The following is a 71,697-nucleotide window of genomic DNA, read 5'->3' on the forward strand; positions in this document are numbered from 1 at the left end:
ATGAGCAAATGGGGTTAAGTGCCTTGCTCAAGGGCACTTCGACAGATAGTTCACCTAGTTGGCTTGGGGATTCGAATCAGCGCCCTTTTGGTTACTGACCCAACGCTCTTAACTGCTAGAACGCTTGTTATACTCATTGCTCAGTTGAGTGAGTGGCAGGCCTGTTTAAAAGCTATTAAGCATTTTGCCTTTTTGAGTTCAGTAGATTGGTTTGTATTGTATTTAGCGTCTTGTAAATATCATTGAACATTTTGGTAAATCACTTTTTGCACTAGACCTATCATCACCGGGCTGCACTCTAACTGAAACTGGCTGTATTTGCGCCATATTTGTATTCTCTGGCTTCTCTGTGTTCTCGAACCCTCCTAACTGGACTGGCAGATCCCGTTATATGGTAACACAACGGATATGTTCTCCTCTATCAGACTACCTCTGCCCAGTTGTGAAAAAGTACCCAATTGTCATACTTGAGTGACAGTAAAGATACCGCAATAGGGAGACTAGTAAAAGTGAAAGTCACCCAGTAAAATACTACTTTAAAAAAGTCTAAAAGTATTTGTTTTTAAATATACTTATATAAGTATGTAAAGTAAATTGAATTCCTAAAATATACTTAAGTATCAAAAGTAAAAGTTTAAATAATTTCACATTCATTATGAATTGAACCCTTTTCCTGTCCTGCTAAGCATTCAAAATGTAACCAGTAGGTAAAAGGTACATTATTTTCTTTAGGAAGGTAGTGTTTTAGAACACCTGCTCATTCAAGGGTTTTTCTTTATTTTTTACAATTTCCTACATTGTATAATAATAGTGAAGACATCAAAACTATGAAATAACACATCTTTAATCATGTAGAAACCCCAAAAAGTATTAAACAAATCAAAATGTGTTTTTTACTTGAGATTTTTCAAATAGCCACCATCTGCCTTGATGACAGCTTTGCACACACTTGGCATAAACTTTCCCAAAAATCACAGATTCAGTTTTTTAAAATCCTGGTTGAAAGATTTCCAGGAATCTTCCAACTGGAATTTCTGGAAAACCTGGGAAGTTTTCTAGAATTTTGCAACGCAAGTCATATTATGCTGGCTTGCAAAGTGATGTGTAATTCCTATTGGAATCCAGCCACAGTTATATCCAACATTTGGCATTTTTATTCACCCACAACCTGCATTCATAATAACTGCCAGGGTCAGAAACCGTGTGAGGAGCCCTAAACTATCTAATCTGGAACAACCATTTCAGTAACAAGTGCAAAAAAATCAAACTAAATTATTGGATGAATCAATATACATGCAAAAACAGAGCTTTCAAAACAATTCTAAAGAATCTACCTGCAGTAGAGCATGCTGGGAAAAAAAGTTCATTTGTTATCATATCATTAAAAAATATATATATGTGACTTCTCATTTACTTTTGAGTCAATGCCACATTTTCATTGACAGTTCTGCTTACTATAAATATTTGAGTTAAAAATGTCTTTGGGTTTACAGTGCATTAATTTACAAATCCTATCATGTTCATGGGTATGGATACATTGTCCTTATGATGTACACATAATTACAATTTCCTTCAGCAGACACACATAATGGGAAGAACGTATCATAATATACATCATCAGCAAACCTTTCTGGCAATGCATTGTATCACCAGTAGGGGTGGCCAACACACCTATCATGGAATATTTGTAATATCACACATCAACTTGATGAATTGTTTTTTAAATATAATTTTTTACATTTAACATTTATTTAATTAGGCAAGTCAGTTAAGAACAAATTCTTATTTACAATGAAGGCCTTCCCCGGCCTTCCCCTAATCCGGACGATGCTGGGCCAATTGTGCGCCGCCCTATGGATCTCACGGCCGGTTGTGATACAGCCTGGAATCGAACCAGGATCTGTAGTGACGCCTCTACCACTGAGATGCAGTGCCTTAGACCGCTGTACCACTCAAAAATGTAACACATTCGTAATATTTTTTGTCTTGCCCATTCACCCTCTGAATGGCACATACACCCTCCCATGTCTCAATTGTCTCAAGGCTTAAAAATCCTTCTTTAACGTGTCTCCTCCCCTTCATCTACACCCATTGAAGTGGATTTAATAAGTGACATCAATAAAGGATAATAGATTTCACCTGGGTTCACTTGGTCAGTCTATGTCATGGAAAGAGCAGGTGCTCTTGATGTTTTGTATACTAAGTGTAGGTTTAGTGTCTTTTCTGAAGTTATTATTTAAGCTACAAATTAAAAATGTCCATTAAATTTATTAAATTCTAAAATTGGAATTTCACTAATTGATTCAATTGAAGTGGTATTGACCCCAATCTCCTCTTTTTCAGTATCCTCCTATGTAGTAATACATGAATAAACAGTGAATAAAGTGGATAACAGTCGAAATGTGTGGATGTCAGAAGACAGCTCACAACATAATAGCCTTTGTCTGCTTGAGAAAACGGAAGAAATAAAATTAATACAAATACTGTAAACTTAACATTAAAACAGAAAAATGTGGTGCTCTTACATCCTGGGACATTCATATTGTGTTTGCCCAGTAATCTGCAATATGGTATCCATCCAACTACCCTTATGTCATTTGTAAACAATCGCCAGTGTTGGCACATGACTGTCGCTACCCGCTTGTCATCTAAATTAAATATCATGGCATTATAATACTGTATGTTGGATAACTGAACGCTGCAAACGAGCTACTACGTTCGCAGTCATGGCGGGACATAGAAGATGCTTCTTGCTGCAGAGTGTTTGATTTGACTGCTTTTGAAGGCATTTGGTTTACATGCTCGATGGTTACACTGTGAATTTGAGAAAAAACGAGTATTATCGAGTATCTAACAGAAGTTTAATGAGTGATATACATGCTATTTTGGCCAGGTGGGCAACGTCTCCGGTCTACGGCACGCGTGTTTGAGTTGGAATTTGGACCAGGGAAGGTGTTCTGAGGGTTTTCACACCAGATATTATGTGGCACCGTAAGATATCGTAACCCTTTTAATCACGATGTTTTCTTCGAATTAAACAAGTCAAATTTCTGCTGGCATTGGGTAGGTAGGCTATCCGAAATCGAACGACAAGAAAACACCTGCATCACATGGGGATATTTTTATACCGGTCGGTGGGTACGTACTGTATCACTCTTTCCTCTTGTCCGATAAACTGTTGAATTTTGGTTTATAGACCTGTGATCTGCGTAGAGTATTCCAGGTTGAGCAGTTGCTTTTTTAGTTATGCTGTGTTGTGAGTACACCTTTATGAATGATGCATCCATGCGCCATGCTTGGGCTTTCATAGAATGTTTCCAAAAAAATGTATTGAAGTCATTCATATTTTCTCATTATTACGCTATTAGTTTGGTTCTTGTCCAAGGAAGGCCATGAATTGATGACTGACCCAAAATAGGCCAAATTGGGCTGTCACATAGGGCTAGCCCAAGATTGATGAACATAGTGTATACAGGCTCCAAGTGCTATGCACCTACCCCTGAGGAGTATGTAGAATCTAGCTAGAGAGCATTGCATTTATCTTCCAAACATCCCCAGAATATATATGGTACAGTACATGGAAACAGAGCTCTGCATGGAACTATACTTGTCCAATTTAAAGGGACTATTTGCATTTGATATGTCCATGTTACTGTACAGTAGGACAGCCAGTTTAGAGGCCCATCTGGTTTCATATCAAATCTAAGTATCCATCCTAGTGCTCTATTAGTAGATGTAGAGGAAGATGCCAACCCACTGACTATGTTACATAATGTTCATGAGAAGTTATTACAATTCCATTGATTGTCATCATTTCCATATTCCTTTTTTGGGTTCTTTTTCAACATATTGATCTGGGTATCCAGAAACTGTCTGATACCGGGTTGGTTACACAACTAATCAACTTGTTTTCTGCCTTTGATAAATACAAAAAAGACGGAGCTGACAGTGCAAAATGAATGAATAAAGAACTATAGATTTTTCTACGGGGGATATTAAAGTCTTATCTTGATCTTCACATTTTAGCTTGTCAATAATACTGTCACATCACCATAAAGGTTGGGCTTTGATGTTGTGAGATAACTGGCATGACTGTCTGAATATCTGATCTGTAGTCAGCTCTGATGTAGTTTTGCCTCAGACAGTAATGGTCATGGCAGCTTGTTGACCAAAGCCAATATGCATTACTGGCTTTGTCCCACATTCTCCTTTGGACCTGAAATACCAAGCCAAGCCATGGCTTGTCCAAGCTCTGCATTAGCCTGACCGGGCCTCGTCAGAAATGCCAAAGAGGCATGATGTGATGTCAGAGCCAGCCAAGAGGGAATAACACCTCAGTCACCATAAAACAAAGTTGACAGGACTACAAAATGAGATTAATGCTTCCTCTCTCTCTGTTTCATTTTTGCCCTGTACCTCGACAGCTCTAGCACTGCACACTCCCCTTGTCTGTGGCACCTCAAACGCCATTGAAGTTGTCAGGAACTACTCCAAAGCCTGTGAGTTTTCTCTGTGTTTTACATGATGTTCCAATGCTCAGTACAGTATTTCACCATGGCTTCTTATACAAGGAATGCACAGGTTATATCATACATGAGTGTTGGTATATGAATGTATGGTGTGTCTAATGTATAATACAGGAGTCATGGTCCGTGAATGGAATGTACTAGAATCTAAGAGATTTTAGCTGTCGCCTGGAAGATGCAGTGTTATGTAAGAGCACTATGCACCTTTGGTTAGCGTGACATTATACACTCTGCTTTAAACAGGACATGAATGGCAGGGCTTTGTGATGGCAGGCAGTACAGTCATCCTTCATACAGTGTGCACAGAGTAAACGTCTTCATATATGACTCACCTCATTTACATAATAAACACACACATGCACAATACACAAAAGTAATAACACACGTATAATACAGTGCTTGATTCATTTACATATTGATTTATTCTAAACAAGAAAATGACAACGTGCATTTCAAGATAACCAATCTGAAGCAGATTTCAGTGTTAATAATTTCCACCAAGTTACAAATCCAATCTCCAAACGCCTTAACGGGACACTTTGGGATTTTGTCAATGAGGCCATTTTTCTACTTCCCCAGAGTCAGATGAACTCGTGGATACCATTTTTAATGCCTCTGTCTCTAGTATGAGGAAAGTTAGAGGTCGTTTTGTGAGCCAATGCTAATTAGCATTAGCGCAATGACTGGAAGTCTATGGGTATCTGCTAGATACCAATAGACTTCCAATCATTGCACTACACACTAGTTAGCAATTGCGCTAGCTCTAGTTAGTAACTTCCTTCAAACTGCACGCAGAGACATAAAAATGGTATCCACGAGTTCATCGGACTCTGGGGAAGTAGATAGATTCATTGCCAAAATCCTGAAGTATTCCTTTAATATTGCATGTAGAGGGGTCCTGGTATTGATCGGATACCTCAGACCCTGTGGTCATGTACAGGAAAAACTAATGAACACAGGGCAGTGTGGGTGGCCCCTTGGCTGCACACTACACACAAATACACACGCACACACATGCATGTGCCTCAGGCTCTATAAACAACAGGGAGCCTGTCACTCACATCACCCCCCCCTCTCTCTCTCTCTCTCTCTCTCTCTCTCTCTCTCTCTCTCTCTCTCTCTCTCTCTCTCTCTCTCTCTCTCTCTCTCTCTCTCTCTCTCTCTCTCTCTCTCTCTCTCTCTCTCTCTCTCTCTCCCTCCCCCCCTCACAATCTCCCTCCCTTCTGCCTGCCCTTGCAGATGAGGACATCGCCCTTCTGTGCAGAAGAGAGGAGCTCAAGTTCGGCACCTGCCTCATTAACCGGCTGAAATGTTACTATAAGAAGGACTGTGGAAGGGAGTACATGTTGATGAAACTAATCTGCTCAGGTAAGGGACATATCCTTACCTGTTTACTGAAAATGTTTTATGGGAATTTTCTTAATGGTACTTGTCACGGTGTATACTAGACTGATTATCCACATAATATTATATGTGTAATGACTAAGAACATGTAACTCTGCCTCTTTAGAGAGATAATAATAACCATGGCAACATATATCTGGGATGTGATTGAGAACATCTGTTTCTGTCTTTAGTTGATTAAATAGTGTAGTTGTAAGCTGCCTCTGGCACTCCTCTTCAGATCAATTTCCCTGACAGAAATGCAGACCCCAAGGCCAATGTCCAGAGAACTGAACCACTTAAATAACGACCTCAGGTGTCTCAAATCTATATTGACTTCCTGAGGTGGTAGCCGTTAGTGTTGGCAGTGTTGATTGTCATGATTTTATTATATCACTGTACGTACAGCGTTATGGGAATACACATCCCATGCTGTCAAAATGACACAAAATGCCGGTTCCTGCTTTAAAAAATTAACTGATAAATAAATTGATATTACCAACACGGGTTGTCATCCATCCTCAAAATGTGATGTTCCAGTCCTAATACAGTGACACAAACATGGTTTGTACATCAGTGGTGACCACGTGTTGCCTTTTTGTGTTACAAATCGGCCTCAGACTTTGCCATTTTGCCTTTTGTATAACACCATCTCTGAAATATGATCTATTGGCTGCTAGGTAGCCTCGGTCCTTTATAAGTACCTTTCCAGTGAACAGCTTGTCCCCTCGGCCACGGTGTGTTTACACCCGCCACTAATGCAGCCTGACCTTTCACTAAACTGTTTGCAGAGAGAGAAAATTGTGCCCACAAACGGCTGCAGTCAGTCAGTGGAACCTCGATACGTCATGTGGTCCCTGGCACTCTTCAGAAGAGCTCTAATGAGCCACCGAGGGCTCCTCAACCAGCCACAACATCTATCTCCTGACTGACTATTGGGAGAAGGCTGGGATCAGGGAGGAAATTGTTCCCGTTAAAGCTGGCCCTTGTGTGATTTAATGGCATCCGTATTCTACATACATAACCATTGAAATCTGAATGAAGTAATATCAAGATGAGAGGAAATGTTTAATCTCTCTTCAAAGTATTTAGCATGTTTAGACCGCACACAGACTGTTGTGTTGGTATCAATAAACTAAGCTGTAATGGGAGTTTTCCCAGTGATGAAGGGTGGCTAAACCTATACAGCCTTGCTGGCTGCTCTGACAATCATAGCGCCTCTCAAAGTAATACTCACCAATCCCTGCTCTCCTTCTAATCTATAATTCACAGCTCATCCCCCTCACACCTGAAATGTCACCAGCCCCCTAGGCTGTGGAATGACTTTCGGCGGACAGACTCCCCGCTCTCGGGCAAGCTGTAAAAAATGAATAGAGAAAATAAATAGATAAAGAGAATGGAAAGGCAGGATCTTTTTTTAGGTTCCTCTATGGACATGCCACTATGCCCAGCACAGTCCTCAATGTTGACACTGTAGCTGAGGACTTTCTTTGATATTTTGTTGGGGATCACCCATCAACATGTGGCTGGCCAAGTGTGTTGCTACTATTTCAGTACCTCAGTGTTGGGTGTAGAACTTCACTTTCCACAAACAGATCACTGAGAATGTCTTCGAGAAATGAATTTGTCATCTTAAAAATGTCTTTGTAATCTGAATGTCATGATAGCAGATACTATCTAAGCGATCTTTATTTCTTAATGCCTTTCCTTTTGAGGACCTATAATATAATACACGTGTTAATAATACAATTTGATTAAATGAATACACTTCAATACATTCAATGGATGAATCCTCTCATCTTGATCAAATATATGTGTATTAATTGTATAATATATTAATTCAGATATTACCTGCTTCATACTGTATGCCCAAGCATACTATTTGCATTGTTTGCGGTGAATAGATAACCTCCAGCATCCTGAATCTCCTGTTAACCTTCCATTAGTCACAGTGCAGATATCTGCTTCAGCTCTCAAATGAAAGCACTGGCTCTGTGCTCCCATGTCAAATTAAATAGTGGAGTGGTTTTCATGGATACAGCACTAACCTCTTCACTTTGTTCTGTGTATTCTTTGTCATAGTCATTCACTTCCAAGAAGTATCTTCACCCCACACTAGTGTGGCAGCGACACTGTATTAAGTTGGTCTTTTATTTCAGCGTTCTGATTGAGAAAAGGGGCTTCAGTGAAGGATAGCTCGCTGAAGGATAAAGGATACAGATGGGACATCGGGGCTCTATCCTTGAGAAGGACACTTAGCCCAAATTGTTTTTCTAAATATCCAGCTGTAGAAGTGAATAATATGTAAATCTATCCATCTCCCGGTGGATCAGGGCATCTGCTGAGTGGGTAAATAAATAATGTAAAGAGTAGCAAGTGGCTGACTAATCCTGCCACTTTGCCATCATGCCCCTTTCCTGATTTGACCTTCTCCTCACCGCTGCCAAGGCAGACCTAGGGACTGTGACGGTGGCTCTGGATCCCCCTGGAGTGATCCAGCTCACCCTGCTCATGCCCTGCTGGCTGTCTGTCAGAGTAGGGACATACAGGAACAGACAGGCTCTACGCTGTGGCTGCACTCCCCAGACCACATCCATCACCACTGTAATGTACGGTTCCTCAACATCTACAAAAAAACGCCACTCCTCTCTACCAGGAAAACACCAGATCTTGTAATCTGTGTTATCTGGTCTGTGTGTACTGTCATTTGTTTGTGTTGTGAATACCTGTTTGCAACTTGTACAGTTTCAGAGATGTGCAAGCTGGGATGATGATTCTATGCTGAGGGGAGGTTTCAACACAATCAGTTTGAGTTTGTTTGGAAATACAATGCATGTAAATGTCAACGTACAACACCCAAACGTCAATGTGCAATCACACCAATCATATCCTACACTGTAATTACAATGTGTTTGCCCACAGGATGTAATGCTATGTAAACATACATTTGAGCAACACCTATTATGAAGCCTTTTCACAGACAAAAGTTCAGGCACGTCGTCTTTCCAAACCTTATTTCGGTGCCTTCATATTTCATAGGGAGATCTATGGCCACTTGAGTTGTTCTCTCCTTAAACACTTTCAATTATCTGTACGTCAGAATGTATTCAATGATGTACACTGAGTGTACAAAAGGTGAATCCAGGTGAAAACTATGATCCCTTATTGATGTCACCTGTTAAATCCACTTCAATCAGTGTAGATAAAGGAGAGGAGACAGGTTAATAAGGATTTTTAAGTATTGAGACAGTTGAGACAAGGATTGTGTATGTGTGTCATTCAGAGGGTGAATTGGCAAAACAAAAGAGTAAGTGCCTTTGAACGGGGTATGGTAGTAGGTGTCAAGACCTGCAACGCTGCTGGGTTTTTCACGCTCAACAGTTTCACATGTGTATCAAGAATGGGGGGTTCCTAATATTTGATATACTGTATTTCCTTTTTATCTTTTGATCAAAGAGCCAATCCTTTTGCACCTTTTGCATCTTAATAAGTATGATTGTTTATCCTAGCAAATCAAGTCCTCAGAAAAAAGCACTTGTGTCAGTAAAAAACGGGACCGGATTTTAAACGGTCTGTTCCAGTTCAGTGCACATGATCTACGAGTACAATGGTACCCATGATCCTTTGCTTATCCATCAGAAAGAACCCCATATTTTATGAATTATGAAAATGTCATAAATTGGCACATTTGCACATTTCTGTTGCATTTTCACTTGGTCCAGGTATGACCATCTATATGCATATTAGGAGATGTGGTGAGATTTTAGAATATTGAGGGTGGGGATAAAATACCAAGATGGTTCTGCTTCAGTTCCCTTGTCACAGTAGAAAAAACAACTATTAAAGGCATTGCAGGTGGCCAGATAGTGGTGGTAAATGTCAGGTGAATTCTCCCTGTGCCTTTTGGAAGAAAGCTATTTTCTTTGCAATTAGTGGCCAAGATTTCTTAATAGCATCTAATAATTGCAATGGCAAACTGCTGTGGGGTGGAGTGAGTGAGACAGGAGGAGGATGGAGACAATTCGTCCTTTATGAGTGCCTCTATTCACATTACTTGCTTTAGACATATTCCTTTAATCTATCACTTTGTCTAGGCTTCACCATTTACAGCAAACATGATGAGAACGAATGTGTCTGTGAATACGATGGCTGGAAAATGGCTCCAGAACACTGTCGGCAGAAGAAACATTATTGTGTTCTGGTCTAACACCCCAAGCATCTGTTCCTCCACACATTGCAAAAGCAATGGGATTTCTCAAAGCGGGAAATGTGCTTACACATGCCATACCCAATTCACAGCTGTGGATACAATACGCAAAGGTCAGTAAGTGCCCTATGGCAAGCCTGCTTCTCCCTATACCCAGCTGTACCCTAGGACCCAGGTTATAATTTACCCTTGTATTGTGTCACCCATGTATGTTTTAAATTCCCCAGGGTTTCAGATGAAGGCCTGTAGTGTACAGTAGGTTAGGTATGGACATCCGTCTTCCCGTCAGATGAAAAGTCAGGGCAGATACAGTAGGAGGGATCAGGGGTTATTACATCAACTAGAAGCTGGGGTTATTGGAGCCACTTTAACCAGATTAAGAGGCTGCAGTGTAGCTTCATCCCGTGGGCTCAGTGTGCCAGCCATGACAGTGAGTGGAATCAAAACAGCCAAATCCCACTGAAATGGGCCCTCCTGACCCACTAAACTCAGAGGTCTGGATAATGCAGGGCCAGGCCTCATTTATTTATTTATATTTAACCTTTGTTTAACTAGGCACGTCAGTTAAGAACATATTCTTATTTACAATGACGGCCTGGGAACAGTGGGTTAGCTGCCTTGTTCAGGGGCAGAACGTTAGATTTTTACCTTGTCAGATCAGGGATTCAATCTAGCAGCCTTTCGGTTACTGGCCCAATGCTCTAACCACTAGGCTACCTGCCACCCCATACTCTGGCTGTCTGTTTGGGAGGGCCAGCAGACATGGGCCATACATGCAGGTGTATCCCTAGTACTCCTCTAATCTGGGTTAACTGACTTGGGGAGAGCTCTCTTTAAATGGCCGCCCCTCCTCCCAAAGTGTATAATTATCTTAGAGGGATAAAGTGCAGTGAAGTCATGGGCTGTTTACTGTCATTGACAGTGTTTTAGGACCGTGGTTGTCGAATTTTGGAAAAAGCTGACTATACACACATACTTTAATAACAGTGAATTTAAAATATACTGTAGTCCTGATCAAGAAGTGATGTTGTATCTAATCGGCTAATGCAATGTTGAATGTCGTATGACCTTGAGCACTACCGCTGGAGGTCATTCACTCTGAAAACCTTTCAAACAGGCTTTGTGTGCCTGGAGTAATCAACTGTTCTTCAGAGCTCATTTGAATCACATGGATAATCATGATAACCAAAACCTGTCCCCCACCCCGCCCCGCCCCTTTCTGTCTCTAGCATGGCATCACAGTAAACCTGGTCCCCTGAGGAACTCTGTAGATGTGTAGCTTGCTGGCCGCCACGGGCAATCCAAACTGGTTTGATCCAGAATGAGTGCAGCTCAATTATTCACTCACTCCTTTTCGGGGTTCGGTTGTCTAATTCGTCTTTCCATGGATCCCCCTTAGAAGGATCTCCGTATGAAGTTTCCCACCGGCTGGAGCCTCTGGCAGAGCTGGATAAGGACAGGATGCCTGTGCTCTCAGACACCTCTAAGTCTCAGCCAATTATGGCGTAGCGGATGTCAGTTTTGACAGACTTATGCACTTTTCACCATTTCATATCTTTCTGACAGTTTCCACAACAGCTTGGAGTGAAGCAGCTTCCTTTGCCTAAATCCACAGAGGCTGAATAATCCACAATATGAATGGAAATAAAGTCAGAGGCTAACCAAACTCAAGAGGACAGTGCATTTTCTTCTTCAATATCCCCTTGTTCTTGTAAAGCCAGGCCACGCTGTAGGGAGGCACAGCCAGTCAATGATTTAATCTCGTAATCTTCTATTGAATTAATAGAATCAAAAGGCATCAACTTTCATTCTGCAAGTTCCTCCCTGGTCACTGTGTTTTGGTGAGCCAATACCTGCCACTGTTAGATAACCCACTTGTAATGATAACAATTTGTTCGGGATTGAAGTCTTCCATTTTATGACATGACCTAGCTCTTCCTCTACTTTGAGTTAGAATAATTTCCTGTAGCTGTTGTGTCATGCTGCTGCTCCTGTGATGTTACTGTTGCAAGAGGGACAGACAGTTCCAGCCAGGTTTGGCCCTAGATTTGTACAGGAAATGACTCATTCATACCTAACCCCATTAAGCCACTTTAGACTGATGGTGTCTGGACTTCTGGGATAGGAGCACTGTCACACCTCCACCTCAACGGGAGACAAACAAATCACATTTAATTTTCTTGTTTTCACCATGGCAGCCTCAAGGGAATGGTCAGACGCTTTATTTTCCACACCGTTAATGTCTGAATTGTCGAATCAATGGCATATCTACAGGGCTCCGCTGTTTCAATGGCCCAGTGCTCAACATGTATCTGTGATGGCTCTATGTATTATTGTCTGTTAAAGGGGATTTTCCCCTTTTCAAACACTATGCTTCTGAAAAGTGTCCAGTCCAGCAGAAATGGGGTAGGGATTTTGAGTAATTTCAAACTGCTGCCAGGCAGATGAGCAAAAATATCTATTTTAGGATTCATCATGATATCTAATGTGAAATATGCAAAGACCTAATTCCTCTGACTCTAATTCTGTTGCGTTGATGTTGACTGATCGGATTGGGTTAATGGATCGAGAATAGTGAACTATGGTGATGCCGCGACATCACACACATACGCACGCACACCGTACACAACAACCACGGACCTCCTGGTAAAGGAGTAGGGTTGGATGTGGCAGAACACTGGCATAATAGTGATCATCTCTGTGGTGTATTAATAGGTGAGCTAGAATGCACAGAGACTTAAGCCTCTATGATCCAGTTTGACCCAGATATTCATTCCCCCTCCATGGCTCTGTGACCCACATCCAGTCATATCCAACTTCCCTTCATGTATAATATTGTGTATTGTGTTATGCTGTGAAGGAGGCTGTCTTATAAAGGGCATTGTGCCCAGATACAGTATTAGGTCGCATCTCTGAGACAGATACAGTTCATTTGTTGTTCCATGCAGATGTTACTGTTTTGTATCACCTGTAATCTCAATGAACTGTTTCAATAGAATAAACTGAATAGTTCATGTGTCTTTGCAAAATAGGGGCCACTGCTATCTATCTCTTTCATGCATATCAGTTGGGATCACAGGAGGCTGCTGAGGGGAGGATGACTCATAATAATGGCTGGAATGGAGTGAATGGAATGGTATCCAACACATGGAAACCACGTGTCTGATATGTTCAAAACCATTCCATTGATTCCGTTCCAGCCATTACTCTGAGCCCATCCTATCCAATTAAGGTTCCACCGGCCTCCTGTGGTTGGGATATTGTATGATTGAAGGTGTGACAGGGCCGGAGTGGAAGAGACTGATGTCTATTGGGTTTTTGCTGTTCTGTGGATTGCTTGCTCTCCTTTTTACACCAGCCTCTGGGTTTTAGAATCAGATCTCTGATGCTTTGTCTTACAGCCAGAAAAACAGCCAAGACCTTGCTGTAGGCAGGAAATGGGTCACACCAAGTATTGTGTAAAACATAGAGCACACTGTGGTTTGCTGTCTTTGTCACATTGAATACAGGGGCTGACGATAACAGAGCTGGGTACACGTGTGTTTGTTCCTATTTCTTCATAGGTCTGTTTTTGTGTACTGTTAATTTGTCTCTGGGTCGTATTTGATTGAGTTTGTGTGTGTGAGCGAGAGAAAATTAGAGAGAGAGAGAGAGAGAGATGAAAAAGAGAGGGGGAGAAAGAGAGAGAGATGGGGAAGGGAGTGAGATGAGAAAGAGAGATGAAAGAGAGAGCGAGATGGGGGAGGGAGAGAGATGAGAAAGAGAGTGTAAAGGAGGGGGATAGGGAGAGGGAGTGTGTGTTAGTATTTGTCCCCCTGGAGCTGTTGCTCTGTGCAGTCACAGTGTGCTCTGGCCTGGTCAGCAGCTGTCGTGTCATCCAGACTCAAGCCTGATTCTGATGGCTGTGCTGCAGGATGACCTTGAGCCGCTGAATCAGTCTCATGCTAAATTGATTTGGGAGGGTTGCTGTGGAGATGGCTGCATGGCTGACAGACTGCCCAGTAACAGCAGTCCCATCCCAAGTCACAGTCAGGGAGCAACAGTGACATCTCAGCCCTGGAGGCTCCTTTTAACACTGAATGTGAAAGGAGGGAACATCACTGCGACTATCAGATCCATTATAACCCATCCATCAACCAGCCAGCCAACTGAGTCTGTCTTCCACAGGGTGTGCGAAATACTTCCTACCACCCACTAGTAACATGAAGCCAACGGGTGAAATTATAAGATATTATCACACACAGAAGCTGTTATATGGACTAGTATGTGTGGTATGTTCTGTATAAACAGGTGTAGTAAAGATATAGTATCTTAATTTGATCACTCTGTTGTGGCTGAGTGTTTTCCTGCACCTCAGGAAATTCAAATGAGCCTCGTGATAAATACATTCACAGAAAACCAGCAGTTCTCTTTCTTTCTCACTCGCTCAAACGCACCAGACAGAATAAATGCCCTACTACTGTAGGTCCTGCTACTGCGACATTCAAATGTACAACAATGTATCTGAAATTCAGCCATATACAGTACATCAACAACCATAGTTTTATATATCCTGAACAAAAAGACGCAACATACAACAATTTAAATGATTTTCCTGAGCTCATATAAGGAAATCAGTCAATTGAAATAAATAAATTAGGCCGTAATCTATGGATTTCACATGACCGTGAATACAGATGCATATCTGTTGGTCACAGATACCTTAAAAAAAAGTTAGGGTCTTGGATCAGAAAACCAGCCAGTACTCTATCTGGTGTAACCAGAATGTTGTCCCACTCCTCTTCAATGGCTCTGCGAAGTTGCTGGATATTGGCAGGATCTGGAACACACAGTTGCACACGTCGATCCAGAGCATCCCAAACTTGCTCAATGGGTGACATGTCTGGTGAGTATGCAGGCCATGGAAGAACTGGGACATTTTCAGCTTCCAGGAATTGTGTACAGGTCCTTCTGACATGGGGCTGTTCATTATCATGCTGAAACATGAGGTGATGGCAGCAGATGAATGCCACGACAATGGGCCTCAGGATCTTGTCACGGCATCTCTGTGCATTCAAATTGCCATCGATAAAATGAAATTGTGTTCGTTGTCTGTAGCTTAAGCCTGCCCGTACCATAACCCCACCGCCACCATAGGGCACTCTGTTCACAACGTTGACATCAGCAAACCGCTCGCCCACACGACGCGGTTGCGAGGCCAGTTGGACGTACTGTCAAATTCTCTAAAACGACGTTGGAGGCGGCTTATAGTAGAGAAATGAACATTAAATTATCTGGCAACAGCTCTGGGGGACATTCCTGCAGTCAGCATGCCAATTGCACACAACCTCAAAACTTCAGACATTCAAAACTTCAGACATTTTAGAGTGGCCTTTCATTGTCCCCAGCACAAATGCACCTGTGTTATGATCATGCTGTTTAATCAGCTTCTTGATATGCCACACCTGTCAGGTGGATGGATTATCTTGGCGAAGGAGTAATGCTCACTAACAGGGACGTAAACAAATTTGTGCACAGAATTTGAGAGAAATAAGCTTTTTGTGTGACTGGAACAATTCTGGTATGTTTTATTTCAGCTCATGAAACATGGAACAAACACTTTACATGTTGCGTTCATATTTTTGTTCAGTGTAACTTAATAATAACACAAGATAGATATTGGTCTACGACATAGAAGTGTATCCAAAATGCAGCTGTAGGCTGCACCTAAACTATAGCCTAAAGTAGCCTATGAAAATAGAATGTTAGAACGTTTAACTTTTTTGAGAATAATCAAATCCTCCTGCAGGATTATTTTACTCCTGCGGCGAAACTGGTCAAATTTAAGATCCAACATCTCTGTGAATATGAGAGTTACAGGGAGTATGCGACTTTCTTTATTATTGTTTTTGGAGCAATATGTTTGGAACATTGAATCACAAAAAGCTTTTGTGAACTGAACTGTGAGTGCGCTTTCCACTGTAGATACAGTAGATACAATGACGGCCTACCAAAAGGCAAAAAGCCTCCTGCGGGGACAAAATAAAATATAAAATATGATTATAGGACAAGACACACATCACGACAAGATAGACACCACAACACTACATACAGTAAAGAGAGACCTAATACAACAACATAGCATGGCAGCAACACATGACAACACAGCATGGTAGAAACACAACATGGCAACAACATGGTAGAAACACAACATGGCAACAACATGGCAGCACCACAACATGGTAGCAGCACAAAACATGGTACAAACATTATTGGACACAGACAACAGCACAAGGGCAAGAAGGTAGAGACAACAATACATCACACGAAGCAGCCACAACCGTCAGTAAGAGTGCCCATGATTGAGTCTTTGAATGAAGAGATGGAGATAAAACTGTCCAGTTTGAGTGTTTGTTGCAGCTTGTTCCAGTCGCTAGCTGCAGCAAACTGAAAAGAGGAGTGACCCAGGGATGTGTGTGCTTTGGGGACCTTAATGAAAGTGACTGGCAGAACGGGTGTTGTATGTGGAGGATGAGGGCTGCAGTAGATATCTCAGATAGGGGGGAGTGAGGTCTAAGAGGGTTTTATAAATAAGCATCAACCAGTGGGTCTTGCGACGGGTATACAGAGATGACCAGTTTACAGAGGAGTATAGAGTGCAGTGATGTGTCCTATAAGGAGCATTAGTTGCAAATCTGTTGGCCGAATGGTAAAGAACATCTAGCCGATCTATAAATTACGTCTCCAAAATCTAGCATGGGTAGGATGGTCATCTGAATCAGGGTTAGTTTGGCAGCTGGGGTAAAAGAGGAGCGATTACAATAGAGGAAACCAGATTTGAACCTTAGCCTGCTGCTTTGATATTTGCTGAGAGAAGGACAGTGTACCATCAAGCCATACTCCCAAGTACTTGTATGAGCTCTAAACCCTCAGAGGTAGTAATCGCACCTGTGGGGAGAGGGGCATTCTTCTTACCAAACCACATGACCTTTGTTTTGGAGGTGTTCCGAACAAGGTTTAGGGCAGAGAAAGCTTGTTGAACACTTAGAAAGCTTTGTTGTAGAGCGTTTAACACAAAATCTGGGGAGGGGCCAGCTGAGTATAAGACTGTATCATCTGCATATACATTTTATGAGAAAAATTCCTACTGCCTGAGCTATGTTGTTGATGTAAATTGAGAAAAGTCTCCTGAATTCCTGCTTTCATGTGTCAAAGCCTGCAGTGCCCTGCTCATAAATTACCCATGAGCCCCTGTGTGAGTATCATACCCACCTCCTGGCTGCCTGGTCTGGCAGTAGGTGAACGGTAGAGGAGCGAGAGGCTTCGTGTCAGGCCTGGGATCCGGACATCCTTCCTCACTCCACTGGTGATTTGACATGACTGCTTAATGACTACCTCAACCAAGGGCCCAGAATCAGACCTGACGTTTGCTCAATACAACCGGAAGCCGCTCTACTTAGCGCCTGCCGACTGAACTGATCTGCTGCTGCTAACTCACAAACAGACCAGAGAGACAGAGACAGTACTACACGTACAGCCCTTCCTTTGTCATCAACAGAACCACATCCTGAAGAAAAAAACACTTTGTGGGGAGAAGCAGCCAACATTTGTTCCCTTAATTTTATATATTTAACCTTTATTTAACTAGGCAAGTCAGTTAAGATCAAATTCTTATTTACAATGATGGCCTACACCAGCTAAATCCAGACGACGCTGGGCCAATTGTGCACCACCCTATGGGACTCCCAATCACATCCAGTTGTGATACAGCCTGGAATCAAACCAGGATGTGTGTAGTGACGCCTCAAGCACCGAGATGCAGTGCCTTAGACCGCGAGCCACTTGGGAGCCAATGTTTCTGCTTTTCGACTGTAACCCCAATGTTACATTAGTCATACACCTTTATGTTATAGTGATGGGGGGGAAATAATCTGTACAGTTACATGTTTGGATATATTATTTTTTAAGATATATCATATCGTATCTTTTTGACAATATCGCAATATTATTTTTTTGCCCTGGCTGGCTGCACAAAAACTCTAGTATTTCTCCTTCGTAGCTTGTTCTTCATCTTCTTTTTAAATAGGGAGCCAATTTGTTGTCAACATTCCATGACTGATCAAAGCGTGTTTTCCCAAGTCTCTCTCTTGTCCGTCTGCAGCAGACATATGGTTTGGAACATCGAATCGCAATAAAATGACAGTATCGAATCGCAATAAAATCACAGTATCGCAATAAATATCGTATCAGCACTTAAGCATCGTGACAATATCGTATTGTGAGGTCCCTGGCAATAGCAGCCCTATTATGTTATACTAGGGACATTGTGTTTCCATAGCTAGGGCTGACAGTAGGAAGAGCAGAATCAACAACCTCTGCATAAACCAAACAGTTGCTTTGTGAGAAGGTGTTAAAGTTCACAGTTGGCCATTGTTAAGTAAATGCCAGCAGAAAAGTACCAGTGGACTGGCTTTAGCCCCAGGTGAGAGCAGGTCTGCCGGAGCCATGGCCCAGTGAGACACGGGTGCCGGCCCACATAGATGGAAACAGAGAAATCTGAGCCTTTTTTGTGTAAAACATTGGGGTAAAACCTTTTTGGGAAATGCACCATGAGTGAACTGCTATGTCTTTGGTCTAGTTTGTACTTTTCAAAAAAGGGCATGGAATGTTACTAGTACACCTGTATTGTGTTTCCAATTATCCCCGGTGCCACTTAGCAACACTTCAAGGTGTACCAGTGGCACTCCCTTTACTATTGGATGTTTTGTAAGTAAACTACACGTAGGCTTTTTGAAGCGCGAGCTACTGCAGTGTGTGCTTTGTAGTGTGGCTAAGATCGATTTCTGCTCAATGAAGCAGGCTCTACCTTACATTAGAAGAATGGATTGCGGGGGAAGCATTTCTAACAGTCTGTGGTGCTTTTCCACGCAGTGCTGTCCATCCCCCAGACTCGTCATAGATGGCCATTTCTTCCCCGTGCCTGTCCTCATAAGACTTCCGCTCACCCCCTCGTGGCATTGAAGGAACACATTTGTGATGAGAGGAGAATAGCTGTCACCCGGCAGAGACAGGGCAGTCCTTTCACTCGTCCCCTCCGCTGTCCTCTCGTCTTCTCTCACTCTTCTTTATTTGCCTCTCTTTTTTTCTCCTCTTATTGTTCTCATATGTTGCAGTCTTTTGGTAAGCGCTGTGGACATCTGACATGTTTTCTTGTTAATCGAAGAGGGAAATTGTGTGTGTGTGTCCCTGCCTGTCGCTTCTGTTATCCCCTTACTGAGGGTTGCAACGGGAAGTTATATTACTGCAAACGTTCTAATTTTACAAGTAAACTACCAGAATTGTGTTATCTTTCAAGGATTTTATGTAATCTATCGCGAGACATCTAGTGGCCCCTTTTGGTACTTCAGATTTGTACAGGTGTCTGTCATTTTTTTGGCCCTCTGTATGGCCTTATCACCTGCAAAGTGTATGAAATACTTTTTGTTTTGGGGGGGATGACAAAGCTGTTAAACATTATCCTAAATATAAACCATCACCTTAGTAAATATAATTGGTGTTAAAGATGAGGGTTTCAGCATGAAATATACTTTATTTATTTTTTCACACACTTTTCTTTATTTTACTATGTCAGTTTGTTGTCACTGTTTTGCCTTCAAACTGGTGGCAGTTGCGTCAACAGTTGGAAGAGTTGCAGAGTTAATTGAAAATAATGCCATTGTTGATTCAAGGCTTTTTTTCATTAGTTATTTTCTCGCTATTTTCTCTTGGACCATGTGGTCTATCAACTAGAAACTCATGGACAATATGGAACTAAAAAAACGTATACTAAATATGAATAAAAACATTTTTTAAGCTATTGAACTATAAATTATAAATTACGATAGATTGTCATAGATTTTCTGTTAATTACCGAAATTACTGAAGATTCTGGTAGCTTTGGTAAACTACCGCTATCTTCGCAACCCTACCCGTGCCACACGGAACACACTCAGAGAAATAAGAAAAAGAGTTGTGTCACCTATTAAATCAAGTGACAAATATGCGTGAGTGGGAGTCCCATGGTGGATCATGTGTTGCTTGTAGGTAGCAAGGCTTGTGTGACGTAAGACACGGAACTGCCACCTAGTGGTAGTCATTGTTCTGACCTGGGATATCAGCCTGTCTTCATCGAAGACCTTCACCAAGCTCTGGCCCACCCTCACGTGCCTGAAGGAAGCACTGTGGTCCTCCCGCAACCTGCTGGTAGCGAAAAACGTAGAGACCACCCCCCAGGCAGTGGCCATGGTAGCCACGGAAGCCCTGGGGTGGTACGAAAGGAAGGGGGCCTCGACCCCAGGCGAAGGGTCCCCCACAACACCCTAGGTCCCGGCGGCCACGGCCTGACAGCGCTGCGGCGCCTAGGGCGATGCGCCTAGGGGAGGGATCTCCTCTGGGCCCCAAAGGATGGGACGATGGTCTATTCAGAGGAGCAGGATGAGGTGAGCTTGATAAAGACTCACCCCGCTCCTGTACAAAGGACTGAAGACAGCTTTTTAACAAAGTGGCTTTTTAACATGTTTTTCATGTCTTAAAAATGTTTTACCTTTTTAGATCATTAGTACACATTTTAAATGGCTTCTACAGATTTGATATTTTTACAAGGAAAGTACTTTTACTCATGGTTGTTTTAACTAATTGATTTTAACAACATGTACTTTTTAACAAATTCAAATGTAACTCTCAAATGCTGTGTTTTATGCCTTGTTGCCGTTTTTATGTGTGTAAATGATGTAAAAAATGTATGAGCTGTTTTTAAAGGAATTGTGCCAATAAAACTTTTCCAAAAGAAAAAAAAAAAAAATCAGCCTGTCTTCCAGTCCCAGAGTTGTTTATTTCCTGCTCAGAGGATACCTTCGTCTTTGGAGTTGAAGTTGGGATTTTGCTGTTATTGAAGCCTATGGGGATTGCTGATTTAATTCAAAAATACTCTTATAGTCCTTTTCATTCATAATACCAATACATATGGTTAAAGGTGGATGTAGAGCTAAATATTTTCTTCTTTTTAATGTTGTTATATTTCAGAATTTAAATAAATAAATATAGATATCCTTGAGGTCAGAGCAGAAATCAGGCATCTGCAAAATATCTCTGCTCTTCTCTGGCATACAATAGGTTCATCTTCTAGAGGCATGCAAGGTGACATTTGTTTTCCTCGTCACCTTGAGAGAATGCCCACAACGTCAGGGAGGACTGTTATCGTTGAATGCAGGGAGAGGAGTCCTTATCACCCCTCATTCTATAGGGCCATATCAATGTGTTTTACTCTCTCTCCACATAACCATGTACCTCTCAGACTGGGTAATACACATGTACTACGACAGCCTTCATCTTCTCCTCACTCTGCATTCCCTACTGGCCCAGTGACCATCACCATAGATTACACAGGTTGTCACCTGCACAATGTACTCAGTGATGGATGTCCCTTAAACATATTCATAGTGCAGCCATCTTCAGTACAATTTTATATATATATTTTTAAATGTTTTTAACCTTTATTTAACAGTTACCAAAACACATCCAGACATCCTCTCAGGATCAGACTGACGTCTCAATGGCATGGTCCCTCTAGCCTGTATAGAGTCTATAGACTATTTAAAGCAGACCCTGTCATCATCTATCCGAATCGTAATAGTCACCTTAGATCCAACAAGGTTTCACATGGGTAAACAAGCATGTGGCCAACAGATGCACTAGATGTGGCCTTGGTATGTACCGTACATGTCAGGACAACACAGGCATTAGAGCGATTGTCTTGTATTGAGGTCATACAGGAACTTCCTGTGTGTACGGAATAACTTCCGCTGCTACTGCGGTACTGTGTGTTTGTCATGTCCCACTGAATCAGCCTATAGTGTCAACATATTGAACACGAGGAACTGCAGTGGACTTCTTCTCACAAGGATGTACATACTAAATGTGATATGTGATAAATATGTTAAAAGGGTTACCCGGTAAAGTGTGAATTGGCGTATAAAGAATTGACCAATTACCATGTGTTAAAAAAGTATCAGCTCCTGCTTGGGTTGGTGCTGAAGATGTGTTAATTAGCTATGGTTCGTTTTCTGTGTTAAAACATAAAAAAATCACACTGAATTCACACCGAAGTTGTGGTTATCATATCTTCAATCTGTCATTCGAGGGGGGAAAATGAACTTCTTAAGATTTTATAGACTTGTTTGTTTGTGTTATCAGATCTCTCTTCTGAGAGAGATAGAGATGCTGGTTATGTGTCATTTAATAATGTTCGGTTCGTATCCCACTGTTTTATATTACGCTCCTATAGCAGTGATGCTGTTCAACACTTCTTTATTCTAGCATCTCCTGAGAGTAAAGCCTCTGAGTTCCTCTGTCTAACCAGAATAATGTGCCAGGAAAGATGCCCTCGCTCGGTTTTCTTCTCCCACTCTCTCTGCAGCTGGGGCCAGGCCTGCTAACCCCACAGGGCGCACAAACATCACACAGACACAATTTATAACAATCACCTCTCCCGCTCTCTCTCGCTCCCTGTGCCTGTCCTCACACACACGCACTCTCTCTTTTTCTCTCTGTCTGTTCCTCTCTCTCGCACAATCACACTCACGCACTACCGTTCATATTCCCGGAGTTATCATATTGAGGTTGATACCATCGTACAGTAGACAGTTCCACTGTTTGAGAACACCAAAGTCCTCTGAGAAATATATAGTGTGTGGGTGTACTACTTGGCTCTGTCTGGATTACAAAGCACTTGAGGAGGAACGGAATGATATTGTGAATTTAAATCACAGGGAGCTTTATCGATGGGTCGGTTTAATGTTCAACAGAAAGACAGGGTAGGGTTGGCAGGATAGGAGTGGAGTCTTATTGGGAGCAAACATAAAGACAGTGAGAAATGCTTTCTAATCTTATGAATCTTGACCAGGGACAGCTGTCATATAAACGCAAAGGCACAAGGGGACAGACTACCACTGTTAGCAGCATTATCTGAGCATGAGGAAAGGACATTTGGGCTAAATGTGGGCTATAATTATTGTAATCTGTGGTACAAAACTGGAATGAGTCCTGTGGGAGAAAGGGAGGGTCGATGAGAAAGCGAATGGACATGGAATTGTGTGTTCAACACCAATGCAAAGTTGAAGAAATAAGGATGAAACGGGAGTGATCGAGAAAAGGGGAGGAGGATATGTTCTTTCTTAAAAATATGAGAAATTGAGAAAGAGATTAAGAGAGTGAGGGAGAGAGGGTACATTGATTATATATGCTACGTAGTCCTGGTGTTCTGGACTGGTGTGACCCTCTGCGTCGTGCGGGCTGGCTGTGAGGTCCTGTGTCAGGGGCCCATGGGCAGGTTTGGAGAAGGTCAACAAGACGTACTGCTGCATGGAGGAGCAGCAATCAAATACAATCAAAGTGCTCCATAGACCCAGGCCCTGACAATATGCCATTCACTCAGCTCAACAGTAGACACGCGCACTTACGTACACATTGCTCTCTTTCTTTCTCTTTCTCTTTCTTTCTTGCTCTCTCTCACTCTCTCTCACTCTCTCTCACTCTCTCTCACTCTCTCTCACTCACTCTCACACACACATACAAACAAACCCAGCTTCACCTAAGACATTCTCTGGAGAATCCTCCACAGTACATCCTGTATCATGCACATGGGCAATATGACGTCCCAGACATGTGTCTCCCAATGTGAAGCACAGCCAGCTGGATGACCCAAGGCATCCATGGTGCATTGGCTACAGCACTGGGCCCTGGAAACATGGCCATGTGGCACTCTGCTGATGCTGTTGCTCTCAGAGATGTCTTTACAGGCACAGCACTGCAATATGCATCACTTACTGGATAGTAGGACTGAACCCATACTGCTGAATTCAGCACATACTGTATCAGGATGACCAATCACTACTACCAATTGGTAGGTACATGGTGTCAACTAGGAGTTTAGCAGGTGAATTACTTAAACAACAAACTATAATCCGACTCTTTAACTATGTGGCGCAGTCATGGCCCTCGAGTATGTGAGATTCATGAAGAGCAACAGCGGAAGTTTGCTCAAATTATGTTTCTAAAAGGCCTCTTAATGACAGAGCAAAGGCTAATTAGCATCACTGTTTTGGGCAGAGAAGAGTCACACTAAATTAAGAAAAATGCTAACCATGCCCAGATGCTTGATACACAACGAGAGTTGCCTTTTTTTCAGAGTGAGGCTTTGACTTGATGCCTTTAGAAATATCAGGCTGTATATATATGTATCTCTCTCTCTCTTTTTCTCTCTCACCCTCTCTCTCTCAATCAGATATCATATAAAATAATACAGTTATTATTCAATAGTGTGTGATTTCAATGCATCACTGATCTAGTGATTGATTTTGATGTCTCTACTCTCTGCTCATTTATTTTCCCGGCTGCCGTCTTTTAGATTAAACCAATCTTTACAAACCATCAGCTCAGGGAAAAGAGTCCTGAGAAAGCATTGTGTAAGCAGTCCTGTGAATAATATATAACCATAATGAGTTGCCCTGTAGAATAATCCAATTAACCTACACAGTGATATCACCCTTTATTGCCCTCAGACCTTTCTCTGCATTAACACTGACCTCAGACTTGTTCCAGATCAGTATTAATGGAAGACTGGACTTTATTTTGACACACCACAGACACTGTAGATCTATTACCAGTAGGATAACTTCACCTCTCCTTTCAATTAGGAGGAGAAACCCTCGGGTGGAATTTCCCCCAAATCAATCTATCAATGTATTAATCAATTTAAGAAATCTGTTCATTTATGGTTCTGTAGTGTAAGACACAGCCTGTGGATTCATTATATTTGCATAGCTAGTTCACTCCCAGAGCAACAGGAGAGGAGCAGCAAGTGGTCCCTTGTTTTGATAGCATCGTTGCAATGATGTCAATGTGCCCACTGCAGTGATGGTCCGCGCTGGTTTTCTGGCGGCTCGCGGCTCGCTGGAGGTGTACACGGGCGGCCTCCCATGTGTCCTCCATGCGCCTAAACCAGTCGTCCACCGCAGGAGCTTCGGTCTGACCCTGATGGCACGGTGCCAGAACCGGCTGGTACCCCAATACGCACTGAAAGGGGGAGAGGTTAGTGGAGGAGTGGCTAAGCGAGTTCTGTGCACGAACACCGCCCACTCCCCCGGCCGGTCCTGGCAATAGGACCGCAGAACCTGCCCACATCCTGGTTGACTCTCTCTACCTGCCCGTTACTCTCGGCGTGAAAACCTGAGGTAAGGCTGATCGAGACCCCCAGACGTTCCATGAGCGCCGTCCAAACTCTTGACGTGAACTGGGGACCCCGATCCGACACTATATCCTCAGGCACCCCGTAGTGCTGGAAGACGTGAGTAAACAGGGCTTCTGCAGTCTGTAGGGCCGTAGGAAGACTGGGCAGAGGGAGGAGACAGCAGGACGTAGAGAAACGATCCACAACGACCACGATCGTAGTGTTTCCCTGTGAAAGAGGAAGATTGGTTAGAGAATCCACTGACAGGTGTGACCAAGGTCGTTGTGGAACGGGTAAGGGATGTAGCTTACCTCTGGGCAGGTGTCTCGGAGCCTTACACTGGGCACACACCGAGCAGGAGGAAACATAAACCCTCACGTCCTTTGCCAAGGTGGGCCGCCAGTACATCCCAGTCAAACAGCGCACCGTCCAACCGATCCCCGGATGACCAGAGGAGGGAGATGTGTGGGCCCCCAGATGACTGGCGCTACCAGGCAGGAGGCCGGGAGTATGGGAGTCTGATCCATGGGCCGCTCCTCTATGTCATAGGAATGGACTCTGCCCAGTCTTCCTACAGCACAACAGACTGCAGAAGCCCTGTTTACTCACAGTGCATTTGCTGGATGTACTCCAGGTTGCGGTGGTCAGTCCAGATGAGGAAAGGGTGTTTAGCCCCCTCAAGCCAATGCCTCCATGCCTTCAACGCTTTAACCACAGCCAACAACACACGGTCCCCCACATCAAGACCCCCTAAATTCTATAAGCATATTGATTGTGCTACAAGGGCTGGTAAAACCCTGGATCATTGTTATTCTAACTTCTGCGACACATATAAGGCCCTCCCCCGACCTCCTTTCGGAAAAGCTGACCACGACTCCATTTTGTTGCTCCCTGCCTATAGACAGAAACTAAAACAGGAAGCTCCCGTGCTCAGGTCTGTTCAATGCTGGTCCGATCAATCTGATTCCACGCTTCAAGATTGCTTCGATCACGTGGAGTGGGATATGTTCCGCATTGCAACAAACAACAACATTGACGAATACGCTGATTCGGTGAGCGAGTTTATTAGCAAGTGCATCGGCGATGTCGTACCCACAGCAACTATTAGAACATTCCCAAACCAGAAACTGTGGATTGATGGCAGCATTCACGCAAAACTGAAAGCGCGAACCACTGCTTTTAACCAGGGCAAGGTGACCGGAAACATGACCGAATACAAACAGTGTAGCTATTCCCTCCGCAAGGCAATCAAACAAGCTAAGCGTTAGTGTAGACACAAAGTAGAGTCGCAATTCAACGGCTCAGACACAAGAGGTATGTGGCAGGGTCTACAGTCAATCACGGATTACAAAAAGAAAACCAGCCCCGTCGCGGACCAGGATGTCTTGCTCCCAGACAGACTAAACAACTTCTTTGCTCGCTTTGAGGACAATACAGCGGGCCACTGACACGGCCCGCTACCAAAACCTGCGGACTCTCCTTCACTGCAGCCGGCGTGAGTAAAACATTTAAACGTGTTAACCCTCGCAAGGCTGCAGGCCCAGACGGCATCCCCAGCCGCGTCCTCAGAGCATGCGCAGGCCAGCTGGCTGGTGTGTTTACAGACATATTCAATTAATCCTTACCCCAGTCTGCTGTTCCCACATGCTTTAAGAGGGAAAATGGATTGAATAAAATTAAAATCCTCAGCAATCTACACACCATACCCGATAATGACAAAGCAAAACAAAAATACCTTATTTACATAAGTATTCAGACCCTTTGCTATCAGACTCAAATTTAAGCTCAGGTGCATCCTGTTTCCATTGATCATCCCTGAGATGTTTCTACAACTTGATTAGAGTCCACCTGTGGTAAATTCATTTAATTGAACATGATTTGAAAAGTCACACATCTGTCTATATAAGGTCCTACAGTTGACAGTGCATGCCAGAGCAAAAACCAAGCCATGAGGTCGAAGGAATTGTCCGTAGAGCTCCAAAACAGGCTTGTGTCAAGGCACAGATCTGGGGAAGGGTACCAAAAAATGTCTGCAGCATTGAAGGTCCCCAAGAACACAGTGGCCTCCATCATTTTTAAATGGAAGAAGTTTGGAACCACCAAGACTCTTCCTAAGGCTGGCCACCTACCCAAACTGAGCAGTCAGGGGAGAAGGGCCTTGGTCAGGGAGGTGACCAAGAACCCAAATGGTCACTCTGACAGAGCTCTAGAGTTCCTCTGTGGAGATGGGAGAACCCTCCAGAAGTACAATCTCTGCAGATCTCTGCAGCACTCCACCAGTCTGGAAGAAACCTGGCACCATCCCTACGGTGAAGCATGGTGGTGGCAGCATCATGCTGTGCAGATGTTTTTCAGTGGCAGGGACTGGGAGACTAGTCAGGATCGAGGCAAAGATGAACGGAGCAAAATACAGAGAGATCCTTGATGAAAACCTGCTCCAGAGCGCTCAGGACCCCAGACTGGGGCGATGGTTCACCTTCCATCAGGACAACGACCCTAAGCACACAGCTAAGACAACGCAGGAGTGGCTTCGGGACAAGTCTCTGAATGACCTTGAGTGGCCCAGTCAGAGCCCAAACTTGAACCCGATTGAACATCTCTGAAGGGACCTGAAAATAGCTGTGCAGCAACTTTCCCCATCCAACCTGACAGAGCTTGAGAGGATCTGCAGAGAAGATTGAGAGAAACTCAACAAATACAGGTGTGCCAAGCTTGTAGTGTCATACCCAAGAAGACTCAAGGCTGTAATCGCTGCCAAAGGTGCTTAAGCAAAGTACTGAGTAAAGGGTCTGAATACTTATGTAAATGTAATATTTCATTTTTTTCTTCTTTAAAAAAAAAACTGTTTTTGCTTTGTCATTATGGGATATTGTGTGTAGCTTGATGAGGGGGAAAAAACAATTGAATCAATTTTAGAAAAAGGCTGTAACCTAACAAATGTGGAAAAAGTCAACGTATCTGAATACTTTCCGAAGGCACTGTATGCCAACACATAAACAGCGTAGACTACTCTGCCAGATCTTCAAATCAACACACAATGCTCACTGTGGATTAAAAGATTAACATTGATTGTGATCAACACAAATATTTTATAACCTCAATTATGGCAGGAATTCCTCAGCAGGGAAGAGATGAATAGAGACTAATACGATTAGCATTTAGACAACGGCCTCCTCATAAATAAATTGATTAGATTTCTTGTCTCCTGTTGATGGCCCCCAAAAAGATTTTCAGATGCCAAATGTGGCAAAGATAACACGGCAGCTTATATTATCTCGGCCTGCACTTGGATATCGAATCTGTCTGTGTGACTATATGTGTGGTGTTATTTGAGTACATCTGATTTATGTTGTGTGCGCTTATTTTGGTTTCCCTCTAGTTCTGTTGAAAAGGGTGAAGGGGATTTGAGATGAGCCACTAATGGCTGAAGTTTCTGCCTCCTGAGCTGACATGAAAGAGTTCCACCCCGTGTATTTAAAAATTCTAACGGGTTGAGGATTAAATATTAAACACTGCAGACTTGAGAATCTATTCCTCCGCTGAGGAATGAAAATCTTGGGAGTGTTCCTGACCTGCGGTCCACAGAGAGGTATGTGTGTGATGAGAAATATCAGCTTACATGTTTCTCTCCATAGGGTCATGGAGGCAACGTCTCACATTGACATTGCCACAAAGGGTTTGAATGTGTTTTTTCCCCCTCTACTTTCTCTAATTCTCTCACCACTCTCTTCTCTCTATCACCTCCCTCTTCCCCCTCTTCCTCCCTCTTTTATTCCATTCGTCCCTGCTTTCTCTTTTCTGTGGCTGGGCCCCACCTGTGGTCTGTGAACTGTGCAGTGAGCTCGAACCAGAGCAGTGCCCATGAGTACCCAGACTGCCGTGATGGGGGCAGCGAGGCCAGCCTGCTGGTGTCACCGCTGGTGGTGGCTGGCATCGTCATCGGCCTGGTGCTCTTCCTGTCCTGCGTTACCATCATCGTGGGCAGCCTGCGCAAAGACAGCCGTCTGCGCAACCCCCACCTGCGGGCCAGCTATGGTGAGTTACAGAGAGTTGTCCATCGATGAGGCCAGTAGGTGCGTTCATTTATAAGATTTAGGTTATCCGTTTTCAGTTGCAAGTGGTTTCATAGGTCTTATTTACAAATCCCTGGGACAAAATGTATGGCCATGAATGTTTTATGCTACTTTTCCCAGAGCTGAATCAGTAGAAGATATCCAGTTCAGTCTTCCAATGAACACATTTCACCCTCATGGCATTAATATGCCACATTTGGCATTCTCCAGAGCTGGCATTTAAACCAACCAGTGCTCTTCTCCTGAAACCTCATCTAAAGGGACCACACTCTGCCTGTGGGGTTGATAACGGAATGGGAAAATAACAAAATATTGCACCAAACTGAATCGCACACACACACATAGCCAAAGCCATGTCTGTGGAAGGCCACTTGGCCCAATGGACTGGGTCCCATTGTCAGTCCACACAGAGACGGCACAAAAAGCTCAAAGAGCATCCTTTGTGTTAGGACGCCGCCCCATTCTCCCTCTGCCTGGCCAAAGGCTGATATACCCAGATTATATCACACTGGCTTCAATCACAGCCCCTCTATCTTCAAGGAGCCACATGCCCTTAGCCTTATGTTTCATAACAGATTCCGACTGCTCCAGTGTAATAACAGTGCAGATAGATTGCAAAAAATAAATATTTACTGTAGATCTGCTTATTCAGTTCAATGTAGGATCCCTAAACCATGAGATATATAATTCAGTTGAACTGAGCACAGAGCATGTTTACAATCCTGACTGTGTGCTGTAGTTCACTGAGAAAAAAAAAGCTAGTGTGTTCGTTAGTGTTGTATTAGACTGCCCTGCCTCTCCACAGCTCCGGATGGCTTTTCGTACGGCGGCTCCATCGGGGAGCTGAGGTCGACGTGTGTCGAGGAGTTCCCTCCAGCGTTTGACTTTGACTCCTACGTGGAGACTCTATCACAAGTCAATGTGATGTATCCAGACTCCCCGCCTCAGTAAGTCATTTAACTCTACTGTACCACACAAATGGCATTACGATTCTATTCATTCCTTTGGTCACCATTATGGCTAGATAAAGGGAATTCTTTTGATGGTGTATTTGATGTTATCTTTATACGTTGTGAAAAATGATGGATGAGTAATGATCATAATCACCACTATGGAGGGTTACCTCTGGGTGATCCCCAGGGTGCGTGTGTGTACGTGTGTTTTAGGATCTGACTATGATAATGAAGCAGGACCATTGTGAAGGGACAAGGTAATGGAATGGAGGGATGGGCTGAGGAATGGAGAGCTGTAGTAAGGAGTAGATGTGAGAAGTTGTTAAGAGCTCTCTAATCAATCTGAAGATCACATTATCATCCACCATAGTGGAGAGCCATAGTTACTATGGTGGGCTTTCTGTACCTAGTGCACTCTTATGGTTATATGATTGAAATGTAAAGGGTTTTGGAATATATAAAATATGTATTTTATTTGCATTCCAGTTTCCATGCGATAACTGTGGTTCCCTAGTAGAGCACAGTGCTTGCAATGCCAGGATAGTGGGTTCAATTCCTGGGACCATCCGTATGTAAAATGTATGTTCACATGACTCAGTCACTCTGGATAAAAGCGTCTGCTAAATGATAATGTATATATCATAACTGCTGTAAGCCATGCTCACCTTATCAGCAGCAAACAGTTGTGGGGACTAGGGATTGTGCTTGAAGATGCTTTTGAAAGCCTTTTTAGTTTCAATTTGCCAAGATGGCTGTCCTCTACCCTTCTAGTGTGGTCTTTGAAGACCTACAGTAAGAAAGACAGAAAGAGTAGGAGAGATTTGAGAAAGAGAGGAAGAGAAAGAGAGGGAAAAGAAGACTCCATTTACACACCAGCCTTACAATTCAGTTCTCCTGCATGCGTGATGAGTTAGGTCAGGCCTCGGTAACCTCTCTGAGGTTGAGTTGAACCATGCTGTTGTGTCAAGTCGTTCATTAGAGCACTGTTGCACAGCTCAACTCTTTCATGGCTGGGTGCTCCGCCTCAACTCTAAACTCACCGCCCGGTGCACAGCCTGCTTCGCTCCCTGAACAAGCTTCTGGTGCTGCTGGTAAATGCCACTGCTTTGCGGTGAAAGACACCCGGTGTGTTTGATCTAAATGACAGCCCAGCTAATTGGCGTCTTTAATAATTCAGCCGTATTCCTCTCGCTTGCAGTTTGGTCTGCCATCCTTTCAAAAGACACTTGTGATGATGCCAGCTGATAAAAGAAGGTTAAAGAAATGAGAGTCTAGAATACATTGATTGTAATATATGGCACAATAAACACTGTTTCTCACTACCTCTCTCAATGAGAGGAGAGGATCGCCTTAGGTTTGTGTAACCAAATGGAAGCAAGCTCAACCTGAGAACCAGTCTTGACAGTTGGTTTAAATATTACTTGACAGATAGAACTCAATGTGTCGGGGGTACTGATGGTGTTAAATCAGGTTTTCTGGACATACGAAAGGTGTCCCGCAGGGATGAATTCTGGGTCCTGTACTTTTTCTGTTTACATTAATAATATTGACTTGTCTGTAAAATAAAATAACTTGCACTTGTATGCCAATGATACTGTTGTGTATGCTATTGCCCCACGGTTGACCAGGCTCTATCTGAACTACAGTCTACCTTCATTGTATTACAATAACTTTATGAAATGAGTATTGAATGCAGGTAAAACTAAGTAAATGTTGTTCTCTAGGGTGCATAAAAACAATTCTGATGATTTAAACATATGTACTTTCGATGGTGTCAAGTGTTGATCGTGTCCCTGCTTACAAATATCTGGGCATTTTAATAGATGAAAAGCTGTCTTTTAAAAGTATATTGATGACTTAGTTAAGAAACTGAGAATAAAGATGGGCTTTTTCAAGTATATTCAATGTGCGGGACAAAATTGAGGCTATGATTAAGAAGTTGGAGCTCCTCTCTATCTGTATTAACAAGGACAACACACAGGTCTTTCCATCATTGTATGATTTTTTTTGTGCATGTGAGCTCAAGCTTACGGACAATGTCAAATGTGATATAGCGAAGCACCTCAGTGAGTTGGGTGCACAATTACGCAGGTACTTTCCCGAAAATGGATGACACAAACAACTGGATTCGTTATCCTTTTCATGCCCTGCCTCCAGTCCACTTACCGATATCTGAACAAGCGGTTCTGTGAAAATTGAATTTATTCAGAAGCCACTGCCAGATATCTGGATTGGGCTGCGCTCAGAGTATCCTGCCTTGGCAAATCGCGCTGTTAAGACACTGATGCCCTTTGCAACCATGTACAGTTTTAGTACTCATCACTGCATTCTCTAACCAGAAAGTTGGTTGGCTCTTTGATGTCCCGTAGGTTGATACATTGCTATGTTTTCATATATAAAGCCCTTTCACAAAATCTCCCACTGTACCTAACATGATTACTAAACTTTAGACACCCGGTCTCAGGGATGGCTAACTCTGGAAATTCCTTTGGTCTCTATTGAGTTAGATAAATCAGCTTTTAGTTTTCTTGCACCTTATAGGTAGAACAATCTACCAAATGTTCTTAAATTTGATGTTTTGGTGCCTCTAGGGCAATTTAGAAAGCTGATTGAGGACCGTACTACTGATGAATGTGTTTTTCTTTCTACTTGCATATTGGATTTATATTTTGATGTGTGTATTTTCTGTCATTTCTGTAATTCAGGGCTCATTTGTAAAAGAGACCTTGGTCTCAGTATGACTCCCTGATAAAATAAAGATAAAATACCAAATAAAATAAACAAAAGGTTGTTACCTCACAGAGAGAGGGTAGGCTACGAAGCAGTTCTTTATTCCCTGTTTAGGTTCAGTGTGCTAGAGTCTAGTTAATGCACTCTTTCCTCACTGTGGTTGGATTACATAGGAGGAGGAGGAGGCTTAATCCTGGCAGTCCTCTAAACCTCCACAGGCTCAATCTGCAGGTCTAGACATCCTGCCAGCCTCCACCACATCATCTCCACTCTGATCCCTGGCTGACACTACACCTGCTTACTGACTACTGGGCTGTGATTACATCCTAAACTGCTCCTGATGATTTCACTATCTTGGAATGACCCCATGTATTTCAGAATGAAGATAGAAAACAAACCTGAGAGGAAATGCAACCTTTCTATAACTATTGTAGATGGACAGACTACTCTGTGGGTTTGGTTTGAAGCCACCCACCTTTCCCTCCCCTCCCTCAGGTATAAAGAAGAGATAAGATAATTAGGTGGGTGCTTACTTTTGTCCTATTTCACACATGTGAATTGGAAATACATTTGTTTCATATCACACTTAAACACCCTCGGAGAGTGGGGTCAGAGCACAGGTCAGTCATTATTGACCGGAACCCTTATTTTTTAACATTTTATTTAACCAGGAAGGGCTCATTGAGATTTAAAATATATTTTTCAAGAGTGTCCTGGCCAAGATAGGCAGCACCAAGTCATTACAAAAATTACAAACAACATGAAAAACAAATCTAGTAAAAAGTCAAAAGTAATCTAGTAAAAACCATAGAATTCACAAGAGTATAACAAAATTAAAAACAGCAAATTAAAAACATTGACAGGTCAGGGAATCAGCCTCAAGATCATTCATCAGTGATTTAGAAACACCAATCGGGACAAGTTCTTCCAGTTTAAAAGTATTTTGTAAGGCGTTCCAAGAAGATGGCGCAGAGTACATAAAAGCCCTTTTACCAAATTCAGTTCGGACATTTGGAACAGTTAGCAGGATAAAGTCCAGCGAACGAAGAGAGTACCCACCACATTTCTGAACAATAAAAATGCCCAAATAAAAAGGTAGTAAACCCAAAATGGCTTTGTAAATAAAAGTATACCAGTGCCTGAGCCTACGAGTGACTAGAGAAGGCCAGCCAACCCTGGTATACAAAGTGCAGTGGTGCGTAAGGGTTTTGCAGTTTAAAATAAATTGCCATGGTAAAGGGTGTCAATAGGGTGTCATGATCTCAAACACTGCGGAATGCGGAAGCATTCATAAATAAAATATCCCTATAGTCTAGTAAAGGCATAAATGTAGCTGATACTAGCCTCCTTCTGGCTTCAAAAGAAAAACAGGCCTTATTCCTAAAATAGAATCCCAATTTCAGCTTCAATTTTTGACCCTGAAACAATTAGGGTTAAGTGCCTTGCTCAAGGACACATAGATAGATTTTTTACCTTGTCGGCTACTGGCCCAACACTCCTAAATGCTAGGCTACCTGCCACCCAGGACTCCAGGTGTGTGTGTGTGCGTGTGCGTGTGTGCGTGGTTTGTTTATCCGGCTCAATTCTGCCTGCTTGCCCTTCAAGGTTTGTTTCACAGAGTCACAATGTTATTTGCATTTATATGACAGTTCCATTAGTGTGGCGGCCCCTGTGTACGGCCCTGTAAGGGGCCTCTAAAGAGGGTGAAATTACCTCTCCCTCCAGAGGAGCCATCTGAAACATCAGGCCCTTTCCTGTTCAACAACAAATTATGAAAAATATGGAATATAACATGCCATAGACAGGGCTATTAATGTCACTGAATAGTGTGTAAGTCAGTTTGGCGTTATATCAATCTGCTCAATTTCTGTATAGATAGTAATGTCCTGCCTAATTTATTCACTGGCCTTTTCCATCAGATAAACCTGTAGGTTACATACAGTATGTAAATGTAGGCTAAAGCCCCATTTATAACTGCTAAAGCCCCATTTATAACATTCGTCTTTTGTCCTGATCTTGTCCACATTCTGATTGTGCCCACATTTTTAGACAGGTGTAGAAGATTAAAAGACGGATTGTGATCAGGTCTTCCTGACCAACTCCGGAGATAGTCAGGCACGCATTGTGTCTCGATATCTTAGTGTAGACGGATCTGGACAGTGAAATCATTTAAATCACCATTATCCTGCCTTCTAAAATCATCAGTCAGGTGGCAACATTGACTGATGATATCAATGTGTCTTAAAATCAATAAATACATTTTTTTTTTTTATAACATCTGTCAAATAATTTGCATACAGGGAGGGACCAAGAAATCTGGTCAGAATTTGGACACAGTGGATGGATAAGAGACATTTAAATACCATGTGTAGATGTATATCTGAAAATGTGCGCACAGTCAGAATGTGGACAAGATCAGGACACAGGATGCATGTTAGCGCCAGGTATAAACAAGGCTTACAAGAGAGAGATTGAGTGGGCACGAGTGAGAGGAAGTGGAAGAGGAGGTTTAGCCAATCGTGTCTCTTCACATGAAAAACACAAGTCTTTGTTCTGCGCTATATGCCAACACCTGGTTGTTGATAGCTTGTCCTTTAATGAGACAGATATGCTAATGATCAACAGATTGTCAAAAACGGTATTGATCTTTGTAGTGTCACAGCTACATCTAAGGAAGTCCTATGCTAACACAACTTATTTGATGATAAGACCAGACAGGATTACTAGCTTCTTATTGGCAAATTGTCAAGTAGTGCTTTCAAGCCTTTAGAGAGCTTGTGCTATTATTGGTTTGGATGTTAGGCTCCACTGTCAGTTGGGTTTAGTGGTGTTGGTGGTGGTGGGCTTGATTGTTGATGCTGAACAAGCCACTCTGTCAATGCCTCTGCCTCTCATAGCCTCCATCCATCTCTGCTATGCTGTGGAGGGAGGGAGGGAAATCACTCCTCATATTAACAGATGTATGATTCCTGTCTGAGGCCTAATGTGCTTTTATCACTCCCAAACTACGTCTTCTCAAGCTACGTATTCTTCATTGCTGTTCCAATTAACGTGGGAAACATCAACCACACCACAGGAATGTTTTCTTATGCCTGAATTTAGGCTAAGATGTGTCAAAGATTGAGGTAGATTTAGATCATGAAGAATATCCAGTGCAAAATAGAAATATCTAAATATGTTGGCTGAGGAACCAGTGCATTGGAGAGGATAAGAGAGAGAGTGTGTTTTGTAGTGTACATTGTGGGCATAGTCAGGGATAGGAGGCAGCGGAGTGGAGTGGATGGATGAAGGGAAAGGCATGTGATGCTGGGCAGTGCTGCCATTGCCACAGATGGCTGAGGGAAACTACAGAGCTTACACCACCTAGATCAGCAGCTCACCTGTGGAGCCTGTGAAGGAACTTGCTTCCGCAGAGAGAGAACTGGGCACAACCCAGCACAAATACACACGCACACCACACTGTTCTATTATTTACATACAGTAACAGTCAAAGGTTTGGACACACCTACTCATTCCAGGGTTTTTCTTTATTTTTACTATTTTCTATATTGTAGAAAAAAACTATGAAATAACACATGGAATCAAGTAGTAACCAAAAAAGTGTGAAACAAATCAATATATATTTTATATTTGAGATTCTTCAAAGTAGCCACCCTTTGCCTTGATGACAGCTTTGCACACTCTTGGCATTCTCTCAACCAGCTTCCTGAGGTAGTCACCTGGAATGCATTTCAATTAACAGGTGAGCCTTGTTAAAAGTTAATTTGTGGAATGTCTTAACATCTTAATATATTTGAGCCAATCAGTTGTGTTGGGTTGGTATACAGAAGATAACCCTATTTGGTAAAAGACCAAGTCCATATTATGGCAAGAACAGCTAAAATAAGCAAAGAGAAATACAATCCATCATTACTGTAAGACATGAAGGTCAGTCAATACGGAAAATTTAAAGAACTCAGTCCTTCATGGTCAAATTGCTGCAAAGAAACCACTGCTAAAGGACCCCAATAAAAAGAAGAGACTTGCTTGGGCCAAGAAATACGAGCAATGGACATAAGACCGGTGGAAATCTGTCCTTTGGTCTGATGAGTCCAAATATGAGATTTTAGGTTCCAGTCTTTGTGAGACGCAGAGTAGGTGAGCGGATGATCTCTACATGTGTGGTTCCCACCGTGAAGCATGGAGGAGGAGGTGTGATGTTTCTGGGTGCTTTGCTGGTGACACTGTTAGTGATTTATTTAGTATTCAAGGCATACTTAACCAGCATGGCTTTTTCAACAGGACAATAACCATTTTCTACAGGACAATAACCAAAATCAAGAAGGAGAGTGATGGAGTGTTGCATCAGATGACCTGGCCTCCACAATCACCTGACCTCAACGCAATTGAGATGGTTTGGGATGAGTTGGACGGCAGAGTGAAGGAAAAGCAGCCAACAAGTGCTCAGCATATGTGGGAACCCCTTCAAGAGTGTTGGAAAAGCATTCCAGGTGAAGCTGGTTGAGAGAATGCCAAGAGTGTGCAAAGCTGTCATCAAGGCAAAGGGTGGCTACTTTGAAGAATCTCAAATATAAATCACTTTTTTGGTTACTACATGATTCCATGTGTTAATTCATAGTTTTGATGTCTTCACTATTATTCTACAATGTAGAAAATAGTAGAAATAAAGAAAACCCCTTGAATGAGTAGGTGTGTCCAAACTTTGGACTGGTACTGTATACACTGAGTGTATAAAACAATAAGAACACAGCTTCAATTTGTCAGAGCATAGATTCTACAAGGTGTCGAAAGCGTTCCACAGGGATGCTGGCGGATGTTGACTATAATGCTTCCCACAGTTGTGTCAAGTTGGCTGGATGTCCTTTGGATGGTGGACCATTCTTGATTCACATGGGAAACTGTTGAGAGTGAAAATAGCAGCGTTGAAGTTCTTGGCACAAACCGGTGCACCTACTACCATACCCCGTTGAAAGGTTCTTAAATATTTTGTCTGGCCCATTCACCCTCTGAATGGCATACATACACAATCCATGTCTCAATTGTCTCAAAGCTTAAAAATACTTCTTTAACCTGTCTCCTCCCCTTCATCTACACTGATTGAAGTGGATTTAACAAGTGACATCAATAAGGGATCATAGCTTTCACCTGGTCAGTCTATGTCATGGAAAGAGCAGGGGTTCTTAATGTTTTGTACACTGAGTGTATTCTAATTTAAACACACACGCATGAATTCACACACATGCAAAAACTCACACTAACATCTACAGGTATATGCACAATAAGGTATGCACAGCACATTCATAACCACACACTGTTGCTCTTGCACGTAGCTCTACAGTCATGGGCCTCTGACAGAGCCAGGGAGCTGAAAGAGTGAGCTCCCTGTGCCAGCCCTGCAGTGCAGTGGACAGCCTGGGCCATATGCTCCAGTCAGTGCTGTCATCCCTCTAGAGCTATAGGCCGGAAGCCAGAGGTCCTCCTCTAGTGACCCACACCTCTCCTTGGGCTTTGGAGTACATTGTATACCTATAAAGATGTATACAGCCCTTTACGTCCAACTTTTTGACAGCCTAACGCACCTGCATTCATGTATCATAGTTGTGAACGCCTCTCTAGGCGTTGGAATGTAACACATTCTGTGTCATATGCGCCACAGGTGTTTCTGGAGAAGTCCCATGGTTCTCCACACTCTAGTTTCATCCTATGACAAATTATGCTCAATTATACAACAGTGCTCAGGGAAATTAATGTGTATGCAAACATACCTTTACCTAATTTAGCAGAGAGACTTAAAGGAGCAATTAGGATTTAGTGCCTTGCTGAAGGGCACATCAACAGATTTTCACCTAGTCAGCTCAGGGATTCAAACCAGTGAACTTTCGATTACTGGGCCAATGCTCATAACCGCTACACTACCTACCACCCCATACAGCATGTAGATGATTGAAAACAGCAGTAGACTGCAGGCAGGATTGATTAGACAATCTAAACAGGGCTAGGCTGTAGCAGTGTTATATCTGATTTGGCTAGCTAACCATTAATTATTTTTAGGATGCAACACCTTGTCTTAGCATCCTAGGGGACTTATAGTTCCCATAAGGGGGGTGACTGCAACGTGCAAAGTATTCTCACCCGAGTCAGAGAGGGGATTCTCAGCTTGGTGTAACACTCACGAAACCCTGGCATGAAAACAGCTAGGCCCTCAGGTGTCCACGGCGCTACCATACCTGGCAAAGAAATTCTGGAGTGACTCTCGACAAACGTCTGTATCAGCGTGTTTATTTAGAGCGAAAAATCCCTATTTTCAATGTTTATGTGGTGCTGGTAGTTTATTGCACCCTGAAGGGATTAATAACATTGCTGAGCTGTGTGATGAATATCAGACACACGTAAACAAACACACACTTCTGCAAGCTGAGACTCTCACCCTCTTTCCTGGATCAGCATGATCATAATTTATTCATAAAAACGAGTAGGAAAAAACCCAGCTGAAAGTATCCAGGGCAACAGCTGATAACTTTACATTCCTTCTGACTAGAGCTGACTAACAATATGGGTTAGAAAAGTTAAGAGGTATGTGGGTATTATGTACAGTATTTAGTGCAGCGTTTCCCAAACTAGGGGTCGCAGCCTCATGTGGGGTCACCTGATTTGAAAATGGGGTTGCGAGATTAACTGGGGGGGGGGGAGCTCTTGGTTCATAGAACCACGGTTAAGTAAGTAACCTCCGGTAGCCGTTATATGCGGTTGTAATAAACAGAGCGGTTTCTGTTTTCTTCCTACAAATGTCGTTCTATCTTTAGAACGGTTTAAACTACAAAATATTATGACCCCACCCCATCACCTCTACGATGCCCACAAGCTACGCTGGTCTCAATAGGACAGAGTGGACAAGACCAGGCACTAAATCAGACAGAGGTGGGAAAAACAGTATCAATGATTATGTTATTTTCTACACAGAAGATCAGACAACATTATTGCCTGATGATCTTCTGAATTTCTCAATACGTTTTTGATGTCACTTCAAACCATACTTCCTTCAGATTGAAATACTGTCATAAATAGTGTCATACTGATTTGTAATAGACTGTCATAGTCCTAATTAAAAAGGTAAACATTAGCTGTTGATTCCATCACTTTTTTTACATGGTGGTGTCGCAGCCCCAAAATGTTGGGGAACTCCTGATGTAGTGCTTTTGAAGGGCCCCCGTGCTCGACAGTGATTACTAGCAAAACAAATCCTTCTCTACCCACAACATCAGGATACTCCAAGTAGTCAGATAACCCCTGGTCAGTTTGTTCTGATACTGACCAGCTGTCTGCACAGCTGTACCCAATGATGCATAAGTGTATGGAATACAATCTACTCAATAACAGAAAGTTACCAGAGAGAATTTGAACTAATAAGATAATGCAACATTTACTAATAAGAAGTAGGGCATCATCCTCCTCTTCAACTCTTAGAAGAAAGTATTTGAGATAATAAAGTAATTGAGAGATACTGTATGCATCACCACCGACTGCCATTTGTGTCTTCACCTCTCAATAGTAAGTTGGCGTTTCTGTGCCCACTGCTTTAATGTTGTTGTGTTATGCAGTCATTACATAACAGAGCATGTTACACATGCAGAACCAGGAGGAGGATGTTTTCTTGTTGCTTTGGTTACACAGTTTCAAAGTATCTCAAATGCTCTCACAATTTTTTTTACAAAGTATCTCAGATCACTCTCACCTTTTTACTCAAAATCGTTAGCCAGTCTCTTTCAATGTCTCGATCCAAGTAGAATAGGAAAAAAAGGTTAAACGTTTTAGAATAAAGTCAATGTTGTCCGTCAGGTTCCGTCAGCCAGAGTCTAAAATAGCTCTGCACGCAGGCAGACAGGCAGCACTCTGTAGCACAGTGATGGAGGGTGGAGGGAGCAGTGGCCAGGGAGTTAGTCAGCTCCGCGACTCATTTGAAATCAAGCAGTCATTACTGAGTTTCCTGGACAGCACCTTTTACTGTCCCACTGAGCACAGAGCACTAGCAGAGGAGAGGACCCGCTACCTGACTCTGTATGGGTTTCTATGAGGAGCAGATACCTGACTGTATGAGTCTCTATGAGGAGCAGATACCTGACTGTATGTCTCTATGAGGAGCAGATACCTGACTGTATGAATGTTTTACTCACGTTGGCTACAGTGAAGGAGAGCCCGCAGGTCACCTGGTCAGTCTATGGTCAGTCTATGTCTGTGTTGGAAAGAGCTGTTATCCCTAATGCTTTGGACACTCAGTGTATATCTAATACACTTTATAGCTGGACTGATTTGAGGTCAATTGTGAATGTTCCTACTGTTCAGCTTAGCTAAACTTTTTACTGGAAGCCCTGTGTAGAGGAAGTAGAACTCTCATCCAGTCTATCATTAATAAAAATCTCATTTACTCCGGCTCCCAATACCTTCTCTCATCATTAAATCTCTGTGTATCACCCGGCCCAACCCGGAGGTGACAGGCTTAAGTAATCCACAGCCACAGTGCCATTTGCCTTGCTTGCCCACACCCGCTCTCTGAGAGGGTGATACTGTTTACAATTCCACCCATTGAATTATCCCGCTGTATTTTCTCTATTCCCAGATATCCCCTGGGGTCAGTGTCGGGGGGTGGTAGAGAGCGATTTAGCGGTTGGTTTACACATATGATGATGGGCCGTGGCAAACGTATCTCACATAATGTTATCCAAGCCAGTCGGCCTGACTGACAACATGTTCGCCTCTTTCTCTCTTTCTCTCTCACCGCTTATCAAATCAAATCAAATGTTATTTGTCACATGAGCCAAATACAACCGTTGTAGACATTACTGTGAAATGCTTACTTACAAGCCCTTTAACCAACAATGCTTTAAGAAGTTAAGGGGAAAAAAAGTGTTGAGTAAAAAATAGTAGAATAAAAAATATAAAATAAAAGTAACAAAGAATTAAACAGCAGCAGTAAAATAACAATAGCGAGGCCATATACAGGGGGTACCGGTACACAGTCAATGTGGAGGCTATATACAGGGGGTACTGGTACAGAGTCAATGTGGAGGCTATATACAGGGGGTACCGGTACAGAGTCAATGTGGAGGCTATATACAGGGGGTACGATACAGAGTCAATGTGGAGGCTATATACAGGGGGTACTGGTACAGAGTCAATGTGGAGGCTATATACAGGGGGTACCGGTACACAGTCAATGTGCGGGAGCACCTGTGGTGTCGAGGTAATTGAGGTAATATGTACACGTAGGTAGAGTTAAAGTGACTATGCATAGATAATAAACAGAGAGTAGCAGCAGCGTAAAAGAGGGGTCTGGGTAGCCCTTTGATTAGCTGTTTGGAGTCTTATGGCTTAGGGGTAGAAGCAGCTAAGAAGCCATTTGGACCTAGACTTGGCGCTCCGGTACCACTTGCCGTGCGGTAGCAGAGAGAACAGTCCATCACTAGGGTGTCTGGAGTCTTTGACAATTTTCTGGGCCTTCCTCTGACACCGCCTGCCATAGAGGTACTGGATGGCAGGAAGCTTGGGCCCAGTGATGTACTGGGCCGTACGCACTACCCTCTGTAGTGGCTTGCAGTCGGAGGCTGAGCAGTTGCCATACCAGGCAGTGATGCAACCAGTCAGTATGCTCTCGATGGTGCAGCTTGGAATCTTTTGAGGATTTGAGGACCCATGCCAAATCTTTTCAGTCTGCTGAGGGGGGAAAGGCTTTGTCGTCGCCTCTTCACGACTGTCTTAGTGTTTGGACCATGATAGTTTGTTGGTGATGTGGACACCAAGGAACTTGAAGCTCTCAACCTGCTCCTCTGCAGCCCCGTCAATGAGAATTTTCCTGTAGTCCACAATCATCACATTTGTCTTGATCACATTGAGGGAGAGGTTGCTGTCCAGGTATCACAGGGCCAGGTCTCTGACCTCCTCCCAATAGGCTATCTCATCATTGTTGATGATCAGGTATATCACTGATGTGTCATCTGCAAACTTGATGCTGCTGTTGGAGTCGTGCCTGGCCATGCAGTCATGAGTGAACAATGAGTACAGGAAGGGACTGAGCACGCACACCTGAGGGGCCCCCGTGTTGAGGATCAGCGTGGCAGATGTGTTGTTATTCTCTTTATGTTACAGGGCCTCTATAAAGCCCAGCAGCTCTAGTAGGGTGGTTGTATGTGCTAGACAGACTTCCAGTGCACTGTGGGATTGTGGGTTATGTGAGAGCTGAAACAATTGTCCATTGGCAGGCTCTGCCATGGAAAGCACCAAACCAAGACTAGCAGCCGCCACACAGGAAAAGAGCTCACAGTAGATGACAAGAGTCTCCTCTAACAGGCCTGTTTCACCATTCAGATTTATATTATGTTTAGTCTTCTTATGCTAAACATTTCATTTGTGTTCATGTTGCTAACTACAAACATAGAATCCAGGTCCATCAGCATAGGCTAAATGAACACTTGACCTACCATTGTTTGAAGACTGGAGATATCCTCTTTTAACATGTTATACCTATTTACCTGATATACTCTTCTTTATTCCAGCTATGATGAATGTGTCGGACCAGGTGCGACACAGATATACGTCCCCACAGACGACCCCCCTCCGTATTCCCTCACGGACCCCTGTCAGCGGGGCCACCAGCAGGCCACCTACACCAGCCTGGAGATGGAGGAGCCGTCTGCTGGAGCTGGAGCCTCTTGGGTGTCCGCCAGCAGCGCCGCTGCCTCCCACTACCCAATCGGACTGCACGAGCTCAGGCAGCAGCCAATATCCTCCATCTCCCTGTCAGCGTTCCCCCTGGAGGAAGCGCCCCCGTACGAGGTGGTGGTGAGCAGGCAGAACCAGCCCATCCCTCTGATGCCCATGGACCTGCTCAAACACCCATCAGAAGACAGCCATAGTCCCCAGAGAGCCCGGGCTGTCGCACACAGGATCCTGTAGAGCTGACTGGGCTAGTCCTCTCCAATGCTCTTTGTGCAGACAGCCACACACACACACACACCTCCCAGCCTAACTCTCTTCTGCTTCTTCCAGTGTCCCTTTGTGCATGACAGGCAGTATCAAAAGAGAATTACTTTCTGGACCGAAGCTGAAAGTTTGGGTTGAACCTAAACTCAGTCTGCGCCTTCCTCTCCTTCCCCTACCTCTTGGATAAGCTGTGTCCCCAAACTCTAAGATGTTTCCCGCACCACTCCTCACTCGATCTCCCTTTACTACTGGGGCACTGCCATGAAATCACAGGGCTACTACTGGTAAACTGGGGCTGGGGGAGTATTGTCTTTCTGTCCAGAGGGAATTCACTTCATACTGTAAATTGGTCTCAGGTTAGGAGGCATTCAAGCATTTAGGAAGCATTATCAAAGTCTGTTTTTAGCACAAAAAACACTAGAGGTAACCTGAAGTGGTTTCACATAGATATTTTGTATGTACTGTTGGATTTTGTTATGTTGTAATGGAATTGCTCTTGATAAAAAACACAATAGAAAGAATGACTAATTTCACATTCCATCACATATCCATATGGTTTTATTAATATTTTCTATATGAAAATAATATTTGCTTTATATTTAGCTGACTTTAGGACTCCCACAGTCTGTATGTCCAGTAATTTCAACTGATAAATATACCCCAGTGTTATACACTCTTAGAAAAAAAAGGTGCTATCTAGAACCTAAACGTTTTTTTGGGCTGTCCCCATAGGAGAACCATTTGAAGAACCCTTTTTGGTTCCAGGTAGAACACTTTTGGTTCCATGTCGGACCCTTTCCACAGAGGGTTCTACCTGGAACCCCCAAGAAGTATTTGCCTATGGGGACAGCCAAAGAAACCTTTTGGAACCCTTTTTTCTAAGAGTGTTGGTATTTTTTAAATCAATTATTTTTGTGGTATACGGTTTTATATGGTTTCTGGATATAAACACGTTTATATGAGCTGGAAATACTGTCTATTCTCCACAATTAGGTTTCCCCTCTGGGGGCTGAGGTCCATTTAGATCCCAACTGCTCTGTTTCAGTCTCCGAACGTGCACTGCCACACATTCCTCTTCTCTCTCTCACTACTCCTCTTTTTGTGAAGAGCTTTTTTGGGTGTTCACAAGTGAAATTACTATGAACGTGACCCATTCGCCAGCTAACATCAAAGTACAATATAGCTTGTAGCAGAGATACAATGGTATTTGACAATTGGTGGGAAGGAAAAATTAGATTTGCGCACAGTTTACTGTGATGAGGGATTTACTATACTTTAGTACTGACATCTTTGATATTATAATAAATAATCAATTTGTTTCTTTCAAAATATTATCCAGCCTAAACACATTGTATTTTTCAATATGCTGGAATATTTTTAATGCTTCCAAATTATTATTCAATATGTTGTTTTTGGTTGTGAGTATTCATTGTACAGATAAACTCTCTTCAGTTGAAATGTTTTTGCATGTCTGTCATCCATGTATAACTGGTATAGAAATGTCTGTGCCTGCCAAGCACTACGTCTAAGACTGTTAGACTGCTTAACATTGTAGCCACAATAACTTGCAACTGATTAACACATCAAGAGCTTTCCTTTTCCAAATAGCTTGCTATTTTTCAAGGCTTGTGTTACTTTATTGTTATTCAGATAAGTCTATGTTCATCATTGAAACCCCAGAAAAAGCACACAGCGGAAAATGTGACATAATGTCCATATTTTGTGTATACAACCGTATTTGTGGAGTCAGTGACCCCCTGTCACCTTTGCATTTGGCCCCAGAACTTGGTATCTCTGTTCCAGCCAACTCTTTCTCATAGTCTCCCTCATTTATCTTACCAAATCCCTTATTGTGAAGTGATATCCTCACTGATGAACCCTTAAAGAATATTTTATATATGACTTAGTCGCATGATTGCATTGCTGGCATTGTGGATAAAAGTTATAAAGAGATGAGTATTTATTTAGAATAGCTTTAACAATATTGTGTATAACTGTGGAAAGACTACTATTAAAATAGTTGTTGTGAGATTCACCAGAATGTAGATGTACTACAACACAGATGCTTCGCACTAGACAAAAAATGTCTAAAGATTAAAGATCAACAGGTTATTTTTCTTGCGTTACATTCTTGTGCCAATCATCATCGAGTGGATTTGACTTTGAGAGAGTTTGTTAAATGGCTTTTAAAACCAAATGCTGTTCTCGGCACGTGTTAATACATAGTCTATTTGTGGTCAGAATTGTCATGTCAAGCCCTATAAATAAAGCAATGTTTGGGCTAAAAATGATGTGTTAATAACTTGACAATGAGCATTTGTGCTTATTATTATGTAGCTACTGCAAATCTAGCGATGCTATACAATAATAATGATGGGCTTGTGTTTCACCAACTGGAATCTAAAAGTGCAATGCAGTGAATAGTACAACGTATTAGATTGTGTGCATTGTGACACACACAGAGGTATCTAGAAATGCAACTTTACCTGCCTTTACAAGTCAGTAGAAATGCTCTGTAACTGTGTTGGAAGACCTAGTCCAATACCTGTTGAGGTAAAACTGCAATGCGGTTCACTCTGGTCTTACATGCTGTTTTGTCTTTGTTGTTTACTTCCTTTTGGTAGCACAATAAGTACATGTTCAACATAAATGTGAAATAATGTGTAATACTGTACATGTACACTTCCAATGTATAGTTTCCCTATAAGTCCCACTGTTGTGCACAACTGTCCTGTATGACAAAGATTCTTGTTTCCTATAATCACAGTCATCAACGTAAATCCATGTTTTGTATTAGAGCTTTTATTCATTTCTTATATTGGGGAAAGTAAATAAATTTGACCTCTATGATTTGAGTCGGTGTGACTGTTCGTTCTGGTTTTGTGACTCTGGGCATTGAAATCGCCTTCCTGTTTTACGTGTAGGTTACACTACAGGAGTAGCTGTAATATAAATAGGAGGAGGAGCATTACTATTAATAAACATAGGGATGATAGAGGAGGGAGCTGGGGATGAGTGTTTGTATGGCATCCAAAAGTGCAGAAACAGTGTAGCGCAATTATCTACATTGGCAAAATGTTTCCCTAAACGTTTTTCCAAATCGAATCTTGCTATGTATAATGCATGGGAATATGTTGTGACATCCTGTCTGTTGACAGCCATTCGTTCCCCTCTGATCTGCTCTGACTGTTGTGTTTGGGTGGTGGGCTAGCTAGCTAATGTAAATCCGACTGAGCAGATGGTCTGTGCGGTTGCTCTGCTCCTAATTACCCTCGTTGCCCAGTGCAAGGCTCTTATTAGGGCGTGCCAGCAGAAAGCTAATTTCATCTAGTGCCACTGCACTCGAGATAATAAGTCCACAGCGTCCATTATGGGGCTTTGTGAATACTGCACTCACCCGGATCTTATTGACTTAGGAGGGGAATCATTTAAACTGTGTTTTCCTTCCTGGCGAGACTGACGAAGCAGAAGAGAGCTCTCTGGAGCAGCTCTGGTCTCTGTAGTGAGTTAGAGGTGAGGGAGGTTACCATTGGTCAGGCAGACATCATCTGTGATAGAACCTCATTGATGTGTCTTACAACGATGCCTCCAAGGTACCCAATCATCTAAATGCCTGAACAATCACCATGCCATTGCAAAATAGTTTTAACATTATCACTATTCAACTGAAATATTCTCTAAATCAGGCTCCAAGGTAGGGAGGAGATGCCACTATGCATTCATAATTCAAAGGTTTATCATCATTCTTTATCTCATTGTTTTTGGTAGGACATGTAACATCTATTACCTGTAGAAACACAGAAAAACAATCCGATGGAGAGAGATACACTGGAAGTTGCTTAATTAGCATTACAGAGAAGAACTGATACAGCCTTTTCAGCATCATCTCAGGTTTGTGGCATGACTAGAATATTATATATTTTTCTTTCCTGTAGCACCATCTGTTGGAAGACGCATGTCTTCAGTCTATAACGGATGTTATATTTTATCCTCTAGATGTCAGTCGTACTATGCAGCACAAAACCGATACTGGAGAAGAAACTTAATTGATACATGGGAAAATCTAATGTCACCGCAACTGTAGCGAAACAGTCATGCTTCCGCATATTGTCATTTTTTTACCTATTTGACTAGCCTTTCAGATCAATAGTGTGCTGCCTCTTTCACTCGTCATACTTCCTTGTTCCTATGTTATGTCTAAATCAGATAAGAAGCGTGTAGCCTAACTAAACAGTCTTTTTCAACAACAACAACAAATATGCAGGGTGGTGACGGTGACCAAACGCCTATAGCACGTAAAGAGGCTTTCGACGATTACCTAAATTACTATGATCAGATTTGGAGTAAGGGTAACCTGAAACTATGCCAAGAGAAACAGGTTACCGTGGAAGCTAGACGATTTTTGCTGTTAGAAACAGACCCCGGAGAAAGATTTTCTCATTTTGACTTCTACTTTACTGCATCTGAATGCGTAAAACAAGGCTTTAAAGATTGTCGAACATTCTTCAGCGCGCTCATTAAAGCCACAGAGGTGTTGGAGATGTTCTGTGTAAATCTGTTTCTTTACCCGTGGAAGAAGGAAATCAAGATTGTCAAGGTAAAAATATAAATAGTATGGTATTCATATTTCGACAATTAGGCTTATTTTTTCTTGCGCAATGCACCCAAGAAAATGGGGTGCAGAGATGTCTAGACTTAGGCTAGCCTAATGCACATGCACAAATTATTATTATCAGAGTAAGAAGTAATTAGAGGGATAATATATGACTATGATTTTACATTGAAATGCCATCTCTAATCACAAGCCACATATTCAAAGGTGCAGCTGTCACATGTCAGGAAGTGAAAGTAAACTGTATGAGGCTATATTATTTGCCAGGCTTGTGAAATGTGATAATTAACACTTATCTCCCACTCAGACTTACACTGGCCCCTTTGTCTACTGCATCCAGCCGGTCCTGACAAAGAGTGCCACGAAAAGTATCCTTGAAACGATAGGATATCATCTGGAAACTGACACAGAGTACCGACTCACAAACAATGCAGACCCTGAAACAGCCATGAAAATGGGTTTTGAGCTTTTCCTGGCGCGAACAGAGTGTGAGTACCTGTTGGAGCTCATGGGTCAGCGGTCACAGCATGAGTGTCTGGAGATTCTACAGAGGAGAGCTGCACGACTACCTCACACCCAGAGGGCTGCCGAGGAGACAGCAAAGGAGTCTGAAACAGAGCCCTTACAAATGCAGAAAGAAGAGGAGAACGAGGATAAGGGTCTATCAAATGGTTGTTCCCTGGTAGACCCAGGACCAGTGGAGACAGATGAGGGAGACTTAACCGAGGAGAACCCTGTCACCGCTAGCACACCAGGCAGGCAACAGGATGATGGACAGATACCCCTCAACCTGGAGGTTCAGTCCATTGAGACGACACACTCTCCAGGAATCAGACCACCCAGGGCATTCTTGAACGATGACAGATCTATCCTGGAGATTCAGCAGAATTACCCAGACCTTGCCATAAGGCAGAAGCCAATATTCAGTAAGCCACTGGGTGGACCTCCTGTATCGCGAAGGCGACTTATCAAAGAGAACGCACCCGAGGAAGGTGGCAGTGCAGCCAATTTAGCTGGCAGTGATGTAAGTGGTCCCCAGTCCATCTCCATTCACACCACAGCAGCACCAAAACCCCATCTCACAGAAGCCGTCCCAAAACTCCAGCCTCCAGAAGATAAGGCCTACAAGACTACTGCCACGCTCCACGGACCAACTCCTCCACAGGTAGAAGTGACCAAAGAGGGTCAGGAGGCCGATGATGCAGATGAGCTGACCAAGCTGGCTGAGAGGATTGGCCAACTGCATGTCCATGAGCACAAGATGGAGGACAACAAGGTGAAGGAGAACCTGAAATACCCTGTAGAAGAGACAGCACCACCACATGCCAGTTGCAATGACAATGATGGGTCCCCTCAACAGGATTCTGCAGGGGACCAGAGCCAGCCCCTAATGTGCCATCCCTCTCTGGTGCCGGTTTGTAACATCCCAGGCTGTAGCACCTGTGAAGTAGCAGACGGTCCCCACAAACACATTCTTAGTAGGGACACCATCAAAGAGCCACCTCACTCCATCTATGTCCCAACCAGCCACCTGGACCCCTCAGTGTTTGACCCTACTGCTGCTGACCACCAGCCCTCCACAGGCCCTCAGCACCAGGACATGGAGGGCCCCATCCCTCAAACCACAGAGGACGAGCTGCTTCAGACCTATGTCATGGTGGACGAGCCTTAGAGGAAGTAAGGTCATGATCAGAACACAGAGGGAAATTGATTGACATGTCTGAAACATCACTTGCCACTAAGTTGTTTTGGTCTGGGGCGATTCAATCAGTGGAGGCTGCTGAGGGGAGAATGGCTCATAAATGTCTGGAATTGAGTAAATGGAATGGCATCAATCCATGTTTCGATACCCTTCCAATCTTTCTGCTCCAGCCATTACCACAAGCCCGTCATCTTCCAATTAAGGTGCAACCAACCTCCTGTGGATTCAATGTATGAAGGTGACAAGAATGACCTCGTTGAATTTAATGCATCTTCTGTATTTTCTGGCATTTGCTTTGTACCGTTTCTCAGGTGATAGACTTTTAATACAATGCTAATTATGCTTGACCTAATTTATGAGGTGGAGGTAATGTTTCCACTGTGTCCTCTTACAGTGACAGTGCCTTACTGAAATGTATTCTATGCCAATCCTGCACTTACTTTCCTTGCTCATTGTCATTGAGACTACTGAATGCTTTGTAATGTTTATGAAAATGTTAGTCCAATTGTATTCAGAATGTTATGACCTTTTTTAACTCATAAAAATGTGAAAAACTTTCATGGTCTTCAGAAGTTCAAGTGGATCATACAAAAGACAGTTACACTAACTTTATTCAGCATTATTGCATAAATTAACATGTTATTGTACAAAAATCACTTTTAGGCATTTATTTAAACGAACTCAGCGAAAAAAGTACAATATTTAAAGCTGATAACTGTTTACAACTAAGTGCAATTCCAGCCTGACAACATGCTGCTCTATATATTAGCAGTAAATAAAATAAGAACAAAACACATAGTTATGTTAGTCAGCAGCCCCTTAAAATATATGCTTTGTATTACAGAGGTGGTACCGCTATGTCCCAGCAGTTGTAAAATGTAGGTATTATTGTAGGGCTGTCACCACGTGATCAACATTACGAAACCAACAATGCATCATGTTCCCGTATAGAGAGAATCCATCATGGTCAGTGAAACAAACAAAAATGACCAAGTGCATATGTAACATAGGTTGGAAAGCAACTTGTAGCAGTAAATATACAGTATGGAATACTTGCGGTCTGAAAATGTACCGGTCAGAGAGTTGTTCTAAGACCGTGTGTAACAGTGGACAAGAAACTCCACTAGCTGGTTCTGGTGTTCTCTCTTGGACTATAATAACCTGCTTTACACACAAGAAACATATCTACTGCCATTGGTGGTGCAGCATATATACAATGCCTTCGGAAAGTATTCATACCCTTTTTCCACCTTTTGTTACGTTACAGCCTTAGTCTAAAATGAATTAAATAAATACAAATCCTCAGCAACCTTCACACAATACCCCATAATGACAAAGCGGGGAAAAAAAGATAAAGAAATGTTTGCAAATGTATACAAAATAACAAATACCTTATTTACATAAGTATTCAGACCCTTTGCTATGAGCCTCGAAATTGAGCTCAGGTGCATCCTGTTTCCATTGATCATACTTGAGATGTTTCTACAACTTGATTGGAGTCCACCTGTGGTAAATTCAATTGATTGGACAAGATTTGGAAAGGCACACTCCTGCCTATATAAGGTCCCACAGTTGACAGTGCATGTCAGAGCAAAAACCAAAGCAGGAGGACGAAGGAATTGTCCATAGAGTGCCGAGACAGGATTGTGTCGAGGGGTACCAAAACATGTATGCAGCATTGAAAGGTCCCCAAGAACACAGTGGCCTCCATCATTCGTAAATGGAAGAAGTTTGGAACCACCAATACTCTTCCTAGAGCTGGCCGCCCAGCCAAACTGAGCAATCGGGGGAGAAGGGTCTTGGTCAGGGAGGTGACCAAGAACCTAATCCTCGCTCTGACAGAGCTCTTGAGTTCTTCTGTGGAGATGGGAGAACATTCCAGAAGGACAACCATCTCTGCAGCACTCCACCAATCAGGCCTTTATGGTAGAGTGGCCAGACTCTTCAGTAAAAAGGCACATGACAGCACGCCTGGAGTTTGCCAAAAGGCAACTAAAGACTCTCAGACCATGAGAAACAAGACTCTGGTCTGATGAAACCAATATTGAACTCTTTGGCATGAATACAAAGCATAACTTCTGGAAGAAACATGGCACCATCCCTACGGTGAAGCACGGCGGTGGCAGCATTATGCTATGGGATGTTTTTTAGTGGCAGGAACAGGGAGACTAGTCAGGTTTGAGGGAAAAATTAACAAAGCAAAGTACAGAGATCCTTGATGAAAACCTGCTCCAGAGCACTCAAGACCTCAGACTGGGTCGAAGGTTCCCCTTCCAACAGGACAACGACCCTGCACACACGGCCAAGACAATGCAGGAGTGGCTTTGGGACAAGTCTTTGAAAGTCCTTGAGTGGCCCAGCTAGAGCCCGGACGTTAACCTGATCCGACATCTCTGGAGAGACCTGAAAATAGCTGTGCAGCAACGCTCCCCATCCAACCTAACAGAGCTTGAGAGGATCTGCAGAGAAGAATGGGATGAACTCTCCAAATACAGGTGTGCAAAGCTTGTAGCGTCATACCCAAGAATCATTAAGGCTGTAATCGCTGCCTAAGGTGCTTCAACAAAGTACTGAGTAAATGTTCTGAATAATGTAAAATGCGGTATCAGTTTTATTTTTTATACATTTGAAAACATTTCTAAAAACCTGTTATTGCTTTGTCATTATGGGGTATTGTGAGTAGATTGACGGGGGGGGGGGGGATTAAATCAATTTTAGAATAAGGCTGTAACCTAACAAAATGTGGAAAAAGTCAAGGGGTCTGAATACTGAGTACTTCACTCACACATTGCTCCCTGCTAAAATCTTCTCTCTGTTTTCCTCATACTGGTGGAGCATCTTCTGCAAGTCATCGTCTGCTGGAATTACCTGAAAATATTGAAATACCGTTAGTATTCCATTATCATTACATTATGAACACCTTCCTAATATTGAGTTGCACCCCTCCCCCTTTGCCCTCATAACAGCCTCAATTTGTCGGCACATGGACTCTTCAAGGTGTTGCAGTTCTTGACACAACCCGGTGCACCTTGCACCTACTACCATACCCTGTTCAAAGGCACTTCATTGTTTTGTCTGGCCCATTCACCCTCTGAATGGCACACATACACAATCCATGTCTCAATTCTCAAGGCTTAAAAATCCTCCTTTACCCGTCTCCTCATCTACACTGAAGTGGATTTAACAAGTTACATCAATAAGAGATCATAACGTTCACCTGGTCAGTCTGTGTCACGTATACTCCTTCTCCGGCGCTCAAGGTGGTCAGGCCGCTCATTATTAAGCACACTTGTCTCCATCGTTACGCGCCTAATCAGACTCAATCACCTGCCTGATTACCTTCCCTAATATATATATATATATATATATCACTCCCTTGGTTCTTTCCCTAGGCGTTGTTGTTTCATGTCTGTACGCTACTCGTGTTTCGTTCCATGTGTTATTTATTATTTTAAAATGTTACTCCCTGAACTTGCTTCCCGACTACCAGCGTACACGTTACAAAATAACGCCTCACCAAAGGGGAGCATCAGGGAGTTTTTTTTTTGGTTTTTTTTTGTGAGTGTAGGTGACATTGGGTCCGGGTGCAGCTACCGGAGCAACCGGGGATGCCTCGGCCGGCTCGGCAGAGGTCCCTCGCTTGTTCCTTGTGTTATTTATCATTAAAAGTCACTCCCTGAACTTGCTTCCCGACTCCCAGCGTACACGTTACAGTCTGTCACGTCAGGTGTTTTGTATACTCAGTGTGTATACTCATTAAATGTTGTGAAACTGCCTTTACAGATTATAGTAATGTGAACAAAAACAGAGCTGTTTAACAATCACTTACCTGCATACCTGCCTTTCTATTCAACAACTGACTATTTCCCAACAATGAAAAACAAGGATTCCTTAACACCGATGACCAATACTCTGGTGCTTATCACAGGAGACACTAGAACGTATAAACAATGTTCATTAATTGACCATTGTCACCCAAACGCACGTGTGAAAATGATTGATCACTCACAAGGACTGGAGCAGGAACATTGAAGGACGTCTTCTTTATCAGCCAGTCTTCATACAGCTGATGGATTGCCTCTAAATATTCCTTTACAAATAAATAAAAAAGCGAGAAGGATAGTAGGATGAGAGATTAGGGCAAGAGACGAGTCTTACAACTCCTCTGAAGTGAGACCAAGAACAGCTTTGAGAGTCTGTCATTCTTCTACCCTCACCAAAGGAATGATCTTCTCCTCCTCCCTGCATCGCTCTTTCAGCCTCTCGTGGCAGGTCTGTGGAGACGACTGGAGGTAAACTGAAACAGAGGAGGAACTAAGTGAACAAGGTTCTACCAATGACCCAACATCGTCAGAATAAAGTAGAAAGCGTGTGTTTCTACACAGCTTACCAATAAGATCCACAGGAATGGCAATGTTCTGTGTGATCCACTCAAACCACTCACTAAGAACAGCAAAGTCCACCTCGGGCATCTTCCCACTGCAGAGAGCAAAATAGTACATAAAATTAACTAGATTGGACACAAATGAAAACCAGCTATAAAGTGGTGTAAAATATACCATGTGCATTACCTTCTGAAAAGATTTTCCACAAAGATGTACTTGGCACTGTAGATGGACCTTTCCATCATTCTCACTGGGGCTGACTGGAATCAACAAACACAAACAGACCATGTTAATTATGCAATGTAAAATACACGTCTTTGTACTTGGTGAAAGAGAAATCTGTACTATTGATAGAACACATGCAACAGTAGTGAAACAGTAGGATATCAGTGCAACGTTTTAGAGTACCTACCATTGTTGAGAGGTGTCGGTCCAGCATGGTTAGCTGAACATAGGTCTGTAGAGTGATGCCCCATCGAATAGGGTCCTGGTACATCAACCCCTGCAGGAGGGGAGGAGCTAACATCAGCATACAATATGTCATTTATCAAAATGAACCATCTTCTTTATAATGGTCACGTACCAGGGGGTTGTGCCCTCGAACATTCCTCCATTTGGAAACTGGCTCAGTAAGCACCTGAGAAATTAAAAGTAAAATTGTGATTTCATTTTACACACAGTGCAGCATAAGGATAAAAGGAAAATTAAGGATTGCTAAATTTTACCTCAATGTTACTGGTTTTGCTGAAATACTCTAGGCATGTTGTCTTCCCACTAGCAATATTCCCCTCTATAAAGACCTAAAGAAAAAGAACAAGATACATGTGTTGACTTCTCCCTCAAGTATATAGGCAGCAAATGTCTTAATATCAATTTCAAAGATTTTCATGGATTTAAAATGACAACATATCAGTACATACCACTAACTTCTTCTCCTTCCCATTCCGCACCAGCTTTCCTTGGGAGAAGTAAGAGAAAATTGTGAGATAACCTGACTTCTTGGTTTCACCTTCAGTCAGTAGCTATGGTAAAGCAAAACAGATAAGGATGTTAATATAGGTGATGCAACCAGGTTTGGTTCGAACAAATTGATGAGCATGTAGCCTCACTGACAGTAGTGGTAGATAATAGCACTGCTCATGGATGGTTCGACAGGAATGGGCATGTCTAATCTGTATTTTAGAAATGTTGCATTAAAAAAAAATATTTACAGCATGTACTGGTGGTAGCTAAAGTGAGCTCAGAATATAAGTGTATTGTGTCTAAACAACATTTGTCACATTAGATTGTAAACTAGGCTATTCAAGTTGTAAAAGAATGAGTAGGCCTATGTTGTTACTATATTCTGTTGTTCTGATGCAACATTGTAAACACATCATTTGTAACATGACATTGTAACATTAGTCTACAACGTGTATCATTCTACCGCTCTGTATTGAAACAATGTTTCAGGCCAGCGAATAAATATACCTTATGAATGGGCACCTACTTGAGACGTGCTGTGTATTGTTACTATGGGCTCTTGTCTGGCAGAGCTCACCGCACTTATCACCAAATCTTTTGCAGCGAATAGCCACTAATCGCGTTGACGTGACAGCAGCGTTAGAAGATAGTCGTATAGCAGATCTCCACAAATTGTTCATACAAAGAGAGTTAAACGACATCTCGCATAATTATCTGAAACACACAGGGCTCGACTGTCACGTGGCATTCCAGTTCCGTGTATCAAATAACCTCTTCCTGGTTCATGATATGGAGATTGTTCTATTTTTTCTATTGGTTGAAGCGCTGTATTTGTTCTGAGACCTGCGTTCCCTCCACCAACCACCATCACCATTGAGGGCAAAAAAAAGATAGAAACTGATCCTCGTTCAGTAAGAGACTCATGTATAGATAACTACTGTTATCGTTTTTTTATGCTAGATTATCAGTACAGTAATGATGAGGATCAGTCTCTGCCTGGCCGGTTCCCCTCTTTCCACTGGGATTCTCTGCCTCTAACCCTATTACAGGGGCTGAGTCACTGGCTTGCTGGGGCTCTCTCATGCCGTCCCTGGAGGGGGTGCGTCACCTGAGTGGGTTGATTCACTGTTGTGGTCATCCTGTCTGGGTTGGCGCCCCCCCCTTGGGTTGTGCCCTGGCGGAGATCTTTGTGGGCTATACTCAGCCTTGTCTCAGGATGGTAAGTTGGTGGTTGAAGATATCCCTCTAGTGGTGTGGGGGCTGTGCTTTGGCAAAGTGGGTGGGGTTATATCCTTCCTGTTTGGCCCTGTCCGGGGGTGTCCTCGGATGGGGCCACAGTGTCTCCTGACCCCTCCTGTCTCAGCCTCCAGTATTTATGCTGCAGTAGTTTATGTGTCGGGGGGCTGGGGTCAGTTTGTTATATCTGGAGTACTTCTCCTGTCCTATTCGGTGTCCTGTGTGAATCTAAGTGTGCGTTCTCTAATTCTCTCCTTTTTCTTTCTTTCTCTCTCTCGGAGGACCTGAGCCCTAGGACCATGCCCCAGGACTACCTGACATGATGACTCCTTGCTGTCCCCAGTCCACCTGGCCATGCTGCTGTTCCAGTTTCAACTGACCTGAGCCCTAGGACCATGCCCCAGGACTACCTGACATGATGACTCCTTGCTGTCCCCAGTCCACCTGGCCATGCTGCTGCTCCAGTTTCAACTTCCACCTGACTGTGCTGCTGCTCTAGTTTCAACTGTTCTGCCTTATTATTATTCGACCATGCTGGTCATTTATGAACATTTGAACATCTTGGCCATGTTCTGTTATAATCTCCACCCGGCACAGCCAGAAGAGGACTGGCCACCCCACATAGCCTGGTTCCTCTCTAGGTTTCTTCCTAGGTATTGGCCTTTCTAGGGAGTTTTTCCTAGCCACCGTGCTTCTACACCTGCATTGCTTGCTGTTTGGGGTTTTAGGCTGGGTTTCTGTACAGCACTTTGAGATATCAGCTGATGTACGAAGGGCTATATAAATAAATTTGATTTGATTTGATTAAAATGCATAGGCCTATATGAGAAAGTCAATCAAATATGTTCTAATTGTAATATTCTTTGCAGATTGATTGACATTTTCAGATCATGATTAATTTGGACAAGAGGAATACCTATGTAAGAATGCTGTTCATTGACTACAGCTATAGCTCAGCATTTAACACGATAGAACCCTCGTCATTAAACTCACGACCTTGGATCTCGACCGCGCCCTGTGGAACTGGACTTTCTGACGGACCGCCCCCAGGTGGTGAAGGTAGAAAACAACATCTCCACTTTGCTGATCCTCAACACTGGGGCCCCGCAAAGGTGCGTTCTCAGCCCTATCCTGTACTCCCTGTTCACCCATGACTGCGTGGCCATGTACGCTTCCAACTACACCATCAAGTTTGCAGATGACACTCCAGTGGTAGGCCTGGTTACCAACAATGACGAGACAGCCTACAAGGGAGGAGGTGAGGGCCCTCAGAGTGTGGTGTCAGGAAAATATCCTCTCATTCAAAGTCAACAAAACAAAGGAGATGATCGTGGACTTAAGGAAACAGCAGAGGGAGCACCCCTCCCCCATCCACATAGACGGGACAGTAGTGGAGAAGGTGGAACGTTTTAAATTCTTCGGCGTACACATCATGGACAAACTGAAATGGTCCACCCACACAGACAGTGTGGTGAAGAAGGCGCAACAGCGCCTCTTCAACCTCAAGAGGCTGAAGAAATGTGTTGTGTCATCTAAAACACTCAGAAACGTTTACAGATGCACACTCGAGAGCATCCTGTCGGGGTGTATTACCGCCTGGTACGGCAATTGCACCGTCCTCAACCGTAAATCTCTCCAGAGGGTAGTAAGGTCGACCCCACAACACATCACCGGGGGCAAACTACCTGCCCTCCAGGACACCTACAGCACCCAATGTCACAGGAACGCCAAAAAGATCATCAAGGACAACAATCACCCGAGCCACTGCCTGTTCACCCCGCTATCATCTAGAAGGCGAGGTCAGTACAGGTGCATCAAAGCTGGGACCAAGAGGCTGAAAAACAGCTTCTATCTCAAGGCCATCAGACTGTTAAACAGCCATCACTAACATAGAGAGGCTGCTGCCAACATACAGACTCAAATCTCTGGCCACTTAAATAAACAGATGTAATAAAGGTATCACTTGTCACTTTAAATAACGCCACTTTAATAATGTTCACATAGAGGTATCACTGGTCACTTTAAATGCACCACTTTAATAATTTTTACATATCCTACATTACTCATCTCATATGTATATACTGTATTCTACGCCATCTTCTGCATCTTGCCTATGCCGCACGCCATCGCTCATCCATATATTTATATGTACACATTCATCCCTTTACATTTGTGTGTAAAAGGTAGTTGTTGTGAATTTGTTAGATTACTTGTTAGATTTTACTGCATAGTTGGAACTAGAAGCACAAGCATTTCGCTACACTCACATTAACATCTGCTAACCATGTGTATGTGAACAATATAATTTGATTCATTTAGTGGCATGCAAGCAGGGTGAAAAGGCCTAGTGTATTTAACAGTGATGGGTGTGAAAACACTGCACACATTCTGAGCAACGGACTGCAATATCCTGCAACTGAAAGGAAATAGCTTTTTCAGGAAGCACAAACTCTTAGCTAGTTCTTTGAAATTTAACAACATGACAGACGACTGTTCCAAAACAACCAGTAACATCCCTTCATTAACCATGGAGGTTGATACTGCTTTTCTCCGATCCTTGAGGGGTGTCCTTAAATTAGTAGAGATGGTGAGACATTTTTCATATGCATATTTCATACTTTGATAAACCGCTGGGTTTTGGAAAGACTTATCACCCCAGATAAAGCCATATATCTGGTGTAAACTTGATAAAAACGGCAAGAATGTATTGCACAGTATTATTATAGGATATTACACTTGCTTACTCTTACAGAGAGATTATATTGACATACATTATTTCCTAAATATGTTGTCTATGAGAAAACAGAAGTGGAAGTGAATATCAGAGCTATAGTTCCTGTGAACTGTTCAAACGTTAAACCCAGTAGTTGGTAATGATGTTAAACAAGATACTGCATGCCCTCTAGTAGACATTACATTTGAATAAATTAAAACTACCAGCATTTTCACAGCTTATGATGTGAAACAACCATTTCAATTTGTAGGATTAGACTATTCTTAAATATTTTTGAATGGAAACAATCAAATAGCATTTCCTATAATTTCCTAAATGCCAATGCTCTCTGTTTCAGGGGACTATGTTTGTAGCATTTGTGTGTTTTGCGGTAGCATCCAGGCCCAAATACATTGCAGCTACATGCATGGAGTTTGTGATCACATTCTCCCTGCTTCTGCTGTACACGCTGAAGTTGAACAAGAAGCTGACTCTGTTCTTCTGGCCTCTCGTTGTAAGGAACCTACAGTATTTAATTACAGTACATAGTTTACAGTAGGTCTTTTACATGGATTAACTGCTGTGAAAATGTCAGACAGTCAAGCTTCCTGAGTAACTTCCATTGTCTTTTCTTCTTCAGGATTTGTTCAACTCACTGTTTGCAGCAGTCTTCATACTTATCCTGAGTCTGATAGCAGTGTCCACTTACACAGTGACAGGGACCCTGGGTGGAGGGGTGAGATAAAAACAAATGTATTCCCTGTTGACCTTCTAATTGGGGGCCTTATAGAGCTGGGTTTCTTGGTGAAGCCTCATCTTACACACCCTCCTGTCAATAATAAACTGCCCAAAGGCATTACAATCCTTGTGAACATTTCCACTAACATTCATCTGTACTGTAATCCCACATTTGGCACCCAGTACAACTAATGAATGAACTATTACAGAAATGTAAGCTACAATTCTATCTTGTAGACTATATCTGATATTAACACTAAGTCTTCTATATTTTCCCTATCCAGATAGTGGGTTTCATAGCAACAGGCCTGTGGTGTGTGGATGGCTACATGATTTTCAAGAGGGTCACATTCAATCAACCAAGAACAGCAGCAACTGGCACTGTGAAGTGAAGACACCACAATTGTCTCCTCCCATGCTCACTCTCTTATGTCAGTCTTTCCATGTATAGTGTAGGTTTAAAGGGGCAATCAGCAGTTGAAACAATAACAAAGCTTGGCCCCGGCCCGTTTTGGTAAAAACCTGAAGGATATGTGGATGGAGAAATGTTCATAGACAGAGCAATGTATGCAAGGACTGACCATCAATGATATCAACATGATAGTTTTAACCATGTTTCGAGGCTATATAGTGTTTGTTTACATTTTGTTTGTTTACAATTATTGGAGTAAAACAAGCTTATATTTTGGGTTCTGATGCTGTATGACAGTTGAACTAAGCTCATGGGGAATTTATATATGTGTACATAACATGAATTTCTAAATAAAAAAATGGATGTATCAACTGCAGATTGCCCCTTTGTTTGTATAGCTTAATCCATGCAACAACACAATTATCATGTATATAAAATAAGTACACCTTTGAAACCTAGGCCTGTATAATGTTTTGAACAATGTCAGGTTACGTGTAGGCCTACCTAGTCTATTTCTGCTTTATTCTAAAGTAATGTTTCTATTGCATTTTGAGCTGTTTATGACGTTCCCATAAAGTTAAAACATATTATTTATAAAACTCGAGGGATACAGCACAACAATTTTAACAAATACATTACAGTATTTTAGTTTTGACGCATATTAGCATGCACATAGCCCAGTCCGCCCAGCATAAGGGTCCAACATTTCTAGAATGCAGATGTTGAGCTTTTGTGAACTACGTTTTCGCACTGTCATTATTTCCGTTTCCACTTTAAGAAGCAACACGCTTTTTCGAGGCTTCTCATTTTCCACTCTCTCAACTCTTCCAGCCCACTGGATCTGTAACCATTACTGAACTCAAACGTTATCTTTGCAATGGGGGACATCGAAGCTCCCGATACGACTGGACCGAGCCAAAGTGTCCTTCAAACTATTCTCCCAATCGCCAAAGAATTCGCATCTTCAAGGAAAGGACAACTTCTTATTGCAGAAGTGGTAACGTAGCATTTCAAAGAAGATATTAGTGTCATTTATTTCCATTGCTTCTTCTGAATACTTTTCTTCAACGTTGCCAAGACAAGCAGATGCGTAGAAGTTTAGATGACGGGGGCGGGGTGCACTCGATTTAACGGGTTTGTGCTATTCAGGTGTTACACATTTGAATGCTGAAAAATATGTTTTTGTTAGGATTAATTTATGCTATTGTATACTAGCTGTTTAGGTAAACTCTATGGAAAACACAACCATAGAATTCTGCAAATTTCTATTGAGATCAGTGTGTCCATCACACGGTTCTCATTTTGTTTTCGTCAAAGGCGCTAAAAAAAGATTTATGAATTAGAGTTAGCCACACATTTTTTTTTTTTTTTACTTTGGAAGGTTTTAAGTTTACGACTGATAACCTTTTAATTCAGGTGAGATGTATACCAGTTATACGAAAGACAATGCATATGAATAATTTTGGAGACATATAGCCTGTAAACAATCATTCATATTCATGTAGCCTTGTGTAGGCTAATTCATGTTAACACAAGCAAGCAATATACCTTACATACAACTGTAATGTATTCTATACTTCATGTGGTCAGTCTACTGTCGCACTTTTGCGTGTATTACTGTAATACTGGATATCTACTAATACGTTTTGACATGATGTGCAGTAGCCCATTGTAGGGACACGTTTGCACATGCAATTAAACAAAAATGATCATGGTAAAAATTCATTTCAAAGAGAGAGTTTGCTCAAATTACAAAGGGTTGCAAATAAATGAACTGCATTCATTCTTGATAATTCAATGATGATGGATTATTTCAAACCTCGGATATCAGGAAGTGAAGCAAGAGTGCGTCTGCTTAGATATCTTTACTGTAAAAGGGGTCATCACCGAGGATTTGAACCGAATGAACTCAAAATATGTTATTATCATGGACCCTCCTATCTCTGGCATGTGAGATTCAGTTCATGGATGTGCTGCAGAAAGCAATGATCAACCCTCTCAGTCTCTACTTAACTGACTCTGCTGGAGGGCATGTAACCCAACAGCCATACTGTATGGAATAGAGGGCTCTGGCTGACTGGCGCTATAAGGTAAAGAAATCAGTCTCCAAGAACAATGCAGCCTCTTTACACACACTTAGAATATGATCCTCTCCCCTTGTTGCGCTAGAAACCACACGGGTGCTACTATGACTTTAACCATTGGAAATGGATGGAAACACTCACGATGAAATATGCTGGTTTTAGTAGTGGCTCAAGACAGCTGGAAAACATATGCAGAGTTTTCCCTGATGGTAATAGCTGGAATGACAATAATGCTGCTTAAGTCATTTAGTTTGTCGCTTGTAGCATTCAATTTACAAGAAATGTGTCGTGCCAGAATTCTCAGAAGCAAATGTTAGATTCCAAGATTCCTGGAGAATTGACCTTGTTGCTTTACTATCTATTCAAGGACATATTTGTAAGAACTGTTCCTGCTATGCAGAAACATAGCAGTGGGTGTCTGAGATGAGAAACGTTAGTCATGTCAAGGTCAGACAAAATGTCTGATAAGCAGAAGCACAGTTCTGCTGTGCCTTGTGAAGATACTCAATGTTATTCGATGACGAAACACATTCTAAGTGTAAGATAGGTGAACAGTGTGTTCAGGGTTGTATCTATGAAAGCTGCAGTAGCAGTCTGTGTTGCATGTGGGGGAGTTCCCTACCCAAGTCGAGCCATGTCTGTGGTTTTGATGACCCAGTGTAACAAAGACAAGATGGCTCTCTGTGTAGAATGACAGTGCCTGGGCTTGTCTTGTCCAGTGATGTTGGCCGGGGGAACTCAGGACAAGGGGGTGTAGGAAAACAAGCACTCTCACCAGAAATGCTGTATAAAGTAAACATAAACTTGTGATTCGTCGAGAGACTGCATGCTGATAACAAAGACTTATTCCGATCTTTAAATCACAAAGGCAGTTGCATCTTTCAGGATTTGTGCTCAACCAGACAAACATGTTTCATGATTAGCTAAAGTGAACAATTACGTTAACACAATTGTGTATAAACAAGCAAAAATGCATGTACAGTATAGGCTTGTAGTGTATCTGCGAGTGTCTGTGTATATTAACTGTCATTCAACAGCTACATCTCCTTACAGCTTGAGACAGGAAATGTAATAGCTTCGGGGCACTGCAACATTTCTTGAAAGGGAGATTTTGGACCAAAATAACTTTAGTATGCCTTCACTGCATTCTATTGGTCAATTTCTCCATCTCTCCCTCCCTCTGTCTTCTCCGCCAGGCTCTGTCCCTCATCGCGTTCATCTGTTTTGTTGCGTCCACGGCAGCAGCCTTTGTCACAGCACCCCTGATTGAGTTCCTGGCTGCCCTCTTCCTCCTTTTTGCCTATTCCACCAAATTCAATGAGCGATTTAAGGGATTCCACTTTCCCCTCATGGTGAGTATACACACAGTGTACAAAACATTAAGAACACCTTCCCAAGGTGTTCTTACAACTGTTTCCCACAGTTCTGTCAAGTTGGCTGAATGTCTTTTGGGTGATGGACCAATCTTGATACACACAGGATAATGTTGAGCGTGAAAAAAACACTACTACCACTTACTACTATACCCTGTTCAAAGGCACTTAAATATTTCTTCTTACCCATTCTCTGAATGGCACACATACACAATCAATGTCTCAATTGTCTCAAGGCTTAAAAATCCTTCTTTAACCTGTCTCCTTCTCTTTATCTACACTGATTGAAGTGGATTTAAAGAGTGACTTCAATAAGGGATCATATCTTTCACCTGGTCAGTCTGTCATGGAAAGAACAGGTGTTCATAAAGTTTTGTCCACTCAGTATATTTATAGTCCACTTGGGTACAGTAGGGATGGTAGCCACTGCTGACAATTATAAAACAAATGTGAAAACTACTTTTTCATTTGTATTATTTCTCTCTTTTAGGATTTTCTGCGCTGTGTCAGTGCGTCCATCATCTTTTTTATCATCTCCATAATATCAGTTTCCAAGTTCACCGACGGGGCCTCTAAAGCAGCAGGGGTAAGAAATGCTCTTTGACACTAATCCACACATCTCTCATCTAGCCTATGCCACTATCAGAGCCGTGTCCCCTCGCCATTTGCAGCGCAGGTGTCAAACTCATTCCACGGAGGGCCGAGTGTCTGCGGGTTTTCGCTCCTCCCTTGTCCTTGATGGATGAATTAAGGTCACTAATTAGTAAGGAACTCCACTTAATTGAAAGGAAAAAACAAAAACCGGCAGACACTAGGCTCTCCATGGAATTACTTTGATCCCCCCCCCCTAATTGACTGTATACACATTGAACTCTGAAGTTAACATTGAACTCAGAAGTCGTGTCTGGTTATTCCGCTGCATTACTTCATTGTGTCTGGATATCATATTATAAGCTAGCTTCTGTCAGACACTTCACCCCCTTTTGGATTCACTAGCAATTTCACATTGATATCAAAGGTTTTCTTTCCCTCCACCCCCTTCAGGTGTTCGGGTTCATTGCCACCATTGTTTTTGCGCTAGATTTCTACTTCATCTTTAATGACCTGGCTAATTTCCTCAAACAAGGAGGGGACTCGGGTGACGACCCACCAAGAACCTCAGGTAATGCTTTCTTTCAAATCCTGTCTAGTATATAGTATGATCTAATTAACGTAATCTACATTTTGTCCCTAATGCTACACACTGTAGCTGCTACAGTACCCCTCAGAAACATTCCGTCCTTTCCTTTTCTTCTCACAAAATGGATACAGGAAATATAGAAATTAAAACTTGGTGCTGACTCTCCGTTCAGGGTTTCTAGTTTCTGTCAGTTCTAAGGAAATGTGTTTGGATAGTTTAGGAAAACAACAAACTTGCAGTTTGCTGATAGCGCGTAGTAGAAATCATTAGCCACATTGTGGACCACATGGCTCAAGTTTACTCAGCCAAGGGTCACATAGGTCAGTGGGGATCGAATACTCATGGAGTGTGTTTGTGGAGTCAGGATATCGTCTGTGAAAATCTGGCCAGATTGTTGGCTTAGTTCTGACCATGCTGAGTAGGTAATCTGTTCAATAAACAAAACATGGTTACATCTGAATTCTGATTTCTCATTTGCCCTGAAAATATCTCAGCACAACCTAGTTGTTACTATGTTATTAACATTTATATTAGCTCTTTAATCATCGATGCTGTCCACATGGTGACCGCAAATGTGTTTCTACCTATCATGATTGGCTTGTAGGATTATATAGGCTTTATCTTCATTTCTAATTCCTGATCATAGACATGCTTCGCAGGAGCTGGACCGAACAACAGAAGAGTCTCAATAGCAACGAGCCTTAATCACAAACACCCCATCCGGTGTGGATATAAAAAAAAAAAAACATGTTATGTCATGTTCTACACCTGCATTGCTTGCTGTTTGGGGTTTTAGGCTGGGTTTCTGTACAGCACTTTGAGATATCAGCTGATGTACGAAGGGCTATATAAATAAATTTGATTTGATTTGATTGCATAAGGAGGTCTGAGCTATCAGGACTCAGCAAGACAAGGCATTCACTTCACTTCCCTCTTTGGAAGGGATAGGCAGGGGGGGATGTGTCATACACAGACAGGCACAGCTCATAACAAAACTGTAAACGTTTTTTTTCTGGTTTTGTGTTATAGAGTACAACGACTCAGACTCTGACTCAGACTGAAGAGATTCTACCCCAGGGACCGTGTGTGTGTGTCCAATCTACCATGCCTGGCAGGAAGACAGCCATACTGCAGACATCAACATTTTCCTGAAGGATTCACATTTAATTTGAAACTGATGTGAAAACAGGTTTCCAATCTGTTTTTAGCGCTTTGGAATGCTGACACATACAATGATCAGTTACAGTATTATTTTCCAAATGCTCTAAAATTGCCCAAACTCTGAAATACATTTCTGAAGCTGGGAATGAACTGTGGTAGTGTTGGTGATGGCTATTGGTTTACAGTTGCTCAGCCTCCATAATGCCAAGAGGAGCATGGGGAACAAATGCAGATGACACTACATTTAAATGGAAGAATCTGGAGAAATTCCCTATGTTTTTATAAGGTTTACATAATTGAAAAGATTGGCAGCTGGTTGGCTGGTTACACCATCTGTCCAATCATCATACTGGCTTTGCTTGATTTTTCCATTTCTGGTAACCTTTATTGAAAATGTTCCTATATCTGATGTGATATCCTTGCATTACAATCATTTTGTGACAGATCCATGTTCACCGAGCTGAAAAGACTTACTGTGCATGGCACTTAGCGACTCTTACCGGACTGCCCAAATGGCCACTTCCTGTTTGAATTTGGATTTGTCCGCGGAATGTTTTCTTTTCTACCAATTCCGAAAACTTTTGATAATGGAAAAGCACTGAGACTTTTGTGATTGTGTTTTGAAAAGTAAACTGCAAATGTGGTAGGACTGCATTTATTGATAAATGGTACACCAAAATGTTTTCCTATTTAAAATGGTTCCTATTAAGGTTTTCTTACCAGGTTTGTACATCAAACATTTATCAATTTGCAGGTCATGTAAAGAAAAGAAGAAAGGAATCAGTTGATTTTCAGCCAGTGTAAGCTTTACTTTGTTTAATAAAATATTAAGACAACATTTCCAAACCCGTTTATTTTGAAACAAAGTTGTCACCATAAACAATAGTTTTGTTAAATCTACAGAAAATTCTTTAAATACAACAATACAGATTTTATGACTGCCTCCTCAAGTACAAGTACCTGTATCAATTACAGAGCATTTAAGAAAATCAAGGTCAAACTTTAAAAAGATAAGAGCAGTTAAGTCTTCATTTTAAGACAGGCCATTTTGGATTGTGAGTGGTTCAAAACCTTGACACAAGTCATAACCTATGCATGAAGCACTGGTGGAGTTGTTTTAAGCATGTTAAAAGATATTGTAATATAAATACACCCCGTTCAAAATCTTAGGTTATATTTACAAAGTGCTCTGGATTGTTAAGGCCTTCATGAAGCATTAACTCGTATTGTTCCACTATAGTCACATCATTTCACTACTAGTTAAAGCAAGGATTACATATGCACTCACATGGTCTATTACTGCATGTTAGAGAATAATGTATTGCTAGATAAAGGAGATGGATCCACTACTGTGAAGTCGACGCATAATACACCACTTAAAACAATCAGCCCAGTCCTTCATTGAATAGAAACATAAATAGAAACATTTTGATTGTCTATTCTTCACACAAACCCACCCTCGCACACGTTTCAATCATAATCAACAGTTATTACGGTCAATTCATTCAAATTCATTTGAGATTTGCAATGTTCCCGCCCTCGCCTACAAAGTCATTCATTTAGTTAGGCTTTAAGATTGTTCTCACAAAGAATATCGGTTCATCAACTCTTAAACACAAAATATGATCATTTTGACAAAGACGGCATCTTTTAAAACATTTGTAAGATGTCCCACAAGGTGCACTTCATATAAAGCATCCACCATGAGCAGTTCCTCTGATGGTATCCTTACCATAATCCACATATACATACAGTATTACCAGCAGGGTCGGTGGAATACAGAACACCTGGAATCACAATGTTGTGTAGATGTAAACACACAATACTATTTAGAACAGAAAATCCAATGACCAGAACACAAGTCAACATTTCTAAAAGTCCTTCATCCTAGACACATTCAGTACAAACTTGCACATATGAACAGACTTAGGCTATATCTCCATAAATGTGATCTCAACAACAAAAAAGTACAGGAAGTTGCGAGGGTGTTTTCTGAAATAAGGTATGTGATAATGTTTGCTGTATAAGGTTAATAAGATCAGACATTCAACTAAATGCATTCATGGCAAAAAGTAAAACCCATTGGTGCGCCATTCTCTGAATGAGTATGCCATGGACCCAATTATTAAGAAGGCAACATCTTTTGACAAATGTATGTGATGCCACATTTAAGTTTCAAAAATAAATGATGAATCAGCCAATACCTGAGATGTGCTATGGACGCTGACCTCGACCTGCACCTGTTTATCAGTATTAAGTTAAATTACCAAACGTACCACCATGTTAGTAACGTACCACTGTGCAATTTGTCTGTCACTCACTAGGCCAGATATACTATAGGTACAACACCTACAAACATCACATTTATACTCTTTAACCATTTACAAATAGCACCCATACCAACTACATTGCCTTCAGAAATTATTCACACCCCTTGACTTTTTCCACATTTAGTTATGTTACAGCCTGAATTTCAATAAAGTATCAAACATTTCTAAAAACATGTATTCACTTTGTCATTAAGGGCTATTTTGTGTAGATGGGTGAGAAAAAAATATATTTCATCCATTTTGAATTCAGGCTGTAACAACAAAATGTGGAATGAGTCAAGGGGTATGAATACTTTCTGAAGAAACTAAATCAAGTCCTTCAATAAAGATAGTCAAAAAACGAATACCTTCAATGTTCCTTCAAAAGTTCATGTGGTTTCGGTGTTGTGTATTAGTGAGATACACTGAGGATGGTTACTTTACATCTTCTACAGAGGGAGACACAACTGAAATGTAATGACATTATGGAACTGAACTGTGTTGGGAATGTGTTTCAAGAGTATCTGAGTTCATAACCTTAATAACCGGTTGACCTGCCTTAATGAATAGGCATTTGGTCATTTGGTTTTTTTCAAGTTCATGTTAAAAAATATATATATATCAACTGAATTCATTAAAATGTTGTTCTCATTGTGTCAGATCTGTAGCGTAAAAAAAAAAAAATCCATATCTAAACAGACAGTGCTACCTGTACGTATTGCAAGTAACATAACCACCAAACCCTGTACAGTACGTGCTGGCGGCCATAGATACCAAGTCACACAGTTAAGAGCATTTACAAAACACTGGAGCAAGATTTCAAACCACGCTGAATTCGAAACCAGAAAAATCACTTAATTAACATCAAGTCAATTCTCTTGAGGACTGTCGACAGAGGAAGATCTCTGACCCAGTCTGTGTATTGGTATTCTCAGGGGGCTAGGGCTCTGGGTCCAGGCCTTGAGGGACTCTCGCCTAAGGAGACCCCCAAGTAAAGAGGCTGCAGTGCTCATCCATGGAGTGGGTACGGTGATTGGTTATGTCACTAGTGGGTAGTGGGAGAGAGGGTATGGTAAGATAGAAGCCCTAAATGTCAGTCTTGGTCTCAGAATATCACCTCCATCAGGCCAGGTCAGGCCGTGCCTCCATCTCTCCCCGGGAGGCAGTGCGGGCTCGCATGTACTCACTGGTCTGAACCGCCACTGAGCGGCCGTCACCCATACGCCACCTCTTCACAGCCAGGAAGGTGTTCACAGCGTAAACACACGTCACCAGGAAGCCAAATATCTGCAAAGGAAGTTACAGAAACATGATTCAACACAACAGAATTTCTGTTACTATGAACCTAAAATAAATGTGAGTTTCTAAGAGGTACAGGAGGAAATGACACATCCTTCCAGTCCTTCCTAATATTTCCAGTAGTAAATACATCTCAAGCAGGGACTACTGTATAATTACAGCAAGACATTTAGCTGATTAAACAGTAACACACAAAGTGTCTAATCGGTCTCCAAATCGCACCCCTTTATACAGTATACGCCCCTAAAGAAATAGACAAGAGTGGAATTCAACAAATACACCCCTCCCACGACTCCCTCCATCCCTCCCCAGAATGAGAGCCCAGGGATTTAACTGGCCCCCTTCAGGCTTGAAAAGCCCAGGATGTTTATTTGAAACTTCCTGCTGAGAACATCTGTACCATAAACGACTAAGCACAAATCCTCAGGCCACCGACCGGGCGCCTGTAGTACACAGTTCTGCTGACCCAGCCTCATGCACAACCACAGGAATCAAAGGAGCAGCAGTGTGTGCGAGGGCGTGCATGCTTTCTTATGTGTAAGGAAACAAGCAAGCTTTGCCAGACAAATGCATACAATCTGCAAGAGATCATGGAGCAAGCGGTACAAAGAACGAGAGGGAGAGACATCAAAATTAGGTTGAGGGTTACAAAGAGGGTTGATAGTCAAAGAGAAAGCGAAACACAGAGAAACACACCGGTCGGTGGCCTGAGGATTTGTGCTTAGAGAGAGAAACCAATGAGGTGTTTACCCCTCTCTCTCCCTCTCCAACGAGGGAATTAGGGCTGAACTCCAGAGTAAACGTCCATGTCACGGCTCAGAGCTGACATCAGAAATCAGCTCATAACCTCCAGGGAGGGACTGAGTCAGTAAATGGTGTGGATGTGGCAGCAGCAGGGTGGCCAATGGAGCCATGAACATTCACTGTGGCTCTGCTCACACATCATCAAGCTCTCAGCACACCCTGATCATGAACACGTCGCCTCTGGGCTGGCCAATTACTGTCTGGCCAACTGATCCTCAAACCTCTCACACTGTCAGACAGCTTGATGTGGCAGCAATTCTATTTTGGCTTTATTATACTATAGGTGGGGACAAAATGCGATATTGACTTGGTGAAATGCAGTTCAGGCTATCTTCCACAGGGAGGCAGCAGTTAACAGGAAATACAGTATAATGTGGAAAGACAAAGAATCTGATAAACAGAAATTCAACAGAAAAACTTCAGGGAGGATTGTAGTTCATTAATAGCTATATGTCTTGGATTCGATTTGATTATTGAACATATCTCTGAACATTTTGCAGTAAATGTCTCTGATGTATATTTTAGATGCATATAGGCTACTCTTCAAACAACATAAATCTAGTGGGTCATGTAACACCAGCCACTGTTCATTGCGTAGCACAATAATGGATCAAAGAACCCTTTCACAATGAGAGG

The 71,697-nt window shown here is 42.4% G+C and overlaps 5 protein-coding genes across 7 annotated transcripts in view; 3 read left to right on the forward strand and 2 right to left on the reverse strand.

Annotated features, from left to right (window-relative positions):
- Window positions 1-2,612: 2,612 nt before the first annotated feature.
- On the forward strand, window positions 2,613-46,945 carry LOC109874385 (protein BEAN1). Its single transcript, XM_020466272.2, has 6 exons — window positions 2,613-3,138; window positions 4,425-4,499; window positions 5,766-5,894; window positions 29,198-29,395; window positions 30,239-30,380; window positions 43,664-46,945. The coding sequence occupies exons 1-6, from the start codon at window positions 3,111-3,113 to the stop codon at window positions 44,061-44,063; spliced, it is 972 nt and encodes a 323-aa protein (XP_020321861.1). The 5' UTR covers window positions 2,613-3,110; the 3' UTR covers window positions 44,064-46,945.
- A 1,186-nt stretch (window positions 46,946-48,131) lies between these two features.
- LOC109886345 (uncharacterized) lies at window positions 48,132-50,962 on the forward strand. Its single transcript, XM_020478049.2, has 2 exons — window positions 48,132-48,687; window positions 49,010-50,962. The coding sequence occupies exons 1-2, from the start codon at window positions 48,349-48,351 to the stop codon at window positions 50,372-50,374; spliced, it is 1,704 nt and encodes a 567-aa protein (XP_020333638.1). The 5' UTR covers window positions 48,132-48,348; the 3' UTR covers window positions 50,375-50,962.
- A 1,923-nt stretch (window positions 50,963-52,885) lies between these two features.
- LOC109886357 (thymidine kinase 2, mitochondrial) lies at window positions 52,886-56,505 on the reverse strand. 3 transcript variants are annotated; one of them, XM_020478058.2, is made up of 10 exons: window positions 56,279-56,505; window positions 55,710-55,747; window positions 55,515-55,589; window positions 55,373-55,426; window positions 55,202-55,291; window positions 54,976-55,049; window positions 54,795-54,883; window positions 54,622-54,701; window positions 54,414-54,494; window positions 52,886-53,272 (listed from the first exon to the last, which is right to left on the reverse strand). In XM_020478058.2, exons 1-10 carry the CDS (start codon window positions 56,451-56,453, stop codon window positions 53,186-53,188), a joined length of 843 nt encoding a protein of 280 aa, XP_020333647.1. In that variant the 5' UTR covers window positions 56,454-56,505; the 3' UTR covers window positions 52,886-53,185. The 3 variants fall into 3 exon arrangements, with proteins under 3 accessions (XP_020333647.1, XP_031665517.1, XP_031665519.1); XM_031809657.1 differs by having other exon boundaries at window positions 56,260-56,361; XM_031809659.1 differs by having other exon boundaries at window positions 55,710-55,742; window positions 56,260-56,337.
- A 2,898-nt stretch (window positions 56,506-59,403) lies between these two features.
- cmtm3 (CKLF-like MARVEL transmembrane domain containing 3) lies at window positions 59,404-67,487 on the forward strand. Its single transcript, XM_020478065.2, has 8 exons — window positions 59,404-59,575; window positions 60,060-60,215; window positions 60,342-60,437; window positions 60,724-61,848; window positions 64,132-64,287; window positions 64,799-64,894; window positions 65,353-65,470; window positions 66,518-67,487. Exons 4-8 carry the CDS (start codon window positions 61,729-61,731, stop codon window positions 66,547-66,549), a joined length of 522 nt encoding a protein of 173 aa, XP_020333654.1. The 5' UTR covers window positions 59,404-59,575; window positions 60,060-60,215; window positions 60,342-60,437; window positions 60,724-61,728; the 3' UTR covers window positions 66,550-67,487.
- The window catches only part of cmtm4 (CKLF-like MARVEL transmembrane domain containing 4), an 18,625-nt gene continuing 14,361 nt past the window's right edge, over window positions 67,434-71,697 (reverse strand). Inside the window, exon 4 of the mRNA XM_020478086.2 lies at window positions 67,434-70,245. Within this exon, the coding sequence (XP_020333675.1) occupies window positions 70,081-70,245 (165 nt within the window). The 3' untranslated portion in view covers window positions 67,434-70,080. The remainder of the gene's footprint in view (window positions 70,246-71,697) is intronic.

This window comes from Oncorhynchus kisutch, linkage group LG3 (assembly GCF_002021735.2).
Source record: "Oncorhynchus kisutch isolate 150728-3 linkage group LG3, Okis_V2, whole genome shotgun sequence".
NCBI classification, from domain to species: Eukaryota; Metazoa; Chordata; class Actinopteri; order Salmoniformes; family Salmonidae; genus Oncorhynchus; species Oncorhynchus kisutch.

Bases quoted from the DNA above. Each gene is read 5' to 3' on its own strand.
- LOC109886357 (XM_020478058.2), bottom strand. From the start codon at position 56,453: ATGTCGTTTAACTCTCTTTGTATGAACAATTTGTGGAGATCTGCTATA. The intron at 55,748-56,278 runs GTAGGTGCCCAT...ACTTCTCCCAAG, and splicing joins CAATACACAGCACGTCTCAA to GAAAGCTGGTGCGGAATGGG. The intron at 55,292-55,372 runs GTACGTGACCAT...CCCCTCCTGCAG, and splicing joins TTCGAGGGCACAACCCCCTG to GGGTTGATGTACCAGGACCC.
- cmtm3 (XM_020478065.2), top strand. From the start codon at position 61,729: ATGGGGGACATCGAAGCTCCCGATACGACTGGACCGAGCCAAAGTGTC. The intron at 64,895-65,352 runs GTAAGAAATGCT...CACCCCCTTCAG, and splicing joins GGGCCTCTAAAGCAGCAGGG to GTGTTCGGGTTCATTGCCAC. The intron at 65,471-66,517 runs GTAATGCTTTCT...TTTGTGTTATAG, and splicing joins CGACCCACCAAGAACCTCAG to AGTACAACGACTCAGACTCT.
- LOC109874385 (XM_020466272.2), top strand. From the start codon at position 3,111: ATGGGGATATTTTTATACCGGTCGGTGG. The intron at 4,500-5,765 runs GTGAGTTTTCTC...CTGCCCTTGCAG, and splicing joins CAGGAACTACTCCAAAGCCT to ATGAGGACATCGCCCTTCTG. The intron at 30,381-43,663 runs GTAAGTCATTTA...TCTTTATTCCAG, and splicing joins TATCCAGACTCCCCGCCTCA to CTATGATGAATGTGTCGGAC.
- LOC109886345 (XM_020478049.2), top strand. From the start codon at position 48,349: ATGCAGGGTGGTGACGGTGACCAAACGCCTATAGCACGTAAAGAGGCT. The intron at 48,688-49,009 runs GTAAAAATATAA...TCTCCCACTCAG, and splicing joins AGGAAATCAAGATTGTCAAG to ACTTACACTGGCCCCTTTGT.